We start from the raw sequence: 72,089 nt of genomic DNA on the forward strand, positions 1-72,089 counted from the left end.
GTACTTAAAATTAAGTGCTTAATAATAACTAAATCAGATTTTGAGTGCAAAACTTATATTCAAATACACGGACACACGACTTACAATTATTAAACATGCTTTCGTGAGTTATTATGTTTTAAATTCTAAAATGCATTTCTCAGTATTCATATTCTCATAAGTGTTATAAACAGATAAAAAGTAGGACTTGTAAATGTTTAAGAAACAGTCTGTATTTTCACATACAGTATTTAGCTACAATAATGAGCGATCAGGGATACTTTTTTTATTTTGACATTTCGTATGTATACCTGTCACGAGTCTGCAACAGTAAAAAAATCGTCAAAAGACTTGTTCACGGCCATTTAGGTGGACTAATACAGTATTGAGAAATTTAAAACAGTCATTTGACTTATAAAAGGTTTAATTATCTGATTTTAGTGATGATATTATAATAACATCACTAAAATCAGAAAAGAAAACATTTTATAATTAAAATGACTGTTTTAATTTTCTTAGTTGTTTGTCTGCACTTATTGCACTTATTTTCTTTAATCCATTAGTAATGAAGTGGCCTGTTTCTTACAGGTATTGAAGCTATGGAGACTGTCATGTTAATTGTTATTCCTTTTCAAGGCACGGACCTATAAACCATAGAATCGTGGCCAAGGCAATACAATGTCTTGAAACTGAAACATCTTTAATCCACCACCTGCACTTAATATAATGACCAGTGCCACATTTCAGGTACTGCTTCAATTATATTGTCCCACAATTCAATCCACAGTGTCTTTTTTTAGAAATGTTCTCTGTGTTATTTACATTTTCGATCTTCTGCCATGTCAAAGTCACTACAATTTAAATTTTTATCATGTGCTTCAAGAGGTTCAAATTTAGAACTGATCCAATATTTGGAAATGCTCAAATGATGATTTAATCATCTAAAATGTTGTTTTTGTAATAGTAAGTTAGATTAGTACGAAATGAAAAAATGTTGTTCTTTTTGGTCTTTGAATAATAACACGTTACCTTGAAGAGTGCTGTCTTTATAATATATCAACATTTAAATTGCTGATGCAATGAAATTTAACAGTAAAGCACTTGATCTTATTGCCATTTGTTAAATATTGAGACATATTTTATGTGATACAACCAAAACCTTTTCATTTATAACTGAGAACCTTCTTTTGCAATTAAAAAGCATTTCTTGACATAATAGTAGGATAAATTTGGTGTTATTCTGACACAAAGAGGTTGTTATTGTTATTATTACTATATACTTCTTACACGTCTTAATTGATTACAGTGCGTAGATCACATGAAGCATGAGTTGACATGATTCATCAATTATCGAGCAAGTGCATACAGGAAGCTTATCCGTAGATTTATCAAAACGAAATGCTTGAAACACTTGAAACCACGTATACGGACGTTCGTAGATGGTCAAATGGAGGTAAACAAATCTTCATTTATAATTGAACACGATGGAATGCTAATAAAGAATAGCTTATTTACCAACGTGAAGTCATTATTAACAATTAACTACATGTATATAAATATTTGAATATTTGATTTTCGGTACATAATTTCATAATGGATCATAGGACCATGTTAAAGGTTTGCTTGATATTGGTGATACATCAGCGGAGTTGGAGAGGTGAGTATGAGGTTTTATTTAAAGATTATCTTTTATTGATATCTCAAACCTGGACTCGTATGGGATATAGAGGAGTAATACATTACTATTAGCAACTTTTCATTAATATTTGGCCACGATCTTGTCACGGTGAAGGTTTAGCAAGAGTTTCTTTGGTTCCAGTATCAGTCGAACGCTGTGCTCCCCAATTTGATAAGACTTGATAAGATTCCATGTTTCTTGTTTGTGATTTTATGTTCTATGTCTTTGGCGTTTACCCAGTGCCATTAAACCGGGGTTATGTTTAAACGTTTTGCTACCGAGCTTGTATCTGTAGCTTTTCGCATAAATATTGGTCTTATTTTCATCACTTTGGAATATCATAATTAATTGGAAAAAATACGTAAATCAAGGTACATTACCGAATACTTTAATAATTTATCACTTAAACTATCACGCAATAACTGTACATTTAAATATAAATGTACGCATGAAATACATGTTCTGCTTGTTTCCCCGTTATCAATCAAATCATGAAAATAATAACTCCTTAACAAAATGGAAATCGATGTTTGATCAAACTTGGAAACTTTACTTAACTTCAAACTTTTCAGTGGATGGTTCTACTTCTGGACAGTTGGAAGTAATTCAACCCGCCATTGCAGGGAGAAGAGTTAATTTAATGTTCACACCGACAGTTTATCACCGAGATAAACAAGTGGCCCTTGAATATAGTGTATTTGGTTTATGGTTTGATGGACCCCCGCTATATAGTAAACAGTATGAGGCAGAGGAAGGTCGTTTTTACCTGACCACTAATAAACTCGCTAAAGATTGGAACAACCTTGCCTTGCGGGCAATTTACGACGGAGAACAATCTTCTGAAACAGTTCTCTTCGTCAAAGGTATAACATATCTACTCGCACGGCTAATATTATAACGCGTTGTACAATCGGACGAACGTTAGCAACCGCTTTTTATCCGTTAAGCCTTCTCCCCAAAGTGTCCCTAGCCAAGCAAGTGTTTTTTCTCCGAGTACTCCGGTTCCAGCCATGACACAAAACCACAAGCACGCGCAACACCATGCCAATAAAAGTGCCTTCATATGAATTAATACAACCCTTTCCACGATCGTTGTAAGATAAAGTTATTTTGATCTAATCGCTTCCATTTATTCGAAACTGAGACAGATATTTTGATGAAATGAAAAAAACAAAACATGTTTTTTTTATAAAGAAGCTTTATTATTATTGTAATTAATATGTTATACATATTTTCAATAACTATTTTCATTATCTGTTGTCTCTAATACGCCTTTTAAATTTATACGAGATATGAACATACTTAAATATAGTAATCTTTATCCTCATGCTGTCGTTTCTCTGTAGTTTTGTATTATTTTCTCTTTTTTAACTTCGTTACTTATATTTTTTGTATGTTTGAAACGCTTTGCATGAAAGCTCCCTGTTTTAATCTTGTTATTGATATCCTAACCGTGTGGTTTTACTCTCTAAGTATGAAAGGTCTTTATCCGTGTGTCTTAAAACAAACATAGCTATTCGTTAGTTTCAATTTGATTTATGAGACTAGCCATCAGATGCATAAATAAATTCAGTTCAGTTGTTTTGTATTGTGTAAACACTTGTAGGTTTGTATTGCGAAGACAATTTGTGTGCAAAGAGCAAGCATATACATAGATATTTTTGAAAAAGTTACTCATCTTTTAGAATATGCTTTCTAGTGGTTTATAGATATTTATCAGTGCACTAAAATGATACTGAATTTGAATCAAACAAAAATGCATACAAACTAATGTTGTTATTGTGAACATACCGGTATATGTTTTGCCATTCAGCATTGTATTTTCATGTCCCTATCATTTCGCCAGTCTGAGCGACCTACTACATGAACCCGTTCTAGATGTTATATAAATGGCCACTGTTTCCAAACCTAGTCGTACGAATGTCCACATATTCATTTGATAACAAACTGTGATATCGTTTATGTCTCTTGCATGATAGAGCACGTCCTTCTTGAACTCAGTTAAATATAGTTATGTTTCAAAGTTGAAAATTAGTCAATACTAGAATGGTTTTGAAACCATACTTGTATATGTATGTGTACGTGTGGAATTGTTTTATCCAGGTATGTGGGTATTGTACAAATTTGGAATTAAGAATACGATAGCATAATAAAAATGATTTTGCGACAATAGGTTTAAAAACCATTTCGCTAGCGATTTTTTAAACTCAACGGCAACCTTTAGTTAACTTTCTTTGTTTCTTGCCTTCATGCAGACCTAACTGATACGTGTGGTTACGCCTATTTACGTTCCAAATTGCCAATACTGGCCGGGAACACAGTAGAGTTGGGTTATTTTCCCGCCCCTGACGTCATTGACAGGTCCGACATTTATGTACGTGAGTGGTACAAAAGCACGTCTAGTTCCAGTTCAGTGTTACACGTCGATACTGACACAAAACTGATCGAACGAGAAGAACCAAACTACGAGTTTGTCCTCGAAATTCACAACTTTGACCAGGGAATGAACGGGCTTTATCACGTTAAATGTATAAATGACAAACACACGAACAGAGTTCAACTAACTGTCACAGGTATGTGCTACGTTCAGTTTCATATTCATCTGAAAAATAAAAAGTTTTTGCAATTCAATGAATACTTGTTATGAATTGATATCATGACATATTCAAGTAATACAAATTGTTCTATCTTCTTATTCTTGCTCATTTCAGTACCCCCAACAAAGCCTGCCATTGGACCTGTTGCAACTGTACAGGACGAAGGCATGTACATCATTGCTAAGCGGGGCCGCACTATCCCCGTGTATTGTAACGCGACTGGAACTGACATGACTGTGAAGGTTTTGTTTAATAAACGAACATGCAGAACAGTGGAATCAGGAACAGGAATGTTTTCAGCAACTGACTGCAAGGCTTATGACGTGGATCACTTGACAAGCGTAAGATGTTCTGTGCGGAATGCAGCGGTGAAACAGCCGTTATTTAGTGAAGAATATAAATTATACGTTGTTGGTAATGCAACAATTTTACTTTTTCTTCAATTCTTTAAATACTGTTCATGAATTCAAATACATAGCTTGTACGGATTTACTGGAAAAAGAGTTGATTTTTTTTTCGTTTTAAAATAAAAATCCCCGAAAAGAAATGAAAAAGCAGTATGGATAATGGTTTAAAGTGAATGAATACATAAGTATCATTACTTCTTCCGTCATGGTGTTTCTTCTTTGGTTTATTTGCATTATTAAAAAACTATTTCAGATCAAGCAAGTGCTGTCGAAATCGACCATATACAAGATTTACGCGAAGGCTCACCTGTCAACATAACTTGCAAGGTGACTGGAGGAAGGCCGCCTCCAGAGATTTCATTCACGGTCGACAACATCACTATAGACCAAGGTCTAACACATTCACATGATGGTCGTACCTATCAGGCGACGCTGCCTTTTGTAAAAAGAGAATGGAATGACAAAAACTTAGAATGTCAATATAACAATTCTTACTTCACCGGCAGATCACCACAACGTTGGCTTAATATCTCTTGTAAGTATGATTTTAGTACCCAATAAAACGTTGGTCAAGATATGAAAATTGTTAAAGACCTTTTTCGCTCAGCGTTCGTTCATTTATAATGCGATGAAACGATGAAATAATTATAAACTTATATAATTTGTTGGCATTTGTGAGCAAACTACTAAATTGTTGATTTATACCAATTTGTTTATTTTTTATTCGCATGATCCTTCGAGATTATTGAACTTTACTTAATAGCTCATTTTGTAAAACCCGAATGAAGCTTAAATCATCCAATTTACAAAAAAGCTTGACAATATATTTTTGCTATTGGGGAGAATGTTTTTCTCCCACCTCAGATAAGTAGATCCATTAATTTAGCCATGCTAGAAATTCTTATCTTGCCCACGAGCGAAGATAAAATGCCCGTATGGAACTTCTTTTAATGGCCACCACATTGTAATTACCTCCCTTGTTGAAGACTGTCGTCTGTAGCGCATCATGGAAACCTTGTCTGGTGGCAATATTTAGAACGCGAGTTAATTATTTCTCGCTTCAAATGTCACTAGAAAACAGTTTTTACGCACCTTTCAAGAAATAATGCTTCACTCTTCTTAGAACTATTTAAAGACCGATCAGACCATTTACATACTCTGAATCACTGCGCGAATATCCATGACAACCACGAATTAATGCATATCCGTACGCAATTATTTTCACTAAGCACAAAAGAGTTCCGGCAAAAAAAACATTTTTACTTAATTTTGTTAATCTGAGGTGGGAGAAAAAGCATCCAACATAGCCGCTTGTGTAAGATAGGTTCTTACACTCTCGGCCATGGAAGATACTTATAATCTTTGATGCCTGATAATAACATGGTCTTTTAGTGTCATTTGAAAGAATATTGCTGACTGATCACTGTTATCAAAACAAACTAACTGAAACTACATTGTATTATATTATGCATGTTAGTTTGTTCTTTATCTAAACTGAATTCGAACATGGAATGACCTAGTTTGCAATCATTCATGGCCAGAACTCTTCGAAATGATACCAAAATAATCATTTGGAACTCCTAGACCATTTTTCTGGAAAACAACCTCGAATGTATGCCGGTACATCAGTTGAAATAAGTTCGTTAAGTGTTGACTTATATCATTAATAAAATGTTGTGTTTTAGCCTCTTTTTATTGATCTAAGTTTATATTAATTGCCAGTGAAGTGCAGTATTGCAAGCATAATTAAGATTCCCAAGGGTTAAGTCATTACGTTTAACTGCTAAATTAAATTACTACACGATCTACTTGCAGAAGGCGTAAACATACCGATTACTGAGTATGTAAACCGTCCAAATATATCCGAGGTTGTTTTCGAGAAAAATGACCGAGGAGCTCCGAATGCAAAATAATATGGGGCCAACGGGCATTGGCATTATTGTACCCTGAACAGTTGTCATACACCGGCGGTGCTCGGAGCATTGACAGTGATGCAATTATCCTTTCAGTCAGCTTTAATCATGCGAGACTGTTATCTTCGTAGAATTGATACGTCACATTCCTCCTTGTTTTCTAGATCCTCCTTCGCATATACATATAGAAGGAATCTTCAGTCGTCCGGGGAATACAGTGTACAAATGCACACTGATCGATTCTAACCCAGTGTGTAACATCAAATGGACAGCAGACGGAAACACATTTTCTTTCGATGAAACAGAAAACAAAGTTGATGGCCTTACACGGGAAAGTTGGATTGAACTCAATGCTTCCCGGCATATGTACCCAGGCACCGTGCAATGTACACCTCAGTGCCAATACTTTGAGTCGAAACTTAACACGTCCCAACAAATACCATGTAACTATCTTGATTTTTGTGTACTGTTCTCATTGCAAATATCATGCCTATACAATGTAAAGCATCTTAATTAGTTGGTGAAGGTATGGCCTTTTACGGTTTAAGTTCGATTTTGTTGGGTGTGTTTTATGTCATAAAGGCATGGGACATTAAAATTGGATTATTCACCATATCTTTGCTACAAATATCATCATTATATTTCTTCTTCAGTTATACCTAACATCACGTTCAACGTGGCAAGCAATCAGAAAATTACCCAACATAGCCCCAAGGTGGTTATATGTTACGCCGAAAGCTTACCCGTATCGAATATAAAACTGATCTACATGCGAAACGGTGAAGAGAAAAATGTAAGTTGTTTAAAGGAGGTCAAATGCTCAATCAAGATTGAAGAGCTGAACATCCTCCCAGGGGGGAGAATGAAAATTGAGTGTTTTGCAACTTACACTAACCGACATGTAGCAGAGAGCTTGACAGGGCAAGTCACTGTATACAGAGGTAGGTGGAACGACGTTTACATGTTAAGCTGATCTCTCTTATTGATAAATGATGGGACAAGGTGTTAGTTTTAGTACGCGTTAACCGGTTATACTTACATGAAACCTCAAACATGATCAAAGTTAATGGTTGTCTCCCGTTGTGAGAATGGGAGGCTCTGATCCGTGTGTTTTAAAGAGGATCAGTTTGTATGTGTTGTTTCCCGTTGCGCGTATGTCAGGCTAAATAGGGAATGGATTGCTGGGATTAACAAGTCATACACTCCTAACACCAGGCCATTACTAGGGTCTCAAATATCATAATTTTATCAATACCGCTAGGGTCGCACTTATCATTACAACCCCTAGCTGCTTTCATATTTTTACGCATGTTTATATCCGAATGATTTCTCTTCTAGCACGCATTTGACAATGTTATTCATATTTCATAAAACAATTTCCAGATGACGTAGATGCTCATATCAATATTACAGACCAGAATCGATCTTCACTGAAAATAATTTATCGCATTGTTCTTGCTGTGTTGATATCTGTTGCTGTTTTTGCATTATTAATTGGACTTTTTATGTGGTATCGACAGTATAAACGTAAGTGAATAATGAACATTTAATAGTTAATTGCATAAAGTTTTGGATCCTTTAGTCTTTAGCATTGCTCTTAAAAGCCACGATCCGAATGCATGTATATTTAAATGAAACTACATTAAAAACAAGGTACACAAGAAAAACAGAAACACTTTGTTTAATATGATTAATTTATTTTGGCCAAATGAGGAAGATCGCTTTCTTTGCTTTTCAAACTAATTTCATTCAACACTAAATTTGCTCGAATGAGATCCTTTACCTTTTAGACATTGATTGGAATATCACTGTAGACCATTGCGATAGTGAATAAAATGCGTAACGTTTAGAAAATACAGTCTTCGGTACCCTCATTTTTAATTAACTAAAAATTATCATTTTTAGAACAGAAGCAGAACTCAGACCGAGAAAGGTAACATATTACGATAAATTAATAGTTTAATTATTAAGTTCATGTTAAACAGACAAAAGGCGTCTACGTATGGCATTTACTTAAATTATTTTTACATTCGTTACGTTTTCTTGAAATACTTTTTTTCTAAAAACATATCTATATTACTGTAATTACACGTGAAGCAATGTTACACAATCGCAATAATTTTGGCACACTTTAGTATAGTTCATTCATTTCTCCTTACAGCTGTCTACAAGCAAACGGTAAGTGTTTTCATAAATTATTTAATTCATTTTAAAAATTGATTGAAAGTTTAAAAAAAAAAAATATGCCTGCTTTAAAAACTGTTTATTTCGAATGGCAATCAAATTTGAGATCTTGAACGTAATTTGGAATCTCCATTTTTACTTTTTACTATAAAACAAACTGCTTTTGCATGTTTTATGTTTATATGTGAGCTGATATATTTTGATAGGATATGAGATATTGCCCGAGATAATGTTTTTCTTATGACAGATTCTTAAAACATTTTTATGATTCATAATATGATCAATTTATATATATATATATATATATATATATATATATATATATATATATGTTCATTGATTACCTACCAAATAGTTCGGAGTTTAATTCAATAGAGATTGTTTTCAAACGATATAAGTAACCATTGTGAACAGCCTTTTCATAGCATTTACACTTAACTTGTACGTTGCTAGAATTTACACTTAACTTAATAGTTGCTAGCATTTCACTTAATTTGTTAGTTGCTGGCGTTTACACTTAATATGTTTGTTTCTAGCATTTCCACTTAACTAGTTAATTGATTTTTTAAGCACACGAAGACATTGCAGTTGAATTTGCAAATGACGAAATCATGTATACCCAGGTGAACAAAATTAGAGCAAGTCCAGAAGATTACAAGGTATATATACTTATACCAAGTTTAAAAGCTCAAACAGTAGTTAAACCAGTCGGTTACTCTAATATTTACCAATGGTTATATGTTGATGTTTAAATAATGTATATTGTCTTGTTGCGTTGTGTCTCTTGTTTGGTGTTTGTTGTCTTGTTGCATTGTGTCTCTTGTTTGGTGTTTGTTGTCTTGTTGCGTTGCGTCTCTTGTTTGGTGTTTGTTGTCTTGTAGCGCTGTGTCTCTTGTTTGGTGTTTGTTGTCTTGTTGCGTTGTGTCTCTTGTTTGGTGTTTGTTGTCTTGTTGCGTTGTGTCTCTTGTTTGGTGTTTGTTGTATTGTTGCGTTGCGTCTCTTGTTTGGTGTTTGTTGTCTTGTAGGGTTGTGTCTCTTGTTTGGTGTTTGTTGTCTTGTAGCGTTGTGTCTCTTGTTTGGTGTTTGTTGTCTTGTTGCGTTGCGTCTCTTGTTTGGTGTTTGTTGTCTTGTTGCGTTGCGTCTCTTGTTTGGTGTTTGTTGTCTTGTTGCGTTGTGTCTCTTGTTTGGTGTTTGTTGTCTTGTAGCGTTGTGTCTCTTGTTTGGTGTTTGTTGTCTTGTTGCGTTGTGTCTCTTGTTTGGTGTTTGTTGTCTTGTTGCATTGTGTCTCCTGTTTGGTGTTTGTTGTCTTGTTGCGTTGTGTCTCTTGTTTGGTGTTTGTTGTCTTGTTGCGTTGTGTCTCTTGTTTGGTGTTTGTTGTATTGTAGCGTTGTGTCTCTTGTTTGGTGTTTGTTGTCTTGTTGCGTTGTGTCTCTTGTTTGGTGTTTGTTGTCTTGTTGCGTTGCGTCTCTTGTTTGGTGTTTGTTGTCTTGTAGCGTTGTGTCTCTTGTTTGGTGTTTGTTGTCTTGTTGCGTTGTGTCTCTTGTTTGGTGTTTGTTGTATTGTAGGGTTGTTTCTCTTGTTTGGTGTTTGTTGTCTTGAAGCGTTGTCTCACTTGTTTGGTGTTTGTTGTCTTGAAGCGTTGTCTCACTTGTTTGCTGTTTGTTGACTTGTTGCGTTGTGTCTCTTGTTTGGTGTTTGTTGTCTTGTTGCGTTGTGTCACTTGTTTGGTGTTTGTTGTCTTGAAGCGTTGTCTCACTTGTTTGGTGTTTGTTGTCTTGAAGCGTTGTCTCACTTGTTTGGTATCCTTTGCCGTGAAACGTTGTGTCTATTGTTTGGTGTATGTTGTCTTGTAGCGTTGTGTCTCTTGTTTGGTGTTTGTTGTCTTGTAGCGTTGTGTCTCTTGTTTGGTGTTTGTTGTCTTGTAGCATTGTCTCACTTGTTTGGTGTTTGTTGTCTTGTTGCGTTGTGTCTCTTGTTTGGTGTTTGTTGTCTTGAAGCGTTGTCTCACTTGTTTGGTATCCTTTGCCGTGAAACGTTGTGTCTCTTGTTTGGTGTATGTTGTCTTGTAGCGTTTTTTCTCTTGTTTGGTGTTTGTTCGGCCTTGAGCCTTGTCCCTTTTAACAGTATCTTGGTTAAATATTATGCTACTAAGATTGTCCCTTTTTTTTATTTGTTGTGTCATTTAGAGAACAATAACACTTGTTTATTGTTTTACTTTTAATTATTAAAATGATTCTTTGGGCCCCTTTTAAATAACGATAGTAAGGTTTAAGATCGTTTTTCCAAGGTCGTCGTAAACTGCGTTTCAAAGTTATATCGTAAGAACATTTATCTTATAGATTCTGCCCATAACTTTGTAAGTATACCCGAGCATTCTTTTAATTGTGGCCTTATTTAGAGATAAGGTAAAGCCCTATCAGACACTAAACGAGAAACATACCTTGTCAGACGACCACACCCTTCCGCTTTATTGACATGACCTCTTGGTTTTCAATCCATTTGGAATCGTCAGTGCGAAACAATAATTGAACATAACTTAACAAAGTTTAACCTCTCAATACATTCGTACGGACAGTTTATTGAAACCAGTGTTTACTCAGTATCAGAAGTAAGTTCAATTGCTCATTGAATGAGTGGGTATAGGCAACTTGTTTTACGTTTACTGTAAGAGTGTTTGTGGTGTTTCAAGTTTTCGTCTCTAGTTCAGTGAAATCTTGTCATATATGTTTTACTTTTTCATAGAGTTTATATGTGAAATTCGACTACTGGGATTGTCCCTGTAATTTTCAATGTATTATTGTTACTTTAGTTATATTATCTTTATTGAAATCTGAACCTACAATGAGCGATATTTTCGTAGATGGAGAATCAATTGGTGTATATAGAACTGGACAAGGACGCGCTCGAAGCTTCAATTGGAAAGAATACTAAGAAAGTTGGCGACGCTGACCAACAAATTGAATACGTAGATATAGACTTCACTCAGAGATGCCAAGAGGAAAACCAAGAAGAGGTCCTTTACGCAAATCAGTATGGAGGACACATGTGAATTGAAACACAAATGGCTAATGACTTATTTATTATTTAGGATTGTCCCTGTTATTTCTATTGTACAATTATGTTTGCATTGAACCCTTTGCCTCGAAACAAGAGACTACTGTGCTTGTAGTTTACATTTTGATATGTAGTAAAACATGTTTCAATAACTACACCAGCATGAGTCATAATTAATCCGGGGTATTAAACAAGTCCTCGTTTACTTTGATGTATACCTTTATTTACATTAGGCCATAGTATTGTTTCGTTTCCACTAACATCCCAAAAACAATAGTGTTAAAAGGTAGCCATTACATTTTTTTTTCTATTTTCTTCGAGAACCGGGTTTCTCTACAAAGTCCCAGGACCTATAACAGACATATCACTATTGTAGAAAGTTTTAAATTAAAAACGGTCAAACTTTGACATGTGCATTTAAATAAATTTGTTGATTTAGGAAATTACATATAAAATCCACATCTCGATCAAATATAAAAACAGAGTGTCGGGTTGGGATGGAAATAGGGTAGGTCGGGTTAGTGGGCACGTAACTTTTTCACGCTTTCTGATAGACATAGACAGTTATTTTTGAAACTCTTCGCTAATGAATTTCATTAAGAATGAACTACTATTGCATCATCAGTTTTATTATATATTATCGGTTCGCAGCAATTTCAATAATTGCTTGTGGAAAATAAAAAAAGAGTGAACCATAATACAATGTGTTTTAATTACGTATTTTAGTCACACTAAGGACGATAAAATGGCATAAATACATTTGTACTGATTAAAATATATGTCACTGTAGCATTGTAATTTTAAGAATAAGTAAATAATTTGAGAAATTATTTTAGAGTTATTGTTAGAATATTGTTAATGTTCTACTACTGAGTCTGTTACTGTAAATTTAGGTCACTGAAGGTCTAAATGGTTTGCTTATCTTTTGGCTGATAGTAGATATAATGCGGTCTTCTAGTTCTTATTCACATACTAGGCGTATAGGATATGTAAAAATGTCGCGGAGGATCTTATTATGTATGCATAATATGTATTGATTAAATATGGACGAACATTCGTTTTCCAGTTGCAAACTACCCTCTTTGTTGCTTCAGCATCACAATGTGTTTTAAACTTGTGATTATTGCATTGATAACAATACTGAATTAGTGATACCCGAAGGTGAAGTACGGACATATTCGCACACTTACAGATTGGCAAAACCAATACCTGTTAAATACTGGTTATACTGTTGTCTTGTTCAACTTGATTAGTAAACAGTGTCTTCCCATTCTCTTACATTGTAACAACTCCCAGTCGCGGCCTTCAATGGCCAAACCAATGATCTGGCCATGGTTTGACCACTAATATCTATCAATTGTTCTACAAATAAGAATTGCCAATGGCGTGTTTCATGTATGCTTACATTGTAACCACTCCTAGTCATGACCGTCGTTGGAACCATTGCCCTGGCCGGATGTTGTCAGGACTGGGACCCGAGTGCTTGCGCTCTGCTTGCTCAGTCTCACAGAGATCTATGTGCTGACCCAACGTTTGCAAACAACACCTGCGTGCGATTTTGTGGAAATTGCCATACGTTCATTTATTCTTTGAACCTTTTATATCGTATTTCACACAATAGCAGACGACGTTCGGCTATTTTGAAAATCGCCATGAAACAGCCCTTTGTAAAAATACATGTAGTCTACATACAGAAATGTATATTTTCTAACAACTTTATTCATATAATTCCATAACAATTTAAATTTAAATGCATAAATTGCGTTAATGGTTTTTATTACGATAAGAAGTTGCAATGTAATGGTCAGTTATCTGCTTGTTTACATATAAACACGTATTTCTGTGTTTCAATGGTTGTTGGATTCGATGCAATATTTGGTATTTTGTATTTTGCTCTCGATTGTTACTCGTGCCCAACCCCGGTGATGAGTCCGGATGATCGCAACACGACTTTTACATGCGCATTGGGAGAGCTGACTTGAGGGTGTTATCACCCCTTGCAAACCAAATATTATATTTCTAACCGTAATTTATGCTTACCGTTGTTTGGATGGGTCTTCAGTCTTTATGTATATGCTCGAGTTTTTTTTATGTGATCTAGTGAAAATGGAGCGAGCGGAGCGAAGCCGAACGCCGAGAAAGCTAACACTATTTTCTGTGGAACGCCAAAATGAACTCTTACTTATTTGGTGTTCGCACTTGATTCAAAAGATCCGCCTTTGATACAGTCAAGTGATTTAGCGCGACAGTATAGCGTTATAGCTTAATTAAATCAGTAAATGAATGTAGTGCGATGGCAATTGTCCCGACTTCTCGTTGTATGTCAACATAGCAGATCAAACAAATTGTTGGTTGAATAAAAGGGACAAAAAGCACCAACGATGATTTTTATGGTATTTTTCGTAAATAATCAACAGATTGTAGTTTTTTGGATTAATATAATTACCACGGTGCGTTTGCATAGTACAGTTATTGGGATGAAATCGTTAATTTTGTCATCCAAAATGATGCTATGCTCTTTCCGCATGTGAATGCATATCAACAAAACATTTTGGTACTAAATTGTGCTTGCTTCGTTGTTTATGAGAAAGCAAATACTAATAATAAAAAAGACTAGAAGATTAAACGCAAATACTAAATTTCGTTGAAACTTTGTCACATAAATATTTTAAATGTGTACTGAATAGTTGTCAATACGATTCGATAGCTGATTACAGGATTTAAAATTCTGGTTTATGACACGCAAGCTTCAAATGCCACCAGACAACGGCATCATTGGCTCTCAATCATAGTTACTTCGCGTATGTTTGGAGGGAACAGCAAACCAAAAAAATACACGATTGTATCAACTCATTTAAACCGACAAAATACTCGCTACGAATAGAAATGTCTGTATTCAGAATCAGATCCACTTCACATGATATGGAGCTACAGCGAATGGGGCAAATCCTCGATTGTCATTGGTCCAGAAATATGTGCGAACACCAAAATATATTTCAATATTTTTTGTTTATCAAACAGAAACATATACTATAGAATAATTATTTCTGTTCTTTATGCTCACCTAGTTCGTTTGTGTGGCAAGCGTGTGTCCGTATACACTGATTCAGTTTAAATTTATGATGTAATACTCAGGTCTGCATGACTAAACAACTGATGGCGAGAGACGGACACAGTGAGTACATCATAACGTGTGAGCACAGATCGGTAAGAATCAATTAGTTTGGTGAAGGTTATTTATAGTTATGCATGTTGAAAGGAAAGTGATTTTAAAGCCTTTAAAGACAAAATATTCATTGAGAAGTGTAGACAAATGAGTTTCTCTCAGGCGATAGAAACATACAACCTACACGTTTTGTTAGAAATATCACTGAACATTTAAACAGATATGTCTAACGAAATCACACAGTTTACAGTTCAACTCTTATCAATTTTAAAGACTAGTAAATATTTTATAACTTGTTATATTATTAACTTACATGTTTAGTTAAAACTAACTATTGTAGCCTGATTGTGACGGATGCTGACAACTTATAGAATACCCCTCGTGGCCATGTCCTAGGAAAAAACCAGTTCCAATAAATTAAGTAATAAATTTCTGAATATGATTGGCACAGATTTGCGATGGGTCCAACTTCGGGTTCGGCCCACAAGCCCTACTTGGGAAGCGACGAGAATTGTTTGACGAGGAAAAAAGAAAAGGACTCGGAAATTCATGGCAGACAAGACCGGGGCGTCTCAATCGACTGTTGTGACACAGATCTCTGTAATATGCCCGTTACCATGACGACCACAACTACAACAACGACGGAGAACCCAACTCTAGCACCAACCCCAAGAACAACCCACAGACCTGCTCCGGTATCAATACATCCGACAATGGGGCATATTCCGACCACTTCCATATATTCAAGTAGTATCCAGCTTTTATTCAAAATTTTACTTAATCATATAAGCAACCTCATATTCTGGCTTTTTTTGCAGCTATCTCGGATAATGTGTGTCCTCTGCATTTTTGCCTTTTGCAAATAACTGTTCATATAATTTGTTTATAAAGGTTCCTTTAAAATATAAGACTTAATATGTAAACTGATTATGATTTTATATTTTTCGTTTGTTTTTCTATTGCTTTAAACCTTCTTCGGATAGGCTGTCATGTTTTCTGCTGCACTCATTACCACATAGCGTGGTAAGTGTCAGGTTAAACGGCCCCAACTAACCACTTATTTTTGTTTGAAAGAGTGGAGCTGCCTGTCGATCGTTTATTTTTTGACAATATTTATGCGAAAAACTACAGAAACAAGCTCAGTAGCAAAAAGTTTAATAAGCCTAGTCAATGTGCCCTTAAACAGGAAAACAATTAAAATTAGGTTATTGGGCTTGGCATGTACTTCCATGTTTAACGGAATATGAAATTGTGACGTTTTATGATTATATCCATAGACTGTAACCGAGACGTTGCTTTTCGGGTGGATTCTTCTGGAAGCGTTGGATCTGCAAATTTCAATACAGCCTTAGGATTTATAAAGACGTCGTTGCGGGTTTACCTATTGGACCTATGGGCACGTTAACATCAATGATGACTTTCAATACGACCCCAAATGTAAACACACGCTTTTATTTAAAACACGACCATTATACATAATGATGTGAAACGTTGCCTTTATTTATTCAGTGATACTCGATTATGTAGTGTTGCTAGATATAACCTCGCCTTTTGATTGTTATAAAGAGATTGATATGTAATTGTAATTTTTTCCACTTACCTTAGTTAGTCGTACATGAACTCAGCTCTGTTTTATACCATATTGTTTTTGAATTTCATATAGACTTAAGAACAAGATAGACTAACACATGCAAACGCTCTTGAAAGTGAAACTTGTAAAGTTAAATACTAATGTGACCATTCGTGTTGACATGTAAATGTACATATACTTTATACATACGCTCGTATAACTGGTACTTCAACCAGCTGACAACAAAACAGGAAACTACAAATGCCCTGGCAAGCGTTCCTTATCATTCCGGTGGTACACGCACTGATCTCGCCTTACATAGTGCAAGTACACAACTATTTACACCCGAACACGGCGACAGAACGCATGCAAATAACGTCGTCATTGTTTTGACAGATGGAAAGTCGAATATGCTAAGCGAAACGGTAAAACAGGGCAAAGCTCTACACACAATTAGTCATGATGTCATCACCGTCTTTGTTGGTACAGGTAAGTAATCACAAGTATTAGTTCGTAGCCCAATGTATCATTTTTATTTCTATTTGCAGTTTAATTTTAAGAGTTTCAAATAGATCTTTGAGCTAACAGTTGCTTTGCGATACATATATTGTAAGAACCTTAAAACAAGTCATAATTTATACAACGTTAACCATTAGGACACTAAGTTGACCATGTATAGCCATACTACATTATGGCTTTAAGTACAGTTCCAATGTAAGCAGACTGTATAAAATAAGTTCTGGAAATCCAACATATTAAATATTACCGTATCAAACTATCTGAGTGCATGTTTAATTTTTAGAACCTGATATGCATGAGTTGCAGACGATCGCTACAGACCAACACAACGTTTTCACATTGCACAATATCCCACTCCTTTCTTCGCTGCAATCCCAGATTCACCACCTGATTTGCAATGGTTGATGCTCCACATTGATTGAAATTGTTGAACAATAAACTTTGTATTCCGCAATATTGAAAGACTTCTTATCAAACAAAAAATCACTCTGTGATATCAAGACCAAATGATTTGTTGCATATTTTGCTTCTATTTTCTTGGCGTTTCTGGCAATTAAAGTATAGATCATTAATTAGTCATGCAGACTTGCAATATATTCATGGCTTTAAAGTGATAAGTCAATCTGAGATGGTACAGGAGATTTTCAACAACCAATTCCCGATCATTTGCTTCTGATTTGGTGCATCAGACATGTGTTTTGATTCTGAACCAGAGCCAGCATCCATATCGATAAAGTCGGAACAAAATAGATATTTGAATGATAAAATTCAAGGCAAATCTTACATGATGATGATGCTGTAGGTCATTGTTTTCAGTCTGTAAATGGCATTGAGCAAGGTCATCGTACTCAAGAGTGTATTGATAGTTCCTACCTATTGCTATGTGATACTATTTTGTCGGAAATGCTGGAAAAGATTCCGCATAAGACTGTTGCTTATAGCAGTTCATTTTCGGACCGGAAGCATAAATTTGGGAAACCATGGTGGTAGGATAAATTGTGACTATTCTATAGAATGATGATGTGTACAACTGGAAAAAAGGTGTGTCAAATGCTCACAACGACTTAAAATAAAGTCATTCCCATGGAAATTATTGAGAGTGATTGCGCTGTTAATACAAATCTTTATAAAATTTACCATTTTGGAAAAAAATAGTTTTAAAAAGCGTTTAAAATGATGGTGATGATGATATTTGTATCGTATAGTCAAAGCAAAATATTTATTTCAGATTTTAATAATAATGTATCCATATTGGAAATTGAACGCGCTATAAATAAAGCTGGTAAAAATATGGTCAGCTGATTATATGTTTTCTGTTTAGAAATAACACAAGCATATTAATTTTACATATACTTTTATTGTGTATTATGGGACTGGCAAAATACCAAGTGTTTGGAGTATAGTAAATATTAGCCCTATTGCAAAGGCACATATGTTTTTCCATAGAAGGTCATATTGAGGGATCGATTTAGCATTAAAAAGTTTAAGTTATATTTTTCAGAGTTAATTGATTGACATGATGATGATGATGTTGATGATGATGATGCTGATGATATGTGCAGAGTTAAGCGTATAATGGGTGACACCCTTATCAATGGTATGTGCAGAGTAAATCGTACAGGAGGATGTCGTCATTATCAATTGTATGTGCAGAGTGAAGCGTACAGGAGGGTGTCGCCATTATCAATTGTATGTGCAGAGTGAAGCGTACAGGTGGGTGTCGCCATTATCAATTGTATGTGCAGAGTGAAGCGTACAGGAGGGTGTCGCCATTATCAATTGTATGTGCAGAGTGAAGCATACAGGAGGGTGTCGCCATTATCAATTGTATGTGCAGAGTGAAGCGTACAGGAAGGTGACGCCATTATCAATTGTATTTGTAGAGTGAAGCGTACAGGTGGGTGACGCCATTATCAATTGTATGTGCAGAGTGAAGCGTACAGGAGGGTGACGCCATTATCAATTGTATGTGCAGATTGAAGCGTACAATGGGTGTCGCCATTATCAATTGTATGTGCAGAGTGAAGCGTACAGGAGGGTTTCGCCATTATCAATAATTATTGTATTTGCAGAGTTAAGCGTACAGGTGGGTGACGCCATTATCAATTGTATGTGCAGAGTGAAGCGTACAGGAGGGTGACGCCACTATCAATTGTATGTGCTGAGTGAAGCGTACAGGGGGTGTCGCCATTATCAATTGTATGTACAGAGTGAAGCGTACAATGGGTGACACCCTTATCAATTGTATCTGCAGAGTTAAGCGTACAGGAGGGTGTCGCCATTATCAATTGTATGTGCAGAGTGAAGCGTTCATTGGGTGTCGCCATTATCAATTGTATTTGCAGAGTGAAGCGTACAATGGGTGTCGCCATTATCAGTTATATGTGCAGTGTGAAGCGTACAGGAGGGTGTCGCCATTTTCAATTGTATGTGCAGAGTGAAGCGTACAGGAGAGTGACGCCATTATCAAATATATGTGCAGAGTTAAGCGTACAGGAGGATAACGCCATTATCAATTGTATATGCAGATTGAAGCGTACAGGAGGGTGTCGCCATTATCAATTGTATGTGCAGAGTGAAGCGTACAGGAGGGTGTCGCCATTATCAATTGTATGTGCAGAGTGAATCGTACAATGGGTGTCGCCATTATCAATTGTATGTGCAGAGTGAAGCGTACAGGAGGGTGTCGCCATTATCATTGTATGTGCAGAGTGAAGCGTAAGGTGTGTGTCGCCATTACCAATTGTATGTGCAGATTGAAGCGTACAATGGGTGTCGCCATTATCAATTGTATGTGCAGAGTGAAGCGTACAGGAGGGTTTCGCCATTATCAATAATTATTGTATTTGCAGAGTGAAGCGTACAGGTGGGTGACGCCATTATCAATTGTATGTGCAGAGTGAAGCGTACAGGAGGGTGACGCCACTATCAATTGTATGTGCTGAGTGAAGCGTACAGGGGGTGTCGCCATTATCAATTGTATGTACAGAGTGAAGCGTACAATGGGTGACACCCTTATCAATTGTATCTGCAGAGTTAAGCGTACAGGAGGGTGTCGCCATTATCAATTGTATGTGCAGAGTGAAGCGTACATTGGGTGTCGTCATTATCAATTGTATTTGCAGAGTGAAGCGTACAATGGGTGTCGCCATTATCAGTTATATGTGCAGTGTGAAGCGTACAGGAGGGTGTCGCCATTTTCAATTGTATGTGCAGAGTGAAGCGTACAGGAGGGTGACGCCATTATCAATTATATGTGCAGAGTGAAGCGTACAGGAGGATGACGCCATTATCAATTGTATATGCAGATTGAAGCGTACAGGAGGGTGTCGCCATTATCAATTGTATGTGCAGAGTGAAGCGTACAGGAGGGTGTCGCCATTATCAATTGTATGTGCAGAGTGAAGCGTACAATGGGTGTCGCCATTATCAATTGTATGTGCAGAGTGAAGCGTACAGGAGTGTGTCGCCATTATCATTGTATGTGCAGAGTGAAGCGTAAGGTGTGTGTCGCCATTACCAATTGTATGTGCAGAGTGAAGTGTACAGGAGGGTGTCGCCATTATCAATTGTATGTACAGAGTGAAGCGTACAGGAGGGTGTCGCCATTATCAATTGTATTTGCAGAGTGAAGCGTACAGGAGGGTGTCGCCATTATCGATTGTATGTGCAGAGTGAAGCGTACAGGAGGGTGTCGCCATTATCAATTGTTTGTGCAGAGTGAAGCGTACAATGGGTGTCGCCATTATCAATTGTATGTGCAGAGTGGAGCGTACAGGAGGGTGTCGCCATTATCAATTGTTTGTGCAGAGTGAAGCGTACAGGAGGGTGACGCCATTATCAATTGTATGTGCAGAGTGAAACGTAAGGTGGGTGTCGCCATTATCAGTTGTATGTGCAGAGTTAAGCGTACAATTGGTGTCGCCATTATCAATGGTATGTGCAGAGTGAAGCGTACAGGAGGGTTTCGCCATTATCACTTGTATGTGCAGAGTAAAGCGTACAGGAGGGTGACGCCATTATCAATTGTATGTGCAAAGTTAAGCGTACAGGAGGGAGTCGCCATTATCAATTGTATGTGCAGAGTTAAGCGTAAGGTGGGTGACGCACGCAACCAATTGTATGTATATAATTATGCGTACATGTTGGCTGGGTGACGCCATTGAAATTGTATGTACAACGTTATGCGTATAGGTGGCAGGATGCACTCTCTACACAATATATTTAATGGCATTAGACGACGCAGTTTTTAGTTTAGAGTAATAATAATCTCTCTGTCACAAACGTAGCATCAGTTCTTATAATTTCACAATGTATATGTTTTAATGAGTTTGATATGTTTACAAGACATGGCGGTCAGACTTTCTAGGAGGTCTGCTCAATATCTACGACAAGTTTGATATTTGTTAACTTTTCGATCGCGTTACAATACGGCAAGTTCGTTATATATTTTCATCTCGAAGCAATACGGCAATAACTTTGTGATCTTGGAACTATACGTCCAGCTCGTTAAATGTGTTTTATCTCAGAACTATACGGCAAGTTCGTCAATCTTTCGTCCGGAATTAGGTCATCCTTTCGATATCAGCAGTTATAATATGGCAAGTTTGTTGGCTTGTCGATCTCGAAAAATAATCGTACCAATGCAACACCATTGTTAATATCGATGTAAATTGTGTTGCATGGATACGGTTCTTTTTTTACTTGTCTCACACTCTTTAAGATTAAAAGATAAGATAACGAAAACCAATGCTATGAAATGAATAATTTTGATTCGTGCCTCAATTACGCTTTAGAGAAACTTGAAAATGAACTGTTAAGACCCGTATAATGTCATTACTTCTGCATAAATCATAAAATGTTCCTAGACGGTTGAACACACATACAGCACGTTTCCAACATTGGCGCCACAATGATGGCCTTTATTAAAGACCCGTATTAATTCCGTGGTAATTTATGTTGGATAATGGCCGAAGTGTTCAAACACATAACATTATTTCCGATCTTGCCGAAAATGTCCGAGTCGTTAAGATTTGTGCTCGGCAAAGACTTTAACGACATTTGGATATTTTGATATTGCACTGTCATCGTCATACGGTCCAAGTAATATTTATATTTTCGGAATGTCCACATGTTGCTGACGTGTGTCAAGTCTGTCAAAATCCTGATTTATCTGACCATCCTGAATTGACCGAATATTGCACATTCTGATTCAATACTACACAAATAGATTGATAAAACCCCCAGCATTCAAATTCAATTGATGTTAAAATTATATTTTGTTCAATTGACTGGCAGTATTCTTCAAATCCGCCATATATTTTTTTGAGTAAATTAGCAGTATATATTATATATATTTATATCATTTACACTTGTAAATTACATTTCCTCCACAGGCTGTCAGGTTTACGACGTTTTTGTCAAGGCGGGAAGAGAGCGCACGGTGTACGGTCGCCGCTGTCAGTGTGGTGCTGAGCAGGACGCTGTAGGAAGAGCAATTATGGTATGTGGTCATTGCGGTTTATATGTGCCGTAGCAAGTTGTTTTTTTAAAGATGGAACATGCCACAAAAAGGGTACTTTTAAGGCGTGTCATATTGCAACATGGGTACTTTAATAACGTGCTTGAACAGAAGAGTAACTTTTATAGCCGTTCATTTTGTTTATTCTTCCTTTGACATTCATGTTATAATAAGTTTATTATTTAACTAAAGTATCGTATTTCCCTGCTGGGATTGTTTAAATTTTTAACACATTATATATCATTTTCATTCAGTGCGCTGAGGGCGAGAGTTTTGAGGGAAACCCCACCGGCATCCATATGTACGTCGTCAACCCTAAATGCTCGGACGAAGCGACTATCGCTGCCCCGACTGAAGCTGTAGTAGCTTAAGCCGCCACCGAGGCCGCCACTGAGGCTCCCATTGTCTAAGTTAAGCTTCACTTCGATCACACAATTTATAATGCAATTAGAAAATCTCATAATTATATGTTTCACAAATTCATATCTGAATAAAGCCACCACAACAAAAACATAATTGTTTTTTTATTGCAAAATAATTTTGTATTATTATTTTAAACATATGACGTTTGTACTTTTGCCACTTTTCAGGAGCTTGATAATTCCGAAAGTACAAGATACTGTACACTACACTATGCTGAGGACACAACAGTAAATATATCAAACTCCTGTGTAATACGTTACATGATGGATTTACATACTGCCCAAACTTACTTTGTAACAAAGTACAATAATTCAAATGGACTGATAAACTATACTGGGTATTCCATAACATATAAACATTAACAAAGGTTACAATAAATATCAAAACACACTTTGAAACACTTTCTTACCACAACGCCTGACCAACTAGACATTATACCCAGCAAACACATACTGTGATGATTTTGCTTGAAATAATGTTTATATTGTAGATAAGAAGCTTGTAAGGTTGTGTATTGGTTTGCAAAAATAAATTCCTGACAATGTTAAGAAAACCTCAACATTTATATCGATGTGGCAATGTTGTGAAACAACTTTAGCTGTAACTTTCATACAACGGTGTCACAATGTTATGTGTTTGCGGGATAAGACTGAAGGGAAGTAGAAATCATACAGATATATAAGATATTGAATTGACTGTGTTTACATTCATTTATAGTAGGTAGTACCATTCAAGCGCTGCATTTTAATTTCAATAAACAAGAGACTTCTGTTTGTTAAATATTTTTATTTTTTCTCAACAATTAGAAACAATTACTTTTCTAAAATAAATATACTTATTGGTCAGCCTCACATTGATATCATCTTTCGGGCGTTTACATGTCTTCGATATGGAATGTATTTTTGTATTGTTTTCCCTTGAATGATCAAAGCGAAGCTTGTACACATTGGATTAGGGAACATGTTATTTCGATTAAATAGTGATGGTGTTTGACCTTTCTCCTCTTATCACACTTAAACACGTATGGAACATGTTTAAGTATATGGACATGCATTTAGCAAAAGCATTTACGACTATCAATATAAACGCTGATGAAGAGGTCATCAATTGTTCCTGGACACGATGTGAATATTATTTTACTTGTAGTATGCTAGTATTATGCTCTTTATAATCATTGTGTGCAAAAGGAAGTTTATCTTTATGATAAGTTCTTTGAGGACAATGCATAAACGAAACTTGAAACACAACTCATTCGTATTCTCGAATGTGGTCATGGTATACCATAAGGAAGTTTAGCAGCATTGTATAATACGTTTCCGAACAAATCAAGCAATCGATTGTATAGTTTTATTTGAATAAGTGAAAATAAATATAAATATTTAACAATTTGATTTTTATCTAACTTAATAGGTTAATATATCATTATGGAGTATAAGACCATAGTATTGGTTTACATCGTAATTATTTGTCAGGGGAACTTGAAAGGTTTGTAATTGTGTTTTTATGATAATGCGTGAAGTGCATCACATAAAATAGAGACGTATTCATTTGAATTTAATAAATGTTATCTGAACATATTTAAGGCTAGTTATAAACTATTATATCATTGTAGTTATCAGAATGGATAATGATTTTATGACTACCGCTGTGGCAGGTGTGATACTTTATTGTTTGATTGACCCAATATCACTTTGAAATCATTCCAAGAATTAAACGAAAAAGAAGTTAACAATAAAATGATTTATTTTTATAACAAACATGCTTTTTGGCCTTGATAAAATGGAAATATTCCATTTTACGTTCGAAGCAGAGATACAAAAAATGGTTACATACTGTGTTTATAAGGCATTTTTTGCTAATTTAATATCCGCAAGCAATATATTTTTTATTAAATTGAAAACAAAATGCAATTGATCAAAAGGTTTTTGGAAAAACAATTTATTGAAGTAAGAGGTTCAGTAGCGAAAGTTTTTTTCAATAAGATTTGTTCATTTGGAGCTGTATTGCTGTTTTTGAATCGCTAAATTCAAGAATTCTAAGTTATTAAACAAAGAGTGTTTTTTTCACATACAAAGTGCATGTATTGTGAAACAAGTTTCCCCATTTTTTCTTTGTTGGTGCGATTGACTAACGTTAAGGACAACTGAAGTTTTTATAGATGTTATCGGTTTCACAATTACAATTACAATTACCCATTCAACAACTGACTCGGGTTATTCTTGAAGCATGTTTTTCCGTGCTCTTGTTTTATTTCTTTTCTAGTGAATTCATCTACATCTGGACTGTTGGAAGTTGTGCAGCCTGCTATAGCTGGCAGAAGAGTGAATATCATTTTTACACCGACAGTATATAACAGTGACAAACAAGTGACTCTCGAATACAAGTATGCTATTGTATTAAGTTCTTGGTATGACGGACCCCGGCTATATAGTAAAACATATGTAGCAGAAGAAGGTCGCTTTTACCTGACCACGGATCAACTTGCTGCAAAATGGAACAACACCGCATTGCGGGCGAAGTATGGCGATGAAGAGTCGTTGCAAGCAATTCTCATCATAATAGGTAATGTCTCCTACATGACGAGTAATACGAAAAATACGAAAGCAAATGTTAGTTTTTAATCTTGAAACATTGTTCACAACGATGCTAATCATTCGAGTGACATATCCCCTCATCTTGTATAAGGTACTTCATAAAGAATGTTTTTGATTTTCTGAGACAAATGGGTTAATAATGGCACCCGCTTACGATCATATGAAAAAAGATGCTTTATATCTCGTACGAAGGATGATGCTTTGCTTAAGGTATAAACATATGAGTTTATTTCGTAAATGGAGAATGAGTGTTAGAACATGTTTTAAATATATATTCAAATCACGATTGTCTCCGATAAGATACCGGAATAAATACGATATGTAATATTTTAATCTTCAATGATGGTAACTACTAAATGTATTACAAGTTGTACATACATGCTTACTAATTTGACCCTGCTTAGTGTGTACATTTCTTTTACTATGTGGTCTCTGTGCCGTCGCACTGGTTATGAGACTGGTTTGTCCCTGTAGTTTCATTAGAAACACATTGATGAACAAGGCAACCGATGCAAATAAACTGTTGGAAATGTGAAGTTCAGTTGTATGCTATTAATTTTAAAAACGGTTTGTGCATACAGCAAGCATTCATAAATATCATTGCAAAATAGCAACAACTGTCACAGTATGTTGACAAATCCCCCCGATATAGCCTTGTAGTAGGGATAACCAGTATTAGAGCAGAGGATTTGATTGTAACACATGTATATTGGCAGCCAATTAGTCTCTTTGCTTTAAATGTGTACGGGGTACTAAAAGGTTATGACTAACCTCCCTTCAAGTTTAAGGATAATATGAATAGTTATTGACCAGATCGTAATATTGTTATAGGATTTGCTAAGTTTCAGTTTGGCAGCAAAACATGTATGCGTCCTCATGACAGTAGAGAATAAGTTAGAGGATAAAATAAGGTTATATGGTCAATGAAAGTTCTACAGATTTAAAGATAGTTGCTTATAGTTCAATGAAATAAGTATTATAGTATAATAATAACAAGTTTCAATACTAACACGACCTTGACGTTTAATTTTTTGAACTCAAAGTCAATATAATATATAGTTTGCTTGTCAATGCTGACAAACTTGCCAAGGTAATGGACCTTCGATCGATCATGCTCCATTTATACAAGGTTTAAGTGTTCAGCGTCAAGGAAACCGCGATATGTTACCTACTTATCTCAAAACCAACAGGCGTAAACTGCTGATCATTATTAATCTCTAATCCAGACCTTTGACCCAAATATACTCTAAAACTTAATCTGACAAGTGTTTTGTTTATCAAGGAACTTTGACCTTCTGACCTAAAACCATTACGGATATCTGCTAGTCATAACCTCCTTACCATGTTCAAGTACCGTAGGCCAAAGAATACTCTAGTTTTCAGAGTTACCAGCTTTTTGTGTTCAAGGTTAACGCGACCGTGACTTTTAAGATTCTGACCTCAAAGTCGATAGAGCTATTCTGCTGGTCAAAGACAACTAGCCGACAAGGATTTGTGTTTAACGTCAACGCCACAACGAGTTCTGACCTACCTATCTCAAAGCAATGATAAACATCTGCTGATCATGATCAAATTCTTATCCAGACCGTAGGCCCAAGCATAGTCTAAAACACAATCGTTTCGTGTTTACGCTACGACGACCTGTTGACCTACTGACTTAAAAGAGTGATCCGATTGCTAACACCAACCTCTTCACAAAAGTGACGGCCTCAGGCCCAAGCATACTATAGTTATCAAACGGACTATCGCGTTTGTGTTCAAAGTCCCAGTGACAGTTATGTTTGACTGAGTGACTTCATAATAAAAAGAGTCATACGCCGACCATCGACAACTTCACACAAACTTTGCGGTCTGTAGGCCAAAACGAGATATAAATGGCACGTTTTGTTCAGTACAATGCCAAACCGACCGTGCCCTTTGACATATTAAATTTAATAGAAATATGATCATCAGCTGTTTTAAAGACCGTAGGCCCAATCACACTCTATTTATCAATGGGACAAGAAATGTGACCTTTGACCTACAAAATGAATATAGTTTATCTGCTGCTAATGAAAAATCACACAACCAATTTTTAAAACATTAGAACCCAAGTTTATACTTATCAATTGGACTGGGTATGGTATACTGACTGACCCACCGGCCACCAGTTGGATCCTCTGACCGACAAAACGACATGTGCAAAGCAATATGCACTAGCGGATCCAGGGGGGGGCGCACCCGGCGCACGCCCCCCCTAAAATTCCCGGAGCTTACATGTTCTTTGGTATGGAAACAATAAAATATACTATATTTTCCTATTTTTTCTTCGCTCGCTTCGCTCGCGTATCTTTATACAACATTGCCTTTTGAGATGTACTCGTACATAACACAGAGTGCACGCAATTTAAACGTTCCCGCCTTCCCTTACTGTAATAATTCGGCACTATATAAAAGTTACGCCCCCCCTAACCCAAAATCCTGGATCCGCCCCTGATATGATCTGGCTTTCTCAAACGTTCAAGTAAAAACCTTATAGAAATAAGGTTAGGGCCCAATAGAACGAGTGACACAAAATATAAAAGCAACGCAAACATACTACACATACATCGAAATCATGTTATCAATAATTGATAGGATTACCAAATACCTTGATAAAGTATACCTATTTTAAGTTCGAAAAAGATTCGATCAAATACGTTTGAGGCATTTAATTGCTGACTTATGACCCTTGCCAGGACAATGTTTTTCAATCATTTTTCGATTTATTTAATATTATACGTTATGGTCTTAATACCATTATTTTTTTCTTATCGACTCTCCTTTATTACTTCGTTTCTCTTTAGCGTGATTTAGTGTTTAGTGTTAAGACTAACAACAGTAAAAGACTAACAGCAGTAAAACTATTTTCCTTGTAATGTCAATTAGTTTGTCAATTGGCGGATTAATTTTTTAGACCTCACCGGTACATGCGGTTACGTATATTTGCGTTCCCAATTGCCAATACTGACCGGAACCACTGTGGAGTTGGGCTATTTTGCCGCCCCTGCCGTCATTACCCATTCAGACATTTATGTCCGTGAGTGGTACAAAGGCATTCCTAGTTCCAGGTCAGTGCTTCATGTCGACACTGACTCTAATCTCATAGAACGTGAGGAACCAAACTACGAGTTTGTCCTCGAAATTCACAACTTTGACCAGGGAAGGAACGGGCTTTATAACGTTAGATGTAGAAATGGCAAACACACGAACATAGTTCAACTAAGTGTCCCAGGTATGTGCTAAGTTCTTTTTCTAATGCATCTGAAAAATTGTCCTTTTATGCAATTCAATGAATATTCGCATATGAATTGATATAATGAAATATTCAAGTAATACACATTGTTTTTATCTTTTTGTTCTTGTTTATTTCAGTACCCCAAACGAAGCCTGCCATTGGACCTGTAACAACTCTACAGGACGAAGGCATGTACATCATTGCTAAGCGGGACCACACTATCCCCGTATATTGTAACGCGACTGGAACTGACTTGACTGTGGAGGTTTTGTTTAATAGACGAACATGCAAAACAGAGGAATCAGGACCAGATATGTATTCAGCAATTGTTTGCAATGCTTATGACGCAGATCACTTGGCAAGCGTCAGATGTTCTGTGTTGAATGCAGCGGTGAAAGATCCGTTATTTAGTGAAGAATATCAACTATACGTTGTTGGTAATGTAACATTAGTACTATTTTAATTCTTTGAATAATGTTCATAAAATCAAATGCATAGTTTGTACGGTTCTGCTGGTTCTCCTTTTTTTAAGTATAATAGTTGGATAATTTATGAATACATAAATAATATTACTTATTCCATCATGGTTTTTCTCCGTTTGTTTATTTGCATTATTAACAAATCATTTCAGGTCAAGCAAGTGCTGTAGAAATTAACCATACAGAAGACTTACGCGAAGGCTTACCTGCCAACATTACTTGCAAGGTGACTGGAAGCAGGCCGCCACCAGAAATTGCATTCATTGTCGACACCATCACTATAGACCAAGGTCTAACACATTCACATGATGACCTTACCTATCAAGCTACGCTGCGTTTTGTAAAAAGAGAATGGAATGGCAAAAACATAAGATGTCAATATAACAATTCTTACTTCACCGGCAGATCACAAGAGCGTTGGCTTAATATATCGTGTACGTATGATCTTGACTATCTTAAAATGTTTGATAGGATATGAACAATTCTCAGGACATTTTTCTCTAAGCGTTCTTTCAGTTATCATGCGAGAAACGATGAAATGATTATAAATTTATATGATGTGTTGACACTGGTGAACAAACGACACGATGTTGATTTTTCCACTTTGTTTATCTTTTATTCGCATGATCCTTCGATGAGATGAAACCTGACTTAATAGCTCATTCTGTTAAACTGGAATGAAGCTTAAGTCATCAAATGTACGAAAAGGCTTGACAATTTATTTTGCTATTGGCAATAATGTTAAACTTTGATACCTGATAATTACCTATTCTTATGGTGTCATTTGAAAGAATATTGCTAACTTGACCACTATCAAAACTAACTGACTGAAACTAAATTGTATTATGCATGTTAGTTTGTTCTTTATTTAAACTCAATTCGGACATGGCATTAACAGAGTGCCATTTAACCGGGTTTATGTTTAAACTTTTTGCTACTGGGCTTGTTTCTGTAGTTTTTCACATAAGTATGGAATGACCTAGTTTACAATCTTTCAAGGCAAAAATGTGTGTTCGTTATATTCGTAATTTGACATTTTACATTTTATTTCTGTCTTTCTTTAAACTCTTTGAAATGAACAAAAATATTATGTGGCCAATAAGCATCGCACATTGACAATATTGTACTTGTCATAACCCGGCGGTGCTTGGAGCGTTGACCATGATGCAATTATCTTTGAAGTCTGCTTTTAAGATGTGAGACTGTTATTTTCATACTTTAATTGTATTAATTTCTACCAATTTTTTCTCTCTAGATCCTCCTTCCCATGTACTTATAGAAGATATCTTCAGTCGTCCGGGGAAAACAGTGTACAAATGCACGCTGATCGATTCTAACCCAGTGTGTAACATCAAATGGACAGCAGACGGAAACACATTTTTATTCAAGGAAACAGAAAACAAAGTTGATGGCCTAACAAGAGAAAGTTGGATTGAACTCAATGCCTCCCGGAACATGTACCGTGCCACAGTGCAATGTACACCGCAGTGCCAATACTTTGAGTCGAAACTCAACGCGTTCCAACAAATACCAAGTAACTGTCTTGATATTGTATTGTTCTGGTTGCATATATTACGACTTTAAAATGTAAAATTCTATTAATAAGTTGATGAAGGTATGGCTGTTCAGCTTTGGCAAAAGTTCGTTTTTGTTGTGTGTGTTTCTATGTCATATTTTCAAAATCATGGGACATTAAAATTTGATTATTCACCATATCTTTGCTACAACTATCCTGTTTATGTTTCCATTTCAGTTATACCTAACATCACGTTCAACGTTGCAAGAAATCAGAAAATTACTCAAGAATTCCCCAAGGTGGTTACGTGTTACGCTGAAAGCTTACCTCTTTCACATATAGAACTAATATACATGCAAAACAGAGAAAAGAAAAATGTAAGTTGTTTAAAGGATGTCAAATGCTCAATCACGCTTGAGGAGCTGAACATTCGCCTAGGAGGAAGAATGAATCTTGAGTGTTTTGCAACTTACACTTACCAACATGTAACAGAAATTTTGACAACTCAAGTCACATTATACAGAGGTAGGTGCTCCAGCAGTTATCAATACTACCGCTAGAGTCGCACTTATCAATACTACCACTAGGGTCACACCTATCAATACTACCGCTAGGGTCACACTTATCAATACTACCAATGGGGTCGCTCTTGTTATTACTACCGCTAGGTTGGCACTATTCATTACTTCCACTTGGGTCCCACTTTTTACCACTACCGCTTGTGTCGCACTATTCATTACTACCGTTAGGGATGCACTTATCACTACTACCGCTAGGGTTGCACTTTTTATTACTACCACAAGGGTCGCACTATTCATTACTACCGCTAGGGTTGCACTATTCATTACTATCACAAGGGTCGCACTTATCATTACTACCACAAGGGTCGCACTAATATTACTACTGCTATTGTCGCACTTAATATTACTACCACTAGGGTCGCACTTATCATTACTACCACAAGGGTCGCACTTATCATAACTACCACTAGGATCGCACTTACCATAACAAACACAAGGGTAGCACACACATACTACTACTACTATGGTCGGATTTATCATTACTACCATTTTGGTCTCACGTATCATTTCTACAGCTTGTGTCGCACTTATCATTACTACCTCTAGAGTTTAACATATCATTACCACAGCTAGAGTCGCATACTTGTCGTACGAAAGGTTGGTCGCATTATCATTACAACCAAAAAGTTCGTACTTTTCATTACTAACGCTAGGTTTGCACTTATCATTACTACCGCTAGGGTCACACTTATTATTACTACCGCTAGGGTAGCACTTTTCATTAATACCGCTAGGGTGGCACTTGTCATAACAACCGCTAGGGTGGCACTTGTCATAATTACCGCTAGGGTGGCTCTTGTCATAACAACCGCTAGGGTGGCACTTGTCATAATTACCGCTAGGGTCGCACTTATCATAACTACCGCTAGGGTGGCACTTTTCATTAATACCGCTAGGGTGACACTTGTTTTAACTACCACTAGGGTCGCACATAACTGCCGCTGGGGTCGCACTTGTCATTACTACCGATAGGGGCGCATTTGTCATTACTACCGCTAGGGTCGCACTTATGATTACTACCGCTAAGGGCGCACTTAACATTACTTCCACTCGGGTCGCACTTCTCATTACTACCACTCGGGTCGCACTTATCATTACTACCGCTAGGGTCGTACTTATCATTACTAACACTAGAGTCGCACTTATCATTACTACCGCTAGGGTCGTACTTATCAATACTACTACTAGAGTCGCACTTATCATTACTACCGCTAGGGTCGTACTTATCATTACTAACACTAGAGTCGCACTTATCATTACTTCCAATTGGTTTTTTTATTACTTCCATTTGGGTCTCATTAATCACAACTACCACTAGAGTCGTAGTTACCATTACTACCACTAGGGTGGTATTCATATCCGAATGATTTCTCTTCTAGCACGCGTTTAACAATGTTATTGATATTTCATAAACAATTTTCCAGATGACGGAGATGCTCAAATTGATACCATAGACCAGAATCGAACTCCGAAGGAAATAATTTATCGCATTATTCATGCTCTGTTGATATCTGTTGCCGTTGCCGTTATTGCATTAGTAATTGGTTTTTTAATGTGTTATCGACAGTATAAACGTAAGTGGATACTAACCTTTTAATAGTGATTTGCTTGAAATTCAGGATCCCTTAGTTTTAGGAATTGCTCTTATAAGCCACGACCCAAATGCATGTATTTTAAATGAAACTACAGATGAAATCACAAAGTACACAGGAAAAAAGAAACATGTTTGTTAAATTCGTTGAACTTATTATGGCCCAATGATAAAGCAGGAGAATCGCTTCATTTTCTTTTCAAACTGAATTCATTGAACACTAAATTTGCACGACTATGATCCTTTAAATTTTAGACATTGATCGGAATATAACTGTTACCCATTGCGAAAGTGAATTTCATGCATAGCGTTAAGATAATATATATTAGTTATTTATAATTTGCTAAAATTGTTATAGGACTGAAGCAGAATGCAGCCCGAGAAAGGTAACTTATCACGATACATAAATCGATAACTTTAGGTAATATTGCACAAGCAAACGGCGACTACGCATGGTTTTAACCTAATTTCGTGTTACTTTTTAAGTAGAATTAAAAAGACTATACTTAATATTAGTAAACTGGCTATTTTAAATATATATATATATCCATATAACTGTTATTACACTCGAAGCAATGTCACACACTATCAAAAGCACTATCACTTTATTTTATTGCATTCATTTATTCTAACAGCTGTCCCCAAGCAAACGGTAAGTGTTTTCATTAATTATGCAATTCATTTTAAAATTTGATTTTGAATCTGCATCTGTTAATTATAAAACAAAATGTTTTTGCATGTTCTATGTTTATATGTGTGCTTGATTTTTCTTCTATGAGATATAAGATAAGGGATAAGGGATAAATATAACCACTGTGAACATCTTATTGATAGCACTTTCACTTAACTAGTAACTTATTTTTAAGCAAACGAAGATATTGCTGTGGAATTTTCAAATGATGAAATCACATATACCCAGGTGAACAAAACAAGAGCAAGACCAGAAGATAACAAGGTAGACACATTCATGATTGTGTTTATAACAAGTGTGAGGTAGAACGCTCAAACACTTGTTAGAGAAAAGTGTTCCCCTAACATTAACCAATGGTTTTATTTTGATTGTTGTATAATGTATGTTGTCTAGTATGTGACTCTTGTTTGGTGTATGTTGTCTTGAAGCGTTGTGTCTCTTGTTTGATGTATGATGTCGTGTACCGTTGTGTTTCTTGTTTGGTGTTTGTTTTCTTGTAGCATTGTGTCTCTTGTTTGGTGTTTGTATAATGTATGTTGTCTTGTAGCGTTGTGTCTCTTGTTTGGTGGTTGTATAATGTATGTTGTCGTGTAGTGTTGTGTCTCTTGTTTTGTGTTTGTATAATGTATGTTGTATTGTAGCGTTGTGTCTCTTGTTTGGTGTGTTTGTATAATGTATGTTGTCTTGTAGCGTTGTGTCTCTTGTTTGGTGTTTGTATAATATATGTTGTCTTGTAGCGTTGTGTCTCTTGTTTGGTGTTTGTATAATGTATGTTGTCTTGTAGCGTTGTGTCTCTTTTTTGGTGTTTGTATAATGTATGTTGTCTTGTAGCGTTGTGTCTCTTGTTTGATGTTGTCTTGTAGCGTTGTGTCTTTTGTTTGGTGTTTGTATAATGTATGTTGTCTTGTCTTAATGCATACGTTGATAGGATTTACAATTTACGTTTTTACTTTATTCGGGATTGTTGGGATAAGAGTGAGATTGTGCACACAAACTTGTTGAAACCCCATTAAATTTACATTTAACTGACCGTTCCAAGGCGGTACCTAACAATCCTTGATAATTATACCTAGTTGTTGTATATAGTATATATGCACTGTGCTGTTTGTGGAGTTTTGTGCTGTTTCTCCATGTTTCTTGTTTGTGATTTTTTGTTTTTGTGTTCTATGTGTTTGGCGTTTATCCAGTGCCATTAAACCGGGTTTATGTTTAAGCATTTGGCTACTGGGCTGGTGTCTGTAGTTCTTCACATAAGTATTGTAACGTTGTGTCACTTGTTTATTGTTTGTGTAATGTATGTTGTCTTGTAGCGTTGTGTCTCTTGTTTTGTGTTTGTATAATGTATGTTGTCTTGTAGCGTTGTGTCTCTTGTTTGGTGGTTGTATAATGTATGTTGTCGTGTTGTTTTGTGTCTCTGTTTTTGTGTTTGTATAATGTATGTTGTATTGTAGCGTTGTGTCTCTTGTTTGGTGTGTTTGTATAATGTATGTTGTCTTGTAGCGTTGTGTCTCTTGTTTGGTGTTTGTATAATATATGTTGTCTTGTAGCGTTGTGTCTCTTGTTTGGTGTTTGTATAATGTATGTTGTCTTGTAGCGTTGTGTCTCTTTTTTGGTGTTTGTATAATGTATGTTGTCTTGTAGCGTTGTGTCTCTTGTTTGATGTTGTCTTGTAGCGTTGTGTCTTTTGTTTGGTGTTTGTATAATGTATGTTGTCTTGTCTAAATGTATACGTTGATGAGATTTACAATTTACGTTTTTACTTTATTCGGGATTGTTGGGATAAGAGTGGGTTGTGCACACAAACTTGTTGAAACCCCAGTAAATTTACATTTAATTGACCGTTCCAAGGCGGTACCTAACAATCCTTGATAATTATATCTAGTTGTTGTATATAGTATATATGCACTGTGCTGTTTATGAGTTTGTGCTGTTTATCAATGTTTCTTGTTTGTTTATGTGTTCAATGTGTTTGGCGTTTACCTAGTGCAATTAAACCGGGTTTATGTTTAAACATTTGGCTACTGGGCTATTTTCTATAGTTTCTCACATAAGTATTGTAACGTTGTGTCACTTGTTTGGTGATTATATAATGTATGTTGTATTGTAGCGTTGTGTCTCTTGTTCGGTGTATGTTGTGTTGTAGCGTTGTATCATTTGGTTGGTGTATGTTGTCTTGTAGCGTCGTGTCTCTTGGTTGGTGTATGTTGTCTTGTAGCGTTGTGTCTCTTGTTTTTTGTGTGTTGTCTTGCAGCATTGCATGTCTTGTTTGGTGTGTGTTGTCATGTAGCGTTATGTCTCTTGTTTGGTGTATGTTGTCTTGTAGCATTGTGTCTCTTGTTTTGTGTGTGCTGTCTTGTAGCGTTGTGTCTCTTGTTTGGTGTTTGTTATCTTGTAGCGTTGTGTCTATTGGTTGGTGTATGTTGTCTTGTAGCGTTGTGTCTCTAGTTTGGTGTGTCTTGTCTTGTGGCGTTGTGTCTATTGGCTGGTGTACGTTGTCTTGTAGCGTTGTGTCTCTTGTTTGGTGTATGTTGTATTGTAACGTTGTTTCTCTTGTTTTGTGTGTGTTGTCTTGTAGCGTTATGTCTCTTGTTTGGTGTTTATTATCTTGTAGCGTTGTGTCTCTTGTTTGGTGTATGTTGTCTAGTATCATTGTTTCTCTTGTTTCGTGTGTGTTGTCTTGTAGCGTTGTGTCTCGTGTTCGGTGTTTGTTATCTTGTAGCGTTGTGTCTCTTGGTTGGTGTATCTTGTCTAGTAGCGGTGTGTCTCTAGTTTGGTGTGTGTTGTCTTGTGACGTTGTGTCTCTTGCTTGGTGTACGTTGTCTTGTACCGTTGTGTCTCTAGTTTGGTGTATGTTGTCTAGAAGCGGTGTGTCTCTAGTTTGATGTGTGTTGTCTTGTGACGTTGTGTCTCTTGTTTGGTATATGATGTCTTGTACCGTTGTGTCTCTTGTTTGGTGTATGTTGTCTTGTACCGTTGTGTCTCTTGTTTAGTGTTTGTTGTCTTGTAGCGTTGAGTCTCTTGTTTGGTGTATGCTGTCTTGTAGCGTTGTGTCGCGTGTTTGGTGTATGATGTCTTGTAGCGTTGTGTCTCTTGTTTGTTGTATGTTGTCTTGTACAGTTGTGTCTCTTGTTTGGTGTACGTTGTCTTGTAGCGTTGTGTCTCTTGTTTGGTGTATGTTGTCTTGTACCGTTGTGACTCTTGTTTTGTGTGTATTGTCTTGTAGCGTTGTGTCTGTTGTTTGGTGTTTGTTATCTTGTAGCGTTGTGTCTCTTGTTTGATATATGTTGTCTTGTAGTTATGTCTCTTGGTTAGTATATGCTGTACTTCAGCGTTGTGTCTCGTGGTAGATATATGTTGTAGTGTAGCCTTGTGTCTCTTGTTCGGTGTATGTTGTCTTGTAGTGTTATGTGTCTCTTCTTTTGTGTGTGTTGTCTTGTACCGCTGTGTCTCTGTTTTGGTGTGTGTTGTCTTGTAGCGTCGTGTCTTTGGTTTTAAATACATCTACATAATTGAAACATGAAACTGCATTGCTGAAACTGACCTTGACATATATTTTATTGTTTCGTAGATGGAGAATCAGTTGGTGTATATTAAACTGGACAAAGAAGCGCTAGAAGCTTCAATTGGAAAGAATATTAAGAAAGTCGCGGACAAAAAAGTTGAATACGTAGATATAGACTTTACTCAAAAATGCCAAGAAGCAGACGGAGAAGATAACGTTTACGCAAATCAGTATGGAGGACACATGTGAATTGAAACACAAATGGCTAATGAATTAGTTATAATTTAGGCTTGTCCCTCTTATTTCTATTGTTCAATTATGTTTTTCATTGAACCATTTGCCTCGAAACAAGGTTATTGTTAACAATTTTGGCTACTGGGCTTGTAGTTTACATTTTGCTATGTATTAAAACATGTTTCAATATTTACACTAGCATGAGTCATAATTAATCCGGGGTATTAAACAAGGCTACTTTTACTTTGATGTATACCTTTACTTACATTAGGCCGTAGTATTGTTTCGTTTCCACTTACATCTCCAAAACAATAGGTATTACTTTTTTCTCTTTTTTTTCGAGAACCGGGTTTCTCTACAAAGCCCCAGGACCTATAACAGACATGCCACTATTATAGAATTTTTTTAATTTAAAACGGTCAAATTTTAACATATTAACTAAAATAAATTCGTTGATTTAGGAAATTACAAAAATATCCACATATCGATCAAACGCAAAGAAAGTGTCGGGAGGAAAATAGGGTAGGTCGGGTTAGTGAGCACGTAACTTTTTTACGGTTTCTGATAGACAGAGACAGTTATTTTTGAAACGCTTCGCTAATAAATTTCATTAAGAATAAACAACTATTGCATCATCCATTTTATTATATATTATCGGTTTGCAGCAATTTCAATAATTGCTTGTGGAAAATAAGAAAGAGTGAACCCGGACAAATGTGTTATGCGTATGTAGTTTAGTGACAATAGGGATTCAAACAATGGCATTAATTCATTTGTACTCATTAAAAATATATGTGAATGTAGCATTGTAATTTTAAGAATAAGTAAATTATTTGAGAAATTATTTTAGAGTTATTGTTAGAATATTGTTAATGTTCTACATACAGAGTATGAAACTGTAAATTTAGGTCACTGAAGGTCTAAAAGGTTTGCTTATCTTTTGGCTGATAGTAGATATAATGCGGTCTTCTAGTTCTTATTCACATACTAGGCGTAAAGGATATGTAAACATGTCGCGGAGGATCTTATTATGTATGTATAATATGTATTGATTAAATATGGACGAACATTCGTTTTCCATTTGCAAACTACACTCTTTGTTGGTTCAAAATCACAAACTGTTTTAAACTTGTGATTATTTCATTGATAATAATACTAAATTAGTGATACCTGATATTGAAATACGGACATATTCGCACACTTACAGATTGGCAAAACCAATACCTGTTAAATACTGGTTATACTATTGTCTTGTTCAACGAATTTGATTTGTAAACAATGTCTTCCCATGTTCTAACATTGTAACAACTCCCAGTCGCGGCCTTCGCTGGCCAAACCATTGTTCCGGCCATGGTTTGGCCAATAATACTTATCAATTGTTCTACAAATAAGAATTGCAAATGGCGTGTTTCATGTATGCTTACATTGTAACCACTCCCAGTCATGACCGTCGTTGGAACCATTGCCCTGGCCGAATGTTGTCAGGACTGGGACCCGAGTGCTTGCGCTCTGCTTGCTCAGTCTCACAAAGATCTATGTGCCGACTCGACGTTTGCAAACAACACCTGTGTGCGATTTTGTGGAAATTGCCGTACGTTCATTTATTCTTTGAACCTTTAATGTCGTATTTCACACGAAAGCAGACGACGTTCAGCTATTTTGAAAAACGCCATGAAACAGTCCTTTGTAAAAATACATGTAGTCTACATACAGAAATGTATATTTCCAAACAACTTTATTCATATAATTCCATAACAATTTAAATTTAAATACATAAATTACGTTACTGATATTTTATTACGATAAGAAGTTGCAATGTAATGGTCAGTTATCTGCTTATTTACATATAAACACGTAATACTGTGTATCAGTGGATGTTGGATTCGATGTAATATTTGGTATTTTGTATTTAGCTCTAGATTGTTTCTCGTGCCCAACCCCAGTGATGAGTCCGGATGATTGCAACACGACTTTGACATGCGCATTGGGAGAGGTAACTTGCAAACCGAATACTATATTTCTACCCGAGTCTTCCGTTCTTTGAGTATGAATACCGCGCGCTCCTGAAAAAGTCCCTTAATTATGCATACCGTTGTTTGGATGGTTTTTTTTAGTCCCTATGTATATGCTCGAGTTCATTTTTGTGATCTAGTGAAAATGGAACGAGCTGAACGAAGCCGCAGGCCGAGAAAGCTAGCACTATTTTCTGTGGAACGCCAAAATGAACTCTTACTTATTTGACTCACAAGATCCGCCTTCTATACAGTGAAGTGATTTGGCACGAAAGTTATATCACCCAGACGTTATAGCTTAATTAAATCAGTAAGGGAGTGCCGTGCGGTGGCATTTGTCGCGGCTTCTCGTAATATGTCAAAATAGTAAATCAAATAAATTGTTGGTTGTACAAATAGGGCAAAAAGCACCGAAAGCTGTTTTTTATGTGTGTTTTTTGTAAATAATCAACAAACTGTAGTTTTTTAGATTAATATCATTACCTCGGTACGTTTGCATAGTACAGTTACTGTAATGACATCGTTAATTTTGTCATTCATAATGATGCTATGCTCTTTTCGCATGTGAATGCATATCAACAAAAACATTTTGGTACTAAATTGTGCTTGTTTCGTTGTATATGAGAAAGCAAATAATAAAAAAAAACACTAGAAGATCAAACGTAAATACTGAATTTCATGTGAATATTGTCACATTAATATTTTAAATGTGTACTGAAAAGTCGTCAATACGATTCGATAGCTGATCACACGATTTACAATTCTGGTTCATGACACGCAAGCTTCAAATGCCACCACACAACGGCATCCTTGGCTGTCAATCATAGTTACTTCGCGAATGTTTAGAGGGAACAGCAAACTTTAAAAAGACATTTCCTCGATTGTCATTGGTCAAGAATTATGTGCGAACACCAAAATATATTACTTTTTTTGTTTATCAAACAAAAACATGTACTATAGAATAATTATTTCTGTACTTTATGCTCAACTAATTCGGTTGTGTGGCAAGCGAGTGTCCGTATTCACTGATTCAGTTTAAATTTATGATGAAACAATCAGGTCTGCATGACTAAACAACTGAAGGCGAGTGACGGACATAGCGAGTACATCATGACGTGTGAGCACAGATCGGTAAGAATCAACTTATTTGTTAAAGACTATCTATAGTTATGCATGTTGAAAGGAAAGTCATTTAAAAGCCTTTAAAGACAAATATTCATTGAAAAGTGTATACGAATGTGTTTCTCTCTCGCGATAGAAATATAAAACCAACACGTTTTGTTAGAAATATGACTGAACATTTAAATTAATATGTATAATAAAATCACACAGTTAATGTTTAACTCTAATGATTTTTAAAGACTAGTGAATATTTTATAACTTGCTATATTATTAACTAACAGCAAGTTTAGTTAAAACTAACTATTGTTGCCTGGTTGTGACGGATGCTGACAACTTATAGAATACCCCTCGAGGCCGTGTCCTAGGACGAGACCAGTTCTAACAAATTAAGTACTAAATTTCTGAATATAATTGGCACAGATTTGCGATGGGTCCAACTTCGGGTTCGGCCCACAAGCCCTTCTTGGAAAGCGACAAGCAATGTTTGACGAGGAAACAGAAAACGGCTTGGAAATTCATGCCAGACAAGACCGGAGCGTCTCAATCGACTGTTGTTACACAGATCTCTGTAATATGCCCATTTCCATGACGACCACAACTACAACGACGACGGAGAACCCAACTCTAGCACCAACCCCAAGAACAACCAAGAGGCCTGCTCCGATATCAATACATTCTACAATGGGGCACATTCCAACCACTTCAATATATTCAAGTAATATCCAGCTTTTATTCAAAATTCACTTTATAAGCAGCCTCATATTGTGGCTTTTTGCAGCTATCTCGGATAATGTGTATCCCCTGCATTTTGGCCTCTTGCTTATAAATGTTCATATAATTGTTTATCAATGTTTCTTTAAAATATAAGACTTAATATGTAAACTGATTATAATTGTATATATTTTTTTCCGTTTGATATTCTATTGCTTTAAGCTTGCTTCGAATAGTCTTTCATGTTTCCTTCCGCATTCATAAAAGGTTAGCGTGATAGGTGTCAGGTTGAACGCCCCCAACTTACCATTTTATTTGATTGATTATGTGGCGTTGCGTATCACTCATTTCGCTTTTGATAAGCCTAGTCATTGTGCCCTTAAACAGGATAATAAATAGTTAGGCTATTGGGCTAGGCTTGTACTTCCATGTTTTATGGAATATTAAACCATGCCATTTTATGCTTGAACCTAATGTAGACGACAAACTAGTATTGAAATATTATATCCATAGACTGTAACCGAGACGTTGCTTTTCTGGTGGATTCTTCTGGAAGCGTTGGATCTGCAAATTTCAATACAGCCTTAGGATTTATAAAAGGCGTCGTTGCGGGCTTGCCTATTGGACCAATGGGCACGTTAACATCATTGATGACCTTCAGTACGACCCCAAATGTAAACACACGCTATTATTTAAAGCACACTCATTGTACATAATGTTGTGAAACGTTGCGTTTATTTATTCAGTGATACTCGTAAATGTAGTTTTGCTGGATATAACCTCGCCTTTTGATTGTTATAAAGAGATTGATATGTAATTGTAACTTTACCCACTTACTTTAGTTAGGCGTACCTGAACTCAGTTCCATATTGTGTTTGAATTTCATTTAGACATACAAACGCACTTGAAAGTGAAACTTGTAAAGTTAAGTATTAATGTGACCAGTTGTGTTTACATGTATATCTACATATGTTTTTATATATACGCTCGTATATACAGATAAACTGGTACTTCAACCAGCTGACATCAAAACAGGAAACTACAAATGCTCTGGCAAGCGTGTCCTATCATTCCGGTGGTACACGCACTGATCTCGCTTTACATAGTGCCAGTACACAACTATTTACTCCCGAACACGGCGACAGAACGCATGCAAATAACGTCGTCATTGTTTTGACAGATGGAAAGTCCAATATGCCAAGCGAAACGGTAAAACAGGCCAATGCTCTACACATAATTAGTCATGATGTCATCACCGTCTTTGTTGGTACAGGTACGTTATCACAAGTATCAGTTCATAGACTCATGTCACTAGCGGATTTAGAGGGGGGCGCATCCGGCGCGCGCCCCCTCTAAAATCGTCAAAGTTTACTTTTTATGTCAATTTAGGAGATAAAAAATAATAAAATACGCCCATAATGCATCATTTCCAACTACAAATTGTTAATTTTTCTTGATTGCTTAACCCCAAATCCATATGCAAACAGTTTATGCCATACACTTTCGGTTCAGAGGGAGGGGTGCATGTCAAAAGGTTGCGCCCCTAAGCTACGCCCCCTCTAACGTTGATTCCTGGATCCGCCCCTGCATGTATCATTTTTATTGCTATTTGCAGTTTTATTTTAAGCGTTGTGTTTAATATAGATATTTGAGCTAACAGTTGCTTTGCGATACATATATAGTATAAAAACCTTAAAACAAGTCATAATTTATACAACGTTAATCATTAGGACACTAAGTTGAGCAGGATATGTTTGTATGTATAGCCATGCTACATTATAAGTTTAAAGAAACACTCTTAGTACCAAAACATTTTTACCACAATTAATACAATTGTTTTTATAAACCAAATAGGATAAATAAATGTCGAAAACAATGGTTCTTATGAAGGATACCGAGTTTAATTTAAAAGAAAGGTGCAGAAAACACGGTATTTCTACCTTATGAGACCATAGAAAATCGCAGTAGATCTTTAAGCATTCACCAATCATTTAATATTTTTGCGTTTTCAGCTATTAAATACACAGTTATAATATTGTTAATAGTAATTAATATTTTCCATGAATGCATTATTTAGTAAGTAGTTGAGGGTGTATCACTCAAAATGTATGTTTATTTTACATGTGTATGTATTGATTTTGAATAAGAGTGTCACTTTAAGTAGAATTCCAATGTAAGCAGACTGTATTAAATAAGTTCTGGAAATCCAACATATTAAATATTTACCGTATCAAACTATCCGAGTGCATGTTTAATTTTCAGGACCTGATATGCACGAGTTGCAGACGATCGCTACAGACCAACACCACGTTTTCACTGTGCACGATTTCCATCTCCTTTCGTCGTTACAATATCAGATTCATCAGCTGATTTGCAGTGGTTGATGATCAACATTGCTTCAAATTGTAAAACAATAAACTTAATATTCCTCAATGTTGAAAGACTTGTTATCAAACAAAATATCACTCTATGATATCAAGGTCGAATGTTTTTAGGCATATCTTGCTTCTATTTCATTGGCATTTACGTCAATTTGAGTAGCTTGCTGGTATCAAGGAAAAATTTGGTGCATCAGATATGTGTTTTGATTCTCACCAAGCGCCAGCATCCATACTATTCAGTGGACTCGGAACAGAATAGATATTTGAATGATAAAGTTCCTGAAAACTTTTTACATGATGATGATGCTGTAGGTCAGTTTTTCAGTATGTAAATGACATGGAGCAAGGTCTTTGTACTCAAAAGTGTATAGATGGTGCTAACCTATTACTATGACACACTATTATGTCGAAAATGCTGGAAAATATTCCACATAAGACTGCTGCTTATAGCAGTTCATTTTTGAACCGGAAGCGTAAGATGGGGAAACAATGGTTGTGTGAAAAATTGTCTATTTTTTGGAATGATGATGTGTTTAACTGAAAAAGGTTGCTAAAATGTTTACAACCAAATGTAAAGAAACAAACTTAGACACAGTATAATTCCTGTCGAAAACATTTAGTATAGCTGTACAGCATACAGACAAAGATATTGGTATAAACTATAGGGGACATTATTGTCATCTGTTGAACATGACCAAAATAGATCGGCATTCACTCGACTTAAAATAATGTCATCCCCATGGACATTATTGATAGTGATTGCTGTGTTAATACAAATCCTTATAAAAGAATACCATTTGGAAAAATAGTTTTGAAAAGCGTATAAATGATGATGATGGTGATGGTAATTGTATCGTATAGAGAAAGCGAAGTGTTGTTGTCAGATTTTAATAATAATGTATCCATATCGGTAATAGAACGCGCTTTGAATAAAGCTGGTAAAAATAAGGTCAGTTGATTAGATGGTTTCCCTTTAGAAAGAACACAAGCATTGTACTTTAACATATACTATTGTGTATTAGGAGTCTGGCAAAATACCAAGCGATTGGGGTAAAGTAAATATTAACCCTATTGCAAAGGCAAATATGTTATACCATAGAAACCCTATAGTAATATAGAGCGATCACTTTAGCATTAAGTTATATTGTTCAGAGTTAAATGATAGACATGATGTTGATTGTATGCAGAGTTATGCGTACAGGCGGTCACAACCTTACCTATTGCATGCGAACAGGGGAGGAGGTGTGTGTGTGTGTGTGTATGTGTGTGTGGGGGGGGGGTAAAATTGTATGTGCATATTTAAGGTACTGGAGGATGCCGCCCTAACAATTGTATGTAGAGAGTTATGCGTACAGGAGGGTGTCGCACTAACCAACTGTATGTGCAGATTTAAGCGTACAAGGGTGACGCTCTTACCAATTGCATTTGCAGAGTGAGGCGTACAGGGGGTGACACCCTTACCAATTGTATGTGCAGAGTTATGCGTACAGGGAGTGACGGCCTTATCAATTGTATGTGCATCGTTAAGAGTACAGTGGTTGACGCCCTTACCATTTTTTGCAACGTTAAGCGTTTAATGGATCTACCAATGGTATGTGCAGAGTAAAGGGTACATGGGGTGACGCTTGAAACCAATAGTATGTGCAGAATGCCTACGTGAGCCCTTAACAATTGTATGTGCAGCGTTATACGTATAGGGGGCAGGATGCACTCTCTATGGAACGGTCAGTAGCCACTATTTTGTAAAAACAAATGGTATACTATTATTATGCTTTCTCTACTAAATATGTCGAGTTGCATAAGACGACGCAGTTTTTAGTTTGGAGTAATAATATCTTTGTCACATAACATATTATAGCATCTTATATAATTTCACCATATAAGTGCTTTAATTTTTTTGATATGTGTTCTGTCACAAACATAGCATAAGCTCATATACTTTCTCCAAATAGTTGTTTTAAATGAAACAAAACACGGCGGTCAGACTTTTTTAAACTCTGTATTATTAATATATTTTAAGTGAGAATAAATTATGAAAGAAATAGAGGATATTTGTTTATTTTAGTGTTAGATCGTATTTTATATCACAAGTGTCATAGAAAAAACATATTTTAAAAATATAGTTTTTCTATGATCACGAGTGAAATAAAATACGATCTTACACTGAAATAAACAGATTTTCTGTTTCTTTTATGCTTATTTTCCGAGTTTTATAGAATTTAAATTAATTTCTTAATTACCCCTTTTTTGAAAAGGGTGTTATTTACGCCGCTACCCATGGGGCGCCCCTCACGCAAAAGTATAGCTGTGCACTTTCCTATTTCCGGTTTGTTGAGAAAAGTTCTCTGATAATCATTCTTATAGTTCAGTATTTGCTTTTTAGTGCAAAGCTTTTATGAACAGTAATCAATGGAGTTTTATAAGTGCACATATTTTCCAAAAAATAACGAAAACACTTTTATTTTAAACGGGACATGAATACAGAACCAAATTACTACGCTCCCATTTAATGAATGAAAATTTGGAAGGTCAAATGTGTTAGGAAAACAAATGCGGATAATCATTGAATTTTAAACATTGTTCTTAGTTTTAGACTCTGTTTCATGATACACGAATATTCAGTCATCTTACTGTCAGTTACCAGTCTGTTTCGCTTGAAAACAGGTTTGTTTTCCAGGTAAAGAGTCAATGCCACGCTAGTTTGTTGACAAATTTTGAAGCGTGGGTGGGGTAAAATATATCAATTTATCTGTAAATTGTAGTGTGAATTTTCCGGGAAGCTCATATTACTTATTACAACGACAAACAGTTCAAGATACATTTCAACGATGATATAAACTTCTATTTATGGTTGAACAGTTGTTTTCGACTGTAATTTGATTGGTATGAAAGCAAATGTTCGAACATGCAGCTTCAAGATCAAGATACCGTTTGAAAAACGGGATAACCGGTAATAAACGATAAGTTGTTAACTTCCAAATATATATTTATTTTAACTTATAAAACATTTCTTTACAATTTCAAAAAAAAAATGCCAAAATTTTCTGGTTCAACGTGAAGTGTTCTGTTTTGATCAAGGGGAAGTAACTACAAAATATTTTAAAAGTAGTTCTGAAAGTTGATATTTTCACTTCTTATTTTGCAGTGAAAATATCAAAATGATATTTTCACTGTTGTTATTTTACTGATAAAACCCCATATTTCATCGAAAATCATAAAAGAAAATCGCCTACCGCTACCATCTAGGAGGGCTGCTCTATATCTACGACAATGTTTTATTCGTTAACTTTTCGATATCGTTACAATACGGCATGTTCATAAATGTTTTTTTGTTTATCTCGGAGCAATACGGCAAGTTCGTTAACTTTGTGATCTTGGAACTATAGCAGTTCTCAGTCGATCTCGAAAAATAACCGTACCCATGCAACACCATTGTTGATATCGATGTAAATTGTGTTGCATGGATACGGTTCTTTTTATCTGCAGAAACTTGAAAATGAACTTCTAAGACCTGTATAATGTCACTACTTCTGCATATAACATTAAACGGTTGAACACACATACAACACGTTTTCAATATGAGCGCCACAATGATGGACTTTTTAAAGACCCGTATTATTTCCTTGGTAATATCTGTTTGATAATGGCCGAGGTGTTCTGATTGTTTCCGAGTATGCCGGAGATGCCCGAATCGTAAAGATTTGTGCGCATCAGTGATTGATTTAGATTTAAACGACAGCTGTTAATTATTGCCTAACACTGTCATAGGCATACGGTCCAGGTAATATTAGTTTCTTTCGGAATGGAAACATGATGTTGCCGACGCTTGTCAAGCCTGTCAAGACTGTTGCAAAGTTCTGATTAATCTGACCATCCGGACCTAACCCAATATTGCACATTTTGATTCAATACTACAATCATAGATTGATAAAAACCCCAGCATTCAAATTCATGTTAAAATTAAATTATGTTCAATGCAATGGCAGTTTTCTTCAAATCCGCTGTACATATTTTTAGTAAATACGCAGTGAGCCGTTATTGATTATAAGCATGTTAAGCTGTTTTAGATAAGGCCCCACACAAAATGTAGTGGTAAAAATTATATTTTTTGTCCAATGGAAGGCAACATATCTCAAGAGTTGAATATATTGCTTTATGAAATCAGATGTTATTGATTTTATTCAAGTGAAGCAGTATAAAAACTGTTGCTGGCCCTGGCTGTTGGTTGTTTACAAAAAAGCATTTACACCTCCAAAAACTTAAAATATGTTAGTATATACTAACTAAAGTAAATGGTTATGCGGTCGCAGCAAAAGGTTGATTTAAATGCATACTTACAATTTTTAGCACATTCTACGATAACCCTTTGAATCTATGGTGCTTTGTAAAAACGAATATACATATCGAACAATAAAATAGTTTGACTAATAATTCTTTATAATGATTGAAAAAATATTTGACTTTGCAAACATTTGCATTGGTGAAAGTGACTCCTTCTTAAATAAAAGTTATCGAACTTAATTAATCTCATTTATAAGTAGGTCACATCAAATGTATTTGATACTTTTACTTCTTTGTTAGCATTTTATGTAAGGTATCCATTCCGTTGAATAATATCCCACCACAGAAAGACCAAAACGTTTTACACGATGTTACGTTCGTTATAGAAGACTCGAACGTATGTCCTCCTTTTAATAAACAAATAATAATTGATGCAAGGTTAGTGCCCGGAAAGAAATCTGTCAATTGAACGAATTTGTGTTGGTTCTTTGTCCAGCTCAGAGCATTCAAATGGCGGTAACCTCCTAAGTTATATACAAACGAGGCATTGCTTTGATGTTAATTATCGTCTTATTTGTTTGTCTGCTTGAATTTGAGTCACGATAATAATTGTTCATAATATTCAGTGATAAACATTTGACCGATTGTCCCTAGCTTTATTAACCCAGCAACGTGATTAATAACATCGTTGTTACCTTTAAGAGGTGAACTTTTTTATAATGTGCTCATATATTTACATAATTAGTACAGCTTAAACAGATGTCACAAATATGTATAGAATTACTGAAAATCATAACTGTAAGCAATATATTTCTAGGTCAACAACGATGAAGTTAACAACGGTGTTAACTTTAACAAAGATCTGAACAAACCACCCAATGTATATTGTAGCGAGTTCGAGAATGATAAACTTTGTGTGTTTAACGTTTCAACCAATTGTTTTTACGAATGTTCGATGAAATAAAATCTTGTGATAACAAGCCGTCAATAATTGAAAATGACTTAAAAGCAACCAGGCGCATTTTTTTAATAAAAGCAAGACTTCCATTTTTTAAATAGAATATAACTGGGAATTCCCTTTGAAGTTAAACTTTTCAAATCGTATTTATTATGTGTCGCCTTATGTTTTGTTTAATGTTCTTTTAACTTTAAAACTGGTGATGTTATCGAATGTACAGAACAAGTGTATCACAATGATTTGTATGTTATTAGGTTCATATAAGCCTGTGCGCTTGAGTGCCTTTAATAGTCATATTAATATTCACTGGTTGTGTTATTTGTCTACTTCTTGTTCTACATCTTATGGAAAAATTGTCTGGCCTCACTGAAATAACAGCACGAAGGGTATTTGCAAGTTATCCTTTTAGTTATGCCTGAATGATTCAATAATGTAAATGTACCGTCAACACCATGTGTGTGCATCACCGCAAAGCCTCCAATACATTCGAACACCTGTGTAATCGCGCCTCTGGCTTATCTAAAACGCGTGGGCCTAACAACGGGAAGTAGACTGGCGGAGGATGGAAGGCACCAGGTTGGAAAGCCAAAGGCCGCTTACTGACCACTACATAAGCTCTAACCGACCAATTAATTGTACAATACCTTTAGAAAATATTCCGCTCATCTCTGTTTCCGAACTCCAACAAACTGTAAGTTTATTTTTATTTACGTACGTTTTTGGGGGAAAAATAAAGCAGTACATCAGTATTCCAATTGTTTTCCAAACGAGGACTTTTTTCTTTTCTGAATATTGTAAATCGCTCTTGAATGTACGTTCATTTTTTATTGTTTTCGTTATCGTAATTATTTAATGTTTTATTTATTTTCTTATACAGTTTACTTTTACAATGGCCCGCGTGTTTTGTCTACTTATGCTCGTGATGGTCGGAATGGTCTTTGCCGACGACGAGGACTGCTCTGAACTTGGGTCAGTGTCGGCCTCAATAGTGTTTTTTTTATTTCGTGATTTTTTTTTAAGCTGGCTTTTTTACATTTCTTATATCTGAAATATTTCAAAACTTTTTACTTGCGTTCTTTATAATTAAGAGGACAATAATAATAGATTTCACATAAGAAATATGTTAAAGAATTATTTAATTAGATTGATTACACTGGTAAAACATTATATCGTCAACATGAGCATTTTAAACTTAATTGAGTTTTAGTTAACTGTTCCAAACTGTGATGCTTTCTTGCAGGGATTGCGATTGTGGCAATGTCTGCAAGGATGGACAATGTACTCCAGGTAAATACACATACTATTATAACACTTAATAATTTATAAACTCCACCAACAAGGACCATTGTATTAGAAGTATGCTATATTAAAATTTACATTGTCAACGCTTGATATGGCTAAATCAGCATAACACTATTTAATAAGTTTCTGAAAAAGAAAACATTTTGATGCACATCATTAAAGGCAAACAGCAGCCTTCCGCGTGATCGTGACTTTTCTTTGATATTAATGGTACTCCACAGGGCGAGTAAAGCACCAACTTGTTTATCTGGTCGTCGCTTTTTCGAAAATATTAATGCACGGAGGTTGATTTGAGTATGGTGACTTTCCTCTCTAATGTGATAAATACCGATATATGTATATTACATGTCCGACCTCCGATGATTTTAATGGCAACAATTGCATATTCCATATTTTCCACAGGCTGTCAGGTATACGACGTTTTTGTCAAGGCGGGCACGGAGCGCACGGTGTACGGTCGCCGCTGTCAGTGTGGTGCTGACCAAGACACTAAAGGAAGAGCCATTATGGTATGACGTCATTGCGGTTCATAAGTGCCCTAGCAAGTTTTTTTGTAAATACATGGAACATGCCAAAAAAAGTGTGCTCTTAAGGCGTGTCATATTGCAACACGAGTACTTTTATAACGTGCTTGAACAGTAACTTTAATAGCAGTTAATTTTGTTTATTCTTCCCTTGACATCCATGCCATAATTGCAAGTTTATTATTTAACTTGTCGAATTTGCCTGTTAGGATTGTGTGCATTTTGAACTAATTATTTATCATTTTCCTTTAGTGCGCTGAGGGCGAGAGTTTTGAGGGAAACCCCACAGGCTTCCAGATGTACGTCGCCAACCCTAAATGCTCGGACGATGAGCCTACGGCTGCCCCGACTGAAGCTGTAGTAGCTGAAGCTGCAACCGAGGCCACCCCTGAGGCTCCCATTATCTAAGCCAAGCTTCACTTTGATCACTCAATTTATATTGCAATTAGAAATTCTCTATATGTTTAACAAATTTATATCTGAATAAAGCATTTACAACAAAAACATAATTGTTTTATTGCATATAATTTTGTATTTTGATTTTTAATCATCTAATGCTCGTACTTTTGCCATTTTTTTAGAGCTTGATAATTCCGAAAGTACAACCTACTGTACACTATACCTTGCGGAGGACAAAATAGTATATATATCAACGTCACCTATCTACGACGGTCACATGATAGAATTACTATGGTAATTTTGCTTGTTACAATGTTTATATTGTATATAACATATATAAAATAATAGAATCATATCACAATTCGACAATTTCGATTTACAAAAGCGTAAAATCACCAACATGGCTTGATCTTTGTGACAACATTGTAGGAGCTTTGTCATAACGTTACGAATGTGGAGGTTTTCGCAAGGTTGTGACTACGTTACTTTTGCTTTACAACGTTATAATAAATGGTCATCTCAACGTTGTGGTACCGTTGTATGAAGTTTGTGTATTGGTTGTCAAAATAGGGTCGTGACAAACCTCATCATTCATAACCACGTGACAACGGTGTGCAACAAGGTTAAGACAACGTTAATACAACGCTGCCACAACGTTATGTGTTTGCTGGATAAGACTCGAGAGAACTAGAGCTAATGCATGAAAATGAGATATTTAATTGAATGTGTTACATGTATTTACGCAGGTAATTATAGTATTTTTAAAGTCTTTATTGAGTATACCATTTATCCACATACTCAACTATTATTCCTTAAAGTCTTATGTGAATAATTACAAGTTATGAATTAGGTTTTGGTCTTTTGAAAAAAAATATGATCATTCCAGCATTAATTATTTGAAACGAGTTTTGGGGAAATTTCGTTTACCAATGACGAAGGAAATGGTAAAAAGAGGCGTTTTTGCATTAGTCGCGATATCATTTTGGCTACAAATACACAACCTTCTTACAATGCTACAACAATGTTGAGGGAACCAAGCAATATAACGTTGAAACAACGTTGTATAGAGGTTGCGAAAGTAACGTTGTCACAACGTTATGGAAATCTCCACATTCGTAACGTTGTGTAAAAGTTATGGCATAACTTTGCTAGAGCGTTGTCACAAAGATCGAGCAATATTGATAATTCAACACTTTTATAATTCGATATTGTTGAATTTAGATGCTTGACTATTAGTTTATGTATAGTATCTACAAAATAAACGTTCAAACTAGATAAATAAACTTACTCACAATTGTTTTTTTATAAAGAAAATCAAATAAAAGCAAACTTTTATCAATTTAGGGAAAAGCGAGGTAATAAGCCTATGATATTGAATAAATATATCAGCAATTTATCAATGAACAACATGTGCACCATTTATTTTGAAAATGCTTGTTTGCTGATTTTAAAAAGAAACCTTAAAATAGTCCGGAATAAGGCAACTGCCCAATATCATATGACATAAAGTGTTAAAGTAACTTGCGCAACGTGAATTAATCAAACACGGTTATACATTATACTGTGTCTATCAAAACGACCAGGTTAACGCTGTCACAACGTTATGACAACGCTATTATCGTTTAAGGAAAACGAAAAAAAAAACAGAAGAAATCGCTGAATGTTTTTTTAACGCAAAGTTCGAAAAACGTTAACATAATGTTGGAACATAAAAAATAATTTTCATTCAAAGCTTGCAAATCATTATAAGATGCTTGCCTTCAAATATTTATTTCATTGCTCATAATATTAATGAAAAATAGTGGAAAATAGTTGCAAATACATTGAGTCACAACGCTGTCACAGTATTATACAGTAGCATTCCATTTTAAACATTGCACTGTGTGCATCTGTAATGTATGGTTTTTTTAACAGTTACCGATCTTCAGTTGTTTGTAATGATGATGATTGTCAATAAGAACTCAAGTAAAGTGATGTTTTGATTTCACTTTCTTTTCCTCAATTAAAATGGCAAATAATGTTACAACGTCATAAACACACGGATACGTTTATTCTAAATAAAGGATTTTTTACAATGATTTAGTGTTTTTTTTGTAATTATCAAAAGGAAAAAGATTTTTGCCATCTTCATTTTTTGCCAATCGTTTGTGTGTCATACTTTCTTGAATGTGACCATACAATGAGTCATACTGTTTTGTCCTCCGCAAAGTATCTTGAATTATCAACCTCAGGCAAAGTGGTAAATGTTCGAACATCAATTGTTTAAAATACAAAATTATAATACAATAAAAACAATTATGTTTTTGTTATGAATGCTTTATTCTGATGTATCTGTGTTAAATATATATAGATAGGTTTTACATTGCAATACAAATCGAGTGAACAAAACGAAGCCTGGCTTAGACAATGGGAGCCTCAGTGGCGGCCTCGGTGGCGGCTTCAGCTGCTACAGCTTCAGTCGGGGCAGCAGTAGTCTCATCGTCCGAGCATTTAGGGTTGGCGACGTACATCTGGAAGCCTGTGGGGTTGCCCTCAAAACTCTCGCCCTCAGCGCACTGAGTGAAAAAGATAAATAATTAGTTAAAAAGGCAAACATTCCCACATGGAAAATATGCAACTTAATTTAAATAATAAACATGCAATTATTGCAATAATATCAAAGAAAAAACAAATAAAACTAACAGCTAGATGAGTAACTTTTTGTTCAAGCACGCTTATAATTACCCATGTTGCAATATAACGCGCCTTATGAGTACCCTTTTCGTGGCTTGCTCCATATATTTGAGAAACTTGCTAGGTCACATAATAACAGCAATTACCACATACCATAACGGCTCTTCCTTCAGCGTCCTGGTCAGCACCGCATTGACAGCGGCGACCGTACACTGTGCGCTCCGTGCCCGCCTTGACAAATACGTCGTAAACCTGACACCCTGTGGAGGAAATGTAATTTAAAAGTGTTGCCTTTAAAATCATAGGAGGGCTGACACGTACTGTTCATTGGTATTAATAACATTAGAGGGGATGTCCCCAAACTCAAATCAATCTCCACACAGTGATATTTTCGAAATAGCGACAAGCAGATACATGTTATTAAGTTCAACAATGTTTTACTTGCCATACGGTGTACCATTCATATCAAAGAAAAGTCTCAGTCACACGGAAATTGTTTTTTTTTTCATATATTACAGAATACTGCTAATACAAGAACCTTCCGTTGGTTGAATTATCTATATTCTTAAGTGTTAGTATAATATGTGTATTCACCTGGAGTACATGTTCCGTCCTGGCAGACATTGCCACAGTCGCAATCCCTGTAAGAAAGCATCACAGTTTTGATCAGTCAATAAAAACTCAATTTAGTTTAAAATGCACATTTTGACAATATAACGTTTTACCAGTGTAAAATACATAAATGGTTAATTTGTTGAACTTAAGTGAAATATGTTTGTATTGTGTTCCTCTTTTATTATAAAAAATGCAAGTAATAAGTTCATCTTCAGCTTACGAACCCAGCTAAATTCCAGACATACAAACTCATTTAACTAGTTTCAGTTTTGAAATGTTTCAGAACCACGAAATGAAATGCAAAATAAGCCAGCAAAACAGTTAGAAAAACACAGGAAAATCAAGAATTGAAAAACAGTAAATGCCGACACTGACCCCAGTTCTGAGCAGTCCTCGTCGTCGGCAAAGACCATTCCGACCATCACTAGCATAAGCAGACAAAACACGCGGGCCATTGTAAAGGAAGACTGTAAGATGAAATAGTAATAACATAACGAAATCAATATTGTTTTAACTTAAAATATATTAAATATTCAAAAGCGATTTACAATATTCAGAAAACAATAAAAAAACGTATCCTGTTTAGGAAAATATAATAATATATAATGAAAGTACTTTTCCAAAAAAAAAATGAACAAATAAACTTACAGTTTTTGCAGTCCCAAAACAGAGATGAGTGGAAAGTGTTCCGATGGTACTGTACAACGTGTTAGTTAGTTACAGCTTATATAGTGGTCAGTAAGGGGCCTTTAGTATTCCAACCTGGTGCCATCTATCCATCGCCCGTCCAATGTCCGTTGTTAGGCCTACGCATGTTAGATAAGCCAGAGGCGCGTTAAAACAGGTGGTCGAATGTATTGCAGGCATTGTGTTGTTGCACACATTTTGTTACGACGGTACATTAACACATCTTATTAACATATTCAGGCATAACTTAAAGGACAACTTGCATACAACCTTCGTGACAAAAAATTTAGGTGAGGCCAGACAATCGACAGATCTGTTTGTGTACACTAACCTTGCTTTCAACAAGTATTTGTTTATTAAAAAGAGGACCTAAGATCGAGTCTTCTGTAACCGATGTAAAATCGACGACTAAGTTCTGCTCTTTTGCTCTTTCTATTTTGGGATATTTTTCAACAGAAAGGTTATTTAAGGGAAAATGTTATCAAAGAAATAACAGAATCAAATACATTTGATGTGACCTATTTATGAACGAGCCAACAAAATACGTTCGATACATTTCAGTATACAACTTAATTAAGTACTTTAACTAAGGCAGCTTTTAGTTTTATTTGCAAAGTTGTTTTCAATCATTATGAACAATTATTTATTTTTTCGAAATGTATACTAATAACCCTTTAAGCAACAAAGTGTTTGAGCTGATGTAATGATTAAATATTAAGTATTAAGTATGGCCTTAAACAAATAAATTATTTGCTGCCACAAAGTAAGTGGCATAAACTGTTTTTTTTTGTGTAAGTATATGTTAACAATCTAAAGTTTTTTAGAGATCTAGATGATATTTTGTAAACTTCGCACAGCCTGTGCCAGCAACTGTTTATATATACCGCTTCGCCCCAATTAAGTCAATAACGGTTGACTTCTGATTTACTAAAGAAATATATAAGACAACTTTGGAAAGCTGCTTTCTCATTGGACAAAATATAATGTTAGCCACTAATTTTTTTGTGATACCTTGCACAAAACTACAGATTCACAAAATCAATAACGGTACACTTCAATTCACTCAATTTTGAAAAATACTGCCATTCCATTGGAAAAAAATATCATTCTAACATTAATTGAATTTGAATACTGGGTATTTCATCAATCTGTATTTTGTAGTATTGAACCAAAATGTTTAATATTCGGTTAGTTCAGAAAGGCGAGTTTAATCGGAACTTTGCCATGAGCTTGACCGGCTTGACAAGCGTCGGCAACATTATCTGAACATTACGAAAATATGGATATGGCCTGGACCGTATGGCCATGACAATGCAATGTCGTAGTTAACAGATGTCGTGTAACTCTAGGCCGAACACTTGTGCGCAAATATTGTATCGACTCGTACATCTCCGGCAAGCTCGGAAACAATCAGAACACTTCGGCTATTATCCAACAGATATGACCTCGGAATTAATATTGGTCTTTAAAACAGTCTATCATTGCGGCGCCCATATTGAAAACGTGCTGTATGTGTGTTCATCCGTCAAGGACATTCCATGTTTTAGGGAGAAGTAATGACATTAAACGGGTCCTAAAAGTAGAACACTGTTCACGTTACCAAATGGGTGAACTGTTACGCTGTACGTCATGCCATACTTTGGTTAAAATGTTTTTGTTAATTGAAACCAGTTTCATAATTTCAAAGTTTCTATATTTACAAATTATTAATTTGTTAGATGTTTTTACAACTGTAATTTAAAATATGCAACTGTGTTTGTGACAGGTTAGCAAACGCCAATGATTTAGGATGTTGCTAATTGCCAAACAAAGGAGGTGCACGTCATTCGAAGTCATATTGACTTAAGCTAACTGTTTTATTGTTTCTTTGTATCTAATTTAGCACCTTGTTTTCATTGAGAACTATTTGAAATCAGAAGTAATTAGTTTGAGCTTAGCTGTCATTCTTTTTGAAGTATTTCCTGTTTTTCTATTGGTTTAATTTATGTAATGCATGACCGGGCCGCACAATATAAGGTAACAGATTTTTAAATGTTTAGAGGAGAAAAAAAGGTAGTTCTTCATAGAAAACGGACTCTTGAAATTTGTTTGAGCTCGGAGGTGGTTTTACCACAGTCCAGCAAACTAAAGCGTTGTCGCTGTTGTACAATATATTTGGTGTTAATTTTTGGACTACACACACTGTGTTATTACATCAAGTATTTGTTAAGGAAAGAACAACATAATAAAATCGTGAAAAAAACTTGGTGTCGTGAAAAGGATTTTGGTTTGGACGTGAAAGCTAATTCCCCATTGGTGCTCCAATCCACGGGTTTATAATAAACAATTCACGGCACAATAGTACTAAGCGTTATGATAATTGTGATCATTGCCGGCGGCCTCATCACATTTTTGTTTATCATGAAACCCATTTACGTGGCCAATCCCGATGCTTGCCAGAGATGGCCGATTTGTTACGATTGGCCAAACGTGATCCAATTAGTTGCACAAACATGGTGCTTTCTTATTAATAAACTTTAATAACGGTAAAATTTACGATAAAGACAAAATTATATGCGAAAATTAATTTATATGCAGAATTAATATCATGAAATAGAAGGAAGTAGTGGTTGTAAGAGTGATTGTAGTGGTATTTGTTGTTATAAAGCTGGTCTTGTTTGCAAGGTGTGTTTACAAAAGGTGACGAATGACAATAAATGTTCCGACAATTTTATATTGCCTTTGATAAAAATGTGTTTGAAATCGCAAATATTAGCAACAAACACTTTAAGTTAAACTCAGAGCTTTATTATGCCTTGTTGAAAACCTTACCGAACTATATATTGAAATTTAGTTGTATTACATTCGCATGTTTTTTATTGTACTTCAAAGGGGTTCTCACATGGGTCACCACGGGTCACAGCCGATGTAAGCAAAAAAGTAAGTGACGTTGAATTCTAAATAATATTTTGACAGAAAATATTTCTATGGATGCTGATTATAACCTTTACTTGCGGACCTATTTTATATCATTATGAGAGTGAAAACAAGCTCAACATCCGTGAGTCGGGAGATATTGCTCTTTTTTAAAAATTTAACAACATTTTTAGTTACATTGATGATATTTTAAGTATGGACAATCCCTCATTTACGAAAAGTGTCAAATTAATATACCCTTCAGAATTAAACATTGCCAACTTATCAGGGTAACGACGGTCTCTATCGATTTCTCCTCTCAGTGCAATAGTAGCGTCAAGATACGCTAGTTTAGCACTTATTTAGCTACTGGACGCAGTGTAAGATTTAGGCAGATAAGAAATACAGAATTTATGAGGGTCAATGTTAAGTCATGAGTTGACCCGTCCTTTTATGATAAGTTGCGATAGAAAATTTCAGTTTTGGATGATTTTAGATTTAGCCATAATCATGTAGAGCTGTATATAGGGGAAACGCTAGTTGATAAAGTACTAAAATATCAAATCATCTCTGATAAACTTACTTCTTTTACATATTATATTCCGTGTCTTTTTGTTAAAGTCTATAATTAATCGTTTATCAAGATATTTAATTGGGGCCATTTCAACACCTTTATTTTAACAGTGTGGTTATTGTTCTAATAGCGGTGTAACACAAAAAAATAATAAATCAAACACGTCCGATCAAAATGCTTTGTTTTTAGATATTCAACTTGGAACAACAGATGACTTATTGACCATCAAACTTTAAGGAAAGCGGAATAATTTTAACTTTAAAATTAAGAAATATCCGTCTTTAGATTGCGATGTTCCAATGCCCCCGCCTTATGGTGTCTTCATTTCGCAATTAGATAAATTCGCAAGAGTATGTTCGGGCGTGGATTAATTTTGTAAATTAATAATTGCTAGATTGTTAAAACAGGGATTTAGATATTTGAAATTTAGGAAAACATTCTCTAAGTTTTTTTTATTTAGCCTAACGACATACTCTTTGTCTTTGAATGACATTATCATACCTCATACATTATTCAAGCAAACTCCCTACTTGAATTGTAAACTGGCTTTGTTATAAAGTTTCAAGGGAATCTTTACTGGGGTGTTTAACTTGCTTAATTTTACATTCTGGAAGGGAGTTACATAGTGGTTCTGTAAACTGGTTTTGTAATAAATTCTGGAAAGAAAATCCTTATTAGGACAATAAACTGGCTTTATATTACACTCTGGAAGGGAAATCCATACGGGAATGGTTAACTTTCTTTATAATATATTCTTGAAGGGATATCTTTACCTGTTCGATAAACTGACTTCATTGTAAATTCTAAAAGGCAATCCTTTCTGGGGTGCTAAAATTGTTTTTTATACGTTCTGAATGGGAGACCCTTACTGCGTCGGTAACCTGGTTTGGGAATCATTTTGAAAGGACAGGTCTTACTGGAATGGTGACCTGGCTGTAAAATGCATTCTGAAAGTAAAATCCTTACTTGAATGGTTAACATGTTAGAATATACATTACATTACTGGGGTGTTAAACTAGCTTTTTTATTCATTCCGAAAGGGAGATACTTCCTTAGTCGGTTATCAGGCTTTATAATACAGTCTGCAAAAGAAATCTTAACTGGGACGTTAAACTAGCTTTATAATAAATTCTGGGAGGGAAATCTTTACTGGGTCGGTAAACTGCCTTTTTATACACATTCTAAAAGGAAATCCTTATTGGGGTGTTTAACTGGATTTATTATGTATATTCTGGATGGAAGATCCTTAATGGCTTGATATGTTGTTCCAGTTTCCACTGCAGTGTATATAGGAGTGTTTCTTGTATTGTGTTTTAAACCTAATATCTGCGATATCTGGTTTTCTTATTGTATTATACGATATCATAATGATATCTCGTATGTAACTCGCTGTAAGATTATGAAATGATTTATATACCAAGACAGCTGTTTTATTCTTGCAAGGTTTTTCAAGTTTAAGCCATTCTAATTTTCCAAACAATGCATGTGATGAATTTCTGGTGGGCTTAAAAAGAATATTAGCTCTCTAATTGCAGCATAGTTATTGTTTTGCATGTTATGGATTATTTTACCCATACGCTACAAAAGTGGGCTACCTCTGCATTTATTTTCTACCACTCAAAATCAAGATGCAAATTCCATGAAAAAGATGATTCAATAACAATTCAAAGCAATTCATTGATGTAAATTTATCGACAAGTACATCGTTTACATATAACTTAAACTATTTTTTCATTTCTGAGCTATGCATTTGACCATAACAACATGCAATTGATTTTTAGTTGGTTTATTGCATTTTGTTTTGTTTTCCACCACTCAGATACGCTGTTTAAGTTTGCAATATACGTTCAATTACTTCCTCGTGTAGATTGAACAGCGCCAACCTTTAACACTTGGAGTCTGTCGTTCAAATTCTTATGTATAAGTTTCACGGAATTATCGCTGAAAATATATTTTTTTTATTTATGATCCTTTATGTTTAAATTATTCGTAACACCTCTGCCATTCCCCATCGAAAACAATATCGGATGTATGCCGGTTTATCAATAGAAGCAGTTCGAAAAACCTCAATAATAGTATTACTGAATTATAGTGTATTAACGTGTACTTTGTATATCTTTCTTATAGGTTTAATTTCTTTGTCAGTGATGCCTATTCTTGCATAACTAATTAAGATTCCCAAGACTAAAGTCATTAAGGATAACAGCTAGATTGAAATTACTTGCAGAGTTGTTAAATGTAAAGATTTCTGACATTGTAAATCTTCCATATACATCCTAGGTTCATTTCGATGGAAAATCGTCGAGGTGTTCCGAATGATGTTTAAATTTGATTTGCCAAATGTCGTTCATTTTTTTTTGGACAAAGTCGGGAGAATTGAAATAGCTCTATACAGCAACATTTGTTGCGTTAACATGAAGGCTTTATCCATATCCAATGCTGAAGTTTTGTGGGAACTTCAATAGCTGGGTTAGACCGTAATCAGTAATACAATCCTGCCATGCATTACCTTTAAACGACTTAGAATTTTGATTAAAATTTGTATTAATGTCTCCTATAATAGGATATTCTGTTTAAGTCGTCAACGTTCTTTAACTGATTAGTGAACAAATAAATTTTAACTAACTATCAGGCGGGCAGTCAATGAAGCACATCAGAAATTACTTTGTATTACAAAAAGTTATACCTCAATCCTAATAGCTCCAACAGTCACAGATTCGAGATATTTTCTGCGTTTATATTGTATTCTTTCTTGTATGTACATCAATATACCACCGCCTTTTTAGACTTTCAAGCTATGCTTTCAAATATGTTGTTAGGATGTTGTCTTATATCGTCTAAACTACTGCCAGTAAAATGTTTTTATAAAACCCGAACACATCTACAGTTTTGCTTGACGACATAACATGACATTTGATTTCTTTCAATTTGGAAGATGTGAACATTCAAACATGCAACGTGAAAACCTTTGCAACAGTATGCTACTTGCAACAGTTTGTGTTAACAAATAACTAAATTGCGGATCATTTAATTTCATTGTGTACATGGTCAAAGGTTGAGCATCATCAGCCACTGCAAATAAGATTGCGAACCATTGACTTAAGCGTAGAAAGGAGCGGGAAACTGTGCACAGTGAACACGTGGTTGCGGTCTGTAGCAATCGCCTGCATCTCGGACATATCCGTGGCTGAAATATTCAATGTCGATTAGTATCATTGTATGCCTTCAAAGTGTGGTCACTAATTTTAGGGTGTTAAAGCTCATTGTGATCAATACGGTGGACCTGCCATTGTAGTTACAGTATTTTTATGGCCATACTACGCAACATAGAATTAATTGACTCTACCTTCAAACGTTAGGAATTTTATGTCGATTGAGTTTTCACAGATCACAACATACTAGTTGTAAACAAAGTGTTAACAACCAAACAAACCCATGAAAACAGTATCGCATGATGCAAATAATACGTATGAATACGAATACAAATATATCCTATATCTTACCATGACCAACTAAAATGCTGATAACATCGGGGCTAACTGTGTGCAGGTAATTGGCCTGTTTTATGGTTTCGGCTGGGTTATTCGACAGGCCATCAGTCAGAACAATGACCACATTTTCGACTCCAGCTCGGTCTCCGTGTTCAGATGTAAATATTTGTGTCATTGCATTGCTAAGGGCTAGATCAGTATGTGTACCACCGGCTCGATAACGCACGCTTGACAGGACTTTCATAGTTGCCTGTATAGTTGTCAGCTGGTTTAAGTACCATTCAATCTATTTAAAGAAACAAAATGGACACTAAAATATTCTCTGTTTATTGTAAGGTAATGCAAATGTGTTTTGTTTTATTCTCTATTCCGTATGATATATTCATATACTGTATTATGTTGACTTTAAGGCAAGTAGTTTAAACCATGAAGTAAAACATGACAAAGGCATATTCATATAAACTCAATATGTGGAATAATCTGATAGTGATAACAAGTGCGATAAACATAAATAACGAAACAGAATTAACAGGATTGAAAAATAATGACTGAAGACTTAAAGATACGTATATAATTATATAACTATACAGCAAAGAGATTTGTAGCAACTTTGCATTTATCGATGTTACGTCAAGAAATATCCAGACAACACTATAAACAAACGCTTATGTTTGAATATGTTTGAATTGTTGCTTAAACAATATTTATTTCCTTTCTCAAAATTATGTAAAATAGGTCCAAAAACGATTCTTACATGAATGGACGAGCTGAACGTCATTAATGAAGTTAACGTCCCTGTAGGTCCAATAGGCAAGCCATCAATCAGATCATGTACAAATCCTAAGGCTGCATTGAAATTTGACTGTCCAAGACTACCAGATGAATCCAACAGAAAGGCAACGTCCCGCCGACAATCTAAAAAATAAAATTAAAAATTAAACGTCGTCCGATCTATTTATGATAAAATATTATTTACCTTTTCGTCGTTTTAAGTGCATTTTAACGATAAATAATTACCTAGTTCGTATTGTTAAAATGTTTGGGAAGGTGATGCAAGTAGTAGCACAAAATTAAAAAAAAAACGTGGTTTAGACGTTACATCCCCACCCTACTCCAACATAAATCACCCATTTTAACGCAGCTACCAGCAGAATATTATATATGAAAATTATCAATAGTAAGAACAGATTTGAGCAAACTACGATTGATTACAGGAATGAGGTGCAGTGGTCGGAATGTGTCCATTTGTATATTGAGTGGGTGTCGGAGTAGCTCTGGAAGGTGGTATTGGTGTCAATTTTGTGGTTGGAGGTGGGGTAGACATTGCCTTCGTCGTAGTAATTGTAGAAGTTGTAGTTTTGACCGACTTAGTTGTCGTTGTTAGAGGCATATTGCAGAGATCTGTATCACAGCAGTCTATCGAGACGCCCCGGTCTTGTCTTCCATGGATATCAATGTCGCTTTCTCCTTCATCTTCAAATATTGTTCGTCGCTTTCCAACAAGGGCTTGAGTGCCAAAGCCGAATATGGACCCGTCGCAATTCTGTGTCGTTCAATTTTAGATTTTTTAAACAAGTAAAAAGTTTAAGTCTCAAATACGTGTCAAATTTCAAATATTGTATATGAATACTAAAACATTTTTTGATTTTAACAGAGTTTTTCATATAAATTTGTTTCTTACCTAGTTTTTTTCAAAAGTCTTTGATTCTTACCGATTTTTGCTCACATGTCATGATAAATTCCTTGTGTCCGTCTTTCGCCAATAGTTCTTTAGTCATGCAGACCTGTGTTTAAAACAGTGAAACATTATTAGCGTGTATATTGAAAATTTTCACTAACGTTTTTACTAATAATACGAATTGATTTAAACAACTTTAATACAAAATTGTCAAAATACACGAGTTTTATTCATTCAAGTCTTTGATTTGGCTTTATCCTAAAGGATTTTGATACCCAAAGGTGTGAAACAGACTATATATACCTCCCCCAATTGGCACGTTAATGTTGTGTTGCAATCATCAGGACTCATCACAGATCTTGGACATGAGTAACAATCTAGAGCTAAACACAAATGTCACAACATTGCATTGTAATTGGATTTACTGACACAAAAGTGAGGTGTTACAATTAATAAAACATTGGCTAGCATAATATGCTTTTTGGTATCGTAATCTATCCGTGAGGATCTTTGAGTAATCAAAATAGTCGAACTTGTGCTTCAGTTGTTACAAGTTGACAAATATTGCCAAATAGATTATTAAACAATCTAACGTACGACAGTTTCCACAAAAGCGCACACACGTGTTGTTTGCAAAGGTCGGATCAGCACAGAGGTCCTTGTGAGACTGAGCCAGCAGAGCACATGCAGCCGGGTCCCAGTCTTGACAACATCCGACCAGTGTTAAAGTACCAACGAACACAACTGCGAGGTGAAGTAAGAAGGTTAGACAAATTGTGCATAGGATACATTTCTACAACTGGTTTATAAGTACATGTATTGGCCAAACAATTAGTATTATCCGAAGGTTGCGATTGAGATGACAACAGACACTCATATTTTCATGAGGAAAAACCCTCATTTAACAGTACTTGATCAACAATATGGGAGTCTGCGTCTGTGCCTGATGAGGATGTTTGAACAATAAAATTACGTGAAAACATGAAGCAATTGGCTAATTAGAATAATAAGCGTTGGCCACACAAACGGAGCCAAGGAATGTTAATCCTGGAGGAATATGAATGTAACTTTAATTATTTTTTAGTTTATGAATAATGTGCAGAACTAGCGTAATAAAACAATTAAAACTACAAGACCAAGGCCAAATCATTAACGGTGTACATGTTTAGAGGCACAAGGTGAAAACCCGACGGTAAAAGAGAGACGCACAAAGCATAAAAACACAGACATATCACACACGCATCAACATTTATTTATAAACAAATGTTGTAATGGGTAATAATGGAACCAACAAAATGGCTCGGATATGAAGAATGCCATCGATAAAATGATAAATACGGAAAAGCAATTGGTAGCATTGGTGAACACGTATTGCCCAGAACAGCGGAGTCAACGGGGAATATAAGTATGTATACAGCAATGAGTTAGAATTTCAGAATGCAATAATTTGAAAACAGAATACCACTCAAGCGCTGCACTTATTTTTAGTTCCAATGAAACCCAGTCTTCTGTTTTTATATAATTATATTATTGTTTCAAAAAGATCTCTGATATATAATGAGTTTACTTTTTAGTAAATCGTGCATTGATTGCGTTTTACTAACGTCTACCTGTCTACCAATTGGAATATATTTTAATAATTTGTCTTAAATCCCAAAGTGAAGCAGGACCACATCGGATTAGTAAAAATGGTATTTCGATTGAGCTGTTTTGTTATTTGACCTTTGTACGTCTTTGCTAGGATTTCACCCGTACTAAACAGGTGTTATATAAGGACTATTAATTTTTCAATGAAATAAAGACATAAACGGAAACACATCATGCAATGATGAAAAAAAAATCAAATAATTTTAGAATTGGCAAACCAGATTGTTGTTTTACATGAAAAGTCGGACAATTTCAACTACTTACACAATAAAATCCGCATCGACATTTTCACTGTAGGTTTCCTTGCTGACATATATATATATATATATATGTGAACTGAGACCTGTTATCAGTCAGAGGTCATTATATAAGGAATTTATCGAATTTTCAGTAGTACTGTTTGTACATAAAACGATCAATAAAAGTATGGCTAGCCGAGCTGTTTCATAGTCTGGCATCTTGTGTTTTCCACGGTTTTATGATCTCGAGGCAATTGAAGCATCTATTCGGAACTCCTCGGCCATTTTCTACGAAAACAACCTCGGATAAATATGGACGGTTCACAATGTTAGAAATTACACTTTAACAAAGCTGCAAGTAGATCGCATAGTAATTTCAATTTAACAATAAAACTTCATAACTTATCTCTTGGGAATCTTAATAATGGTTGCAATAATTCATTTCACAAGTAATCAAAATGCACTTCACTTGCAATCAATTTAAACTTGTATCTACAAAATTATTACACACTAAAACACTACATTTAATTAATAATATAATTCAAAACATTTATGAACTCTTTGTACTGATTTACCGGCATACATCCGCGGTTGTTTTCGATAAAAAAAACAATGACAGAGGAGCCCCGAATGCGAAGCATCTCAACCATTTTCTATCGAAAACAACCGTGCCAAAAAGAATATATCATACCTTACATGCATATGTATATGGGCGGTTTACAATGTCAGATTTCTTTACATTTAACTACGCTGCAGATTGATCGCGTGGTAATTTCAATTAAGCTGTTTAACCTAAAGACTTTTAATTATTTATGCAATAATACACTTCACTGTTGTTGTTTTTTCAACAATATTAGTGAAGTGGGAATTAAGAGCATACCAACTGCTAGCAGTGGCTTGACGTTAGTGTGATCATTAGTTTCAATACATGCCGAATAGATACAGGTGGAACCAAAAACTTTTTTTGTTTTAATATATTGTGGATTTATTTCCTTGAGCAGTGTTGGTGTAAATTTGTTTCGTTTTTACTTTTGCAAATTAGATGTGTATTCTTTTGTTGTCTATATTTCTTTCTTTAATTTATCACGACTCCTATTCGCAGTTTTAATCTCCTCAGATCCTCCATCCTGGTATTTTAAGAGATTTTACTATTATACAATATTGATTCTCATAGGAGGGTGATTTGAAACAAATGTTGTTAGATGGTGCAAGGCTTTGTTCGGACCATGCAGTGTTTCGGTATAGTTTATATCCGAGTTCACTGCATATATCTGAAAAACTTGTACAGCTATGTTCTATAATGGGTTTTAAGAAGTGTAGTTGACATGTCATTGTTGAAGCGAATTTTAATCATTTTGAACGTGTTTGTTTTATATGAATCGTATTTCTTATAACTGTTTATATATGTTATGAGATACTCAATATATCACTTAAATTGCACTGTGTAACATAATTATTTTGAACATAATAATACCTACCATTTGACAGATCACGTTACCCAACTAATGTAATTTAACTATGTGTAAGTATTGATGATATTTTTGCAACAGTATATGATATGTAGTTGTTTTGATATTGAGTCTGTACACAATGACTTTTGCAGGAAGCACCTTTGAGTAAATAAGACTACGAACACCTGCATGGTTCTTGTGTTAATGTTTTTCTAACCATTTGTAAACAGAGAATTATTGATTGTTATAACCAAAAATGGTTTGAATCTGTAAACAATTCTCGTCGCTGTTCTCATTACAAAAACTTTAAAACACTGTTGAATGTTGAAACATACCTATCAGTAGCTATACCATTTAAGCACAAGATGGCACTTTCAAAATGTCGATGTTCAAACCATAAATTGAGAATAGAAACTGGTAGACATCTTAACATACCAAAAGATGATCGTATATGTACTTCTTGCTAAGAAAACGAGCATTTATCTGTCTTAGATTTTGAATATCATGCATTGTTTGTTTGTGGAAAGTATGACAATATAAGAAGACAATATTTGTTTAATTGGAACTCTGCTGGTATAGATTTAAAAGACTTTTTATAATCTTATGAAAAAAACTAATTATGAGACTATAAGTAAGTTGTCTTTCTATGTATATCATCTTCTTTTAGAAATTAAAAATTAAAAGACATACTCATGATTGGATATATGCATAAATTCCTTTCTTGACACAACTCAACTATTATTTGTTTCATTATGTATGTCACGTATTTTGGGCCGGTGCCCTTTGATTAGTTAATAAATGTCTTGACTTGACGTGAATTGTTAAAAATTGTCAATAAGAACTCATTCTAGGAGGAAAGTGTTGTTGTTGTTTTTTCCTTTAATTTTCCTCAATTAAAAACAAATGTTTTTACATCGTCGCAAACACAATGTACCATGATACTTTTAATATAAATGAAAAAGAAATCTTACAAATTCTTCTGCTTATTTCATTAGTATTGTAAGTGCATCTCATGCTGTCCTATGACATTTTGCGATTGGAGGGAATTTAGGTTATACCTTAAAACATTTGTCTCGAATATACAAGTTCTTTCGAGGGTCTTTTGCGGTATTTTTCCTATATATTCCCAAGGAAATCACTCATACTTAGTCTTTAAACAATCCATTTTCCGTTTATCACACAGTGAACTTTCTTGCAACAAGGTACTCCTCAAGTAACCCATACTAATTTGTAACGAATTTAAATATGTGCTTCTCACTGAACAGTGCGGTGGATTTTCGAAAACATCAAGCGCATAAGTAGGAAAATCAGATGTTTAAAACAATAAATAATACAATAAAAACAATTATGCTTTTGTAATACTGGTTTTATTCAGATAAAGATATAATAATGTTTTAAAAAATGCAAATCCAGTAGTCGAAGTGAAGTTTTGCTTAGACAATGGGAGCCTCCGTGGCGGCCTCGGTGGTAGCTTCACCTGCTGCAGCTTCAGTCGGGGCGACAGTAGTCGCCTCGTCATCCGAGCATTTAGGGTTGGCGACGTACATCTGGAAGGCTGTGGGATTGCCCTCAAAATTCTCGCCCTCAGCGCACTGAAGGAAATTGATTAATAATTAGTTAAAGGCATACAAATCCATCAAGAAAAATTGGAATTCAAGTTCAATGATAAACATGCCATTATGAAATGGATAACAACGGAAGAATGAACAAGAACTACATTAGGAGTAACTTCTTGTTAAAACACGCTTCAAAGTACCTGTGCCCGTGTGCAATACAAAACGTCTTAACAGTTACCATGTTTTATGGGGTTTTTTTTGAAAACTTAGGCACAATGAACTGCATACCATAACGGCTCTTCCTTCAGCGTCCTGGTCAGCACCACACTGACAGCGGCGACCGTACACAGTGCGCTCCGTGCCCGCCTTGACAAATACGTCGTATACCTGACAGCCTGTGGAGGAAATACAATTGTTGCCTTTAAAATCATCGGAGGACGGCAACGTAATATATATATTGGTATTGATAGCAGATGGGAAAGTCCCCGTACTCAAATCAACTTCTGCGAAGTGATATTTTTGAAGTAGCGACAAGCAAATACTTAAGTTCGTGTTTTACTTGCAATGCGGTGTACCATTTATATAAAACAACGAAATTTCTAGGTTAAACGGAAACTGCTGTTTGCCTTCGTTTTATGATGTGCATCAAATAGTTCCATTTCAAGAATGCATTGGAATAGTGATATGTATGCTGATTTGGGACAGCGAAATTTCTTGATTTTGAAAACTTTGAGAGATTATTTTGCACGTTCTCTTATTTGGCTTTATCATAATAAAATGGACACAGTGTACCTATGAGAGCTTGTCGACAATGCAGAGATTATATTTCTATTTTAAGGTAGGAACCGTCCGTAACCTTAAAATGAACCATGTTTGTCACAAGGATTAATGTCTGTCTTATTTGTTTATAACATGTCAAACGTTGAAAATGTAAATCTTTTATAAATAACAGCATACTGCTCATATATGTAAATATAGTATATGTTATCACCTGGAGTACATTTTCCATCCTGGCAAACATTGCCACAGTCGCAATCCCTGCAAGAAACCATCACATTTTTAACATTTAAAAAAATCTCAATATAGTTCAAAATGCACATGTTGACGATATCACGTTTTACCAGTGTAAAATAAGTAATTGGCTAATTTATTGAACATATGTCTTATGTGAAATATGTTTGTTTTGTTCTCCTCTTCTATTATAAAGAACGCAAGTAATAAATCCATGTTAAGCATACGCTATATAAACGGATTTCACTAGTTCCTGTTTTGACATGTTTCAGAACCAAGAAATGAAATGCAAAAGAAACCCGCAAAAAACCCTACTTAAAAAGATAATTAAGATATGAAACAAACAACAACAATTGAAGCCACACTGACCCCAGTTCATCGCAGTCCTCGTCGTCTGCAAAGACCATTCCGACCATCACGAGCATAAGAAGGCAAAACACGCGGGCCATTGTAAAGGTAGACTGTAAAAGAAAATAACAAAAACCATAATATAATTATGATAACGAAAACAATATAATAAAGAAATGTTAAACATATAAAAGCGATTTACAATGATAATTAAAAAAAAATCCTACTTTGGAAATTTATTTGAATACTTAATATACTTTAATTAACAAGATTCCAAAAACAAACGTTCAAAATAAACTTACATTTTTAGCAGTCCGGAAACAACGATGAGCGGAATATATTCCAAAGGTATTGTACAATGATTTGGTCAGTTACAGCTTATATAGTGGTCAGTATGAGGCCTTTGGCATTTCAACTGGTGCCATCCATCCTTCGGCCGTCCAATGTCCGTTGTTTGGACTACGCATTTCAGATAAGCCAGAGGCGCGGGGAAACAGGTGGTCGAAAGTATTGAAGGCATTTTGGTGATGCACGCATATGGTGTTGACGGTACAGCCAATTGACTTAATCTGATTTAACTAATAGGACAACTTGCACACAACCTTCGGACCAAAACTTAGGTCAGGCAAGACATTTTTTTCATTAGATGTAGGACAAAAAAAAATCGACAAAAATCACACAACCAGTGAAAATTGATATAACTATTAAAGGCACGCAAGCACAAAGGCTTAAATGAACCTAATTACATTCGAATTTATATTCTTTTTGTTCTGTACATATGATAAATCGTTTTAAAATAGAAGAGAACTAAGAGATAAAGCGACAAAAAATATACATTTATTAAAATATAACCTCAAACAGAATGCCCAGTTCTATTCTCTTCCATTTTAAGAATGGCAAAACTATCATATATGCAACTCAAATACCAAATATTTTAGTACACCATTTTGATCTTAAGTAGCTCTCTAAACTGGCAGTGTGGGTGGAATTTGGCCGACTTCTAATGCAATTATTTTGCTTTTTATAATGAGCTTGGTTGCTTTTAAATCGTGAATAATTATTGACGACTAGTCACAAAACTTTATTTCATCTTCCATTCGCAAAATCAATTGGATAAGCATGCAAAGAAAATCATTCTTATTCTCAATTACTGCTTCCTTCCTTCCTTAAAGAAAAGAAAATCGCCCTGTTTCCATAATCCCGTTCATCTATACTTTGCCGTAGTATAATATTAGTATCTTTGATCTCATTTCAATGGTGCGCTTAATTTATTTATGAAAGGTCTATAAATGGTTTGATTTGCGACTCAAACTCACCGTTAATAAACAATATTTATGCAAAAAGTGACAGATACAAGCTCAATTTAAACATAAACCCGGTTTAATGACACTGGGTTAACGCTAAAGACATATAACATAAAATCACAAACAAGAAGCATGGAAGAAATGAACCATTTCAAGTTAAATAGGATTTTCGTAGAAAATGAAAATAACGATTTGCAAATAAGGCCACGATATGTGGACAATGTACGATAACGAACGGAAAAGGGCCGATCGATCACCACCGAACCAAACTAAGAGCACTTAGTGTTAAAAATGAGTATTATGATAAGCCCAACTACTAAAGCCATAAACTATTTCTGTAGATGCTTGTCTAAATTCCATTAAAATGCATTCTTCAATTAGGAGGTTTTCTACAGTTTTTAAATTATATAACTGTGTGCAAAACCATTAATACGCTTACGCGCTATGTTGTCATTTCTCACGGCCTGAAAGTAGTGCATTCACGGCTTCTTCGTCATGAAAAACAGTCCGCCCCGCCATCATTTTCTCAGTCCACACACAACCATCTCCTTCATCTGAGAGGAAAGAATACAAAACTTCGAGTAATATTCAGACACCTTAGGTATCATTTGGCTACAGACTACTTAACATTCAATGTTTTCTTGGTGAATCATTTTAAGAGTGTTTTTATCGCATCTTACCGTCGTGGGTTCCACTCCCACTTGGCAAGGGTTGCACACAAGGCAATTTTGATTACAATATTGCACACTTGGGGTTTACCTATAAGTTTATTATT

At 35.3% G+C, this 72,089-nt stretch overlaps 4 protein-coding genes and 1 long non-coding RNA gene across 6 annotated transcripts; all 5 read left to right on the forward strand.

Annotated features, from left to right (window-relative positions):
- Positions 1 to 1,422: 1,422 nt before the first annotated feature.
- LOC128234428 (uncharacterized) lies at positions 1,423 to 12,866 on the forward strand. The gene is made up of 12 exons (XM_052948666.1): positions 1,423 to 1,636; positions 2,230 to 2,520; positions 3,913 to 4,230; positions 4,369 to 4,668; positions 4,915 to 5,196; positions 6,739 to 7,017; positions 7,228 to 7,515; positions 7,958 to 8,101; positions 8,480 to 8,507; positions 8,736 to 8,752; positions 9,329 to 9,417; positions 11,619 to 12,866. Exons 1-12 carry the CDS (start codon positions 1,573 to 1,575, stop codon positions 11,805 to 11,807), a joined length of 2,289 nt encoding a protein of 762 aa, XP_052804626.1. The 5' UTR covers positions 1,423 to 1,572; the 3' UTR covers positions 11,808 to 12,866.
- Positions 12,867 to 15,299: 2,433 nt separating this feature from the next.
- On the forward strand, positions 15,300 to 43,876 carry LOC128234437 (collagen alpha-1(XIV) chain-like). Of its 2 annotated transcripts, XM_052948684.1 has the most exons (6): positions 39,375 to 39,448; positions 40,527 to 40,598; positions 41,010 to 41,304; positions 41,814 to 41,974; positions 42,300 to 42,573; positions 43,563 to 43,876. In XM_052948684.1, the coding sequence occupies exons 1-6, from the start codon at positions 39,401 to 39,403 to the stop codon at positions 43,682 to 43,684; spliced, it is 972 nt and encodes a 323-aa protein (XP_052804644.1). In that variant the 5' UTR covers positions 39,375 to 39,400; the 3' UTR covers positions 43,685 to 43,876. The 2 variants fall into 2 exon arrangements, with proteins under 2 accessions (XP_052804645.1, XP_052804644.1); XM_052948685.1 differs by lacking the exons at positions 39,375 to 39,448; positions 40,527 to 40,598; positions 41,010 to 41,304 and adding an exon at positions 15,300 to 15,725.
- On the forward strand, positions 15,914 to 17,469 carry LOC128234438 (uncharacterized). Its single transcript, XR_008260943.1, has 3 exons — positions 15,914 to 16,415; positions 16,785 to 17,037; positions 17,351 to 17,469. It is a non-coding gene; the product is annotated as an uncharacterized LOC128234438 (long non-coding RNA).
- LOC128234436 (uncharacterized) lies at positions 24,376 to 38,356 on the forward strand. Its single transcript, XM_052948683.1, has 12 exons — positions 24,376 to 24,496; positions 25,274 to 25,573; positions 28,541 to 28,858; positions 28,999 to 29,298; positions 29,493 to 29,774; positions 30,596 to 30,874; positions 31,094 to 31,381; positions 32,862 to 33,011; positions 33,387 to 33,414; positions 33,664 to 33,680; positions 33,895 to 33,983; positions 37,288 to 38,356. The coding sequence occupies exons 1-12, from the start codon at positions 24,436 to 24,438 to the stop codon at positions 37,468 to 37,470; spliced, it is 2,295 nt and encodes a 764-aa protein (XP_052804643.1). The 5' UTR covers positions 24,376 to 24,435; the 3' UTR covers positions 37,471 to 38,356.
- Positions 43,877 to 49,809: 5,933 nt separating the features above from the next.
- On the forward strand, positions 49,810 to 51,154 carry LOC128235463 (uncharacterized). The gene is made up of 4 exons (XM_052950283.1): positions 49,810 to 49,889; positions 50,161 to 50,207; positions 50,625 to 50,731; positions 50,999 to 51,154. The coding sequence occupies exons 1-4, from the start codon at positions 49,810 to 49,812 to the stop codon at positions 51,152 to 51,154; spliced, it is 390 nt and encodes a 129-aa protein (XP_052806243.1).
- The last annotated feature ends 20,935 nt before the right edge of the window (positions 51,155 to 72,089 follow it).

The sequence above is a fragment of the Mya arenaria genome, chromosome 5 (assembly GCF_026914265.1).
Source record: "Mya arenaria isolate MELC-2E11 chromosome 5, ASM2691426v1".
NCBI lineage: Eukaryota > Metazoa > Mollusca > Bivalvia > Myida > Myidae > Mya > Mya arenaria.

Coding starts and splice junctions, on each gene's coding strand:
- LOC128234428 (XM_052948666.1), top strand. CDS start 1,573: ATGGATCATAGGACCATGTTAAAGGTTTGCTTGATATTGGTGATACAT. Junction 2,521..3,912: donor AACAGTTCTCTTCGTCAAAG/GTATAACATATC, acceptor GCCTTCATGCAG/ACCTAACTGATACGTGTGGT. Junction 7,516..7,957: donor GCAAGTCACTGTATACAGAG/GTAGGTGGAACG, acceptor AACAATTTCCAG/ATGACGTAGATGCTCATATC.
- LOC128234436 (XM_052948683.1), top strand. CDS start 24,436: ATGGAGTATAAGACCATAGTATTGGTTTACATCGTAATTATTTGTCAG. Junction 25,574..28,540: donor AGCAATTCTCATCATAATAG/GTAATGTCTCCT, acceptor TTAATTTTTTAG/ACCTCACCGGTACATGCGGT. Junction 33,012..33,386: donor GTGTTATCGACAGTATAAAC/GTAAGTGGATAC, acceptor AAATTGTTATAG/GACTGAAGCAGAATGCAGCC.
- LOC128234437 (XM_052948684.1), top strand. CDS start 39,401: ATGAGTCCGGATGATTGCAACACGACTTTGACATGCGCATTGGGAGAG. Junction 39,449..40,526: donor TGACATGCGCATTGGGAGAG/GTAACTTGCAAA, acceptor TGAAACAATCAG/GTCTGCATGACTAAACAACT. Junction 40,599..41,009: donor TGACGTGTGAGCACAGATCG/GTAAGAATCAAC, acceptor TAATTGGCACAG/ATTTGCGATGGGTCCAACTT.
- LOC128235463 (XM_052950283.1), top strand. CDS start 49,810: ATGGCCCGCGTGTTTTGTCTACTTATGCTCGTGATGGTCGGAATGGTC. Junction 49,890..50,160: donor GAGGACTGCTCTGAACTTGG/GTCAGTGTCGGC, acceptor GCTTTCTTGCAG/GGATTGCGATTGTGGCAATG. Junction 50,208..50,624: donor GGATGGACAATGTACTCCAG/GTAAATACACAT, acceptor TATTTTCCACAG/GCTGTCAGGTATACGACGTT.